The following is a 72,089-nucleotide window of genomic DNA, read 5'->3' as shown; positions in this document are numbered from 1 at the left end:
TGAGCACAATTCTTCAGTGTAGCATTCTTTAAACCTGAAAGTTGATTCTTCTTCGCTAAACAGTTAAGCCCCTTCTCACTCATGTGACTGAGTCGTTTATGCCACAACTCAGTTGAGTTGTCATTCAGTGTCACATTCACCGTCTCTCGAGAAGTCAAAGCTTGCATCAAGTACAAATTTGAGCTCTTCTTTCCTCGAGCCACAACCAAGGAGCCTTTAGTCAGCTTCCACTGCCCTTCACTGAAGGTGTTACAGAATCCCTCATCATCAAGCTTTCCTGCAGAAATCAAATTCAAACGGACATCCGGTGCATGTCTGACATCCTTGAGAGTTAACTTTGTTCCATTGTTACTTACCAAGCTAACATCTCCCATACCAATAACCGAAACCAAACCATCATTACCCATCTTCAATACCCCAAAATCACCAGGAGTATAAGATGTGAAGAATTCCTTCCTCGACGTGACATGAAGTGATGCACCAGTATCAATCACCCAACTAGTCTCGTCGCATGCTAGGTTGACCAAATTCTGATCACAAATAACTAACAAATCTTCACGAGTAACAGTAGCAACACGCTCGGACTTTTCATCGTCATTCCGGTCGTGTTTATCACCACCACCTTTGTTCTCTTTCTTCCACTTGAAGCAATATTTCTTGATATGACCTTTCTTACCACAATGATGATACTCAAGATTCTTGTATCTCGATCTTGACTTGCTTCGGCTTTTATCTCTACCCTTTCCATCTTTGTCTCTGTTTCTCCCCCTGTTCTCGATAACCAACACCTCGGACTGTGATGTAGAACCCTGAGATCTTCTTCTAACCTCTTCATTCAACACACCACTCTTAGCCAAATCCAAAGTAATAATACCCTGTGGGGCAGAATTAATGAGTGAGACTCGAAAGGTCTCCCAAGAGTCTGGTAGAGTAGCAAGCAACCAAAGTCCTAAAATCTCGTCATCAAATTTGACACCCATACCAAGCAACTGATTCATCATACTCTGAAATTCACTAACATGGTCAGCTATAGACATTCCTTCTTTATATTTCAGCGCCATCATTTTCTTCAGCAAAAATAACTTGTTATTGCCCGACCTCGAAGCATACAAGCTTTCAAGCTTCTCCCACAATGTTCGAGCATGTGTCTCCTGATCAATGTGATTGTAAACATTTTCTTCAACAAATTGCCGAATAAAGCCACACACTTGTTGATGCTTAAATTCCCATTCTTCATCACTTTTCGAATCGGGTTTTTGAGTAGTAAAGACCGGAAGATGCAAAGCCTTCACAAACAACAAGTCCTTCATTTTATTCCGCCAAAGTTGATAATTTGTGCCATTCAACATAATCATCTTGCTCGTATTAATTTCCATAATTATCTGACACAATAACCAAGCTCTGGTACCAGTTTGTTGGGAAGAAACCGAACAACCGAAACAAAGCGAAAGCACAACCGGTGTTCTTTCTCTCCTTATAACTCCTGTAAAAATTATGGCAAGCACAATAGCACAAGATATGTTCTCTAGCAACCTTAATCAACCACAAATCAACTAATGCAACCACAACAAAAATAAATAGAGACACCGATATTTTTACGTGGAAAACCCCTCTAAATTAAGGGTAAAAACCACGGGACTTTAGAGTCCGATAAAGAGCTCCACTATCATCAAATGTTCAACTACAAGATCACAATATCAAGCCTACAACAAGCATTCAACTCCGACAAGGCTAACAACATGTAATCTTTAGCAAAAGAGAGAAAAATGAGAGAACATCACCAAAAACGTAGCTGCTGAAAAATGGGTATTTCCGACGCTACAAGACTCGGATGAAAAATCTGACCGTACAAAGTCAAGAACACCTTATCACCTAGCTGCTGTCCAAAAATCAGCTCAATCGAACCACGGATGGACCTTCGATCGAAGAGTTGATCACTGCTGCACCAAGCTTGAAAATCTGATTTTTTTCTATTCTCTTTCTCTCTATTTTTCTTTAGCTCTCTACCAAATTTTCTGCCCAATACCCGTTAAAAACCCCATAATGGCTTTTGACAAAACATTATGGCAGAAACTATGGGTTTCCCACATAGTGGGACCCATACCCAACACTACTAAGTTGGCTTCTCTTAGAATATGTTTGATCTCCCAATGCTTGACACTTCATAGCTTCATTTGGATCTGTCTAACCATTGCTGAGCTTGAACTAGTTGTAAAACTCTTTTTTTGCAAAGCTTAGACTACCTCAAGGTTATTAGTGTGAATCAAAATCCTATTCAAAACCTCGATTTTGTAGAAGAGTCGGCCCATCGAAGATACCCCACAGTTCAACATCAAAAACCAAACACATCCTCATAGAATGGTTAAAGCCCAAAATCCAATTCCCTTAATGATTCCAAATCACTCCTCTTCAAATGCATAATTTGTACTCAAATTAACAACTCCATTAGTATGCATATAAATCCAATTTATCGAAGAACAGTTCCTTGGAGCAATGTGATGTCTTCGATCCAGAATTTATTATGGGTGCGCCAAAATTGTTTAGCCGAAGTGATAGAGGCTTTAATGATCTCAATCGCTTACCACGTTAGTCCTTGGAAGACATATATGTTTCTATTTTGTTTCTTTAAATTTCTCCCTTTTTCTTTTTCTTAGTTTTGAGTGTTGGGAGGTGTTGTTAAATATTGGTTTTGTAATGTTGTGGGATGGGTGTTCTACAATCGGTATCAAATACTGGTTGAAGGAGTGAAATTTTTATAGTATGCTTTGTGGTTGTACCATCATTTTATCTTTTACATCAGAAAAGAAGTTTACATAATTAATTGAATATTATTCTTGGTTGCTTAATTATTGGAATGAAATGTGATAGTGTGACATTGAAATTATCAATATCAATAATGAAGTACACTTAAGCTCCCACATCACTACTATATTAATATTATTAAAATTTTAACAGTTCAAACAACTTTTTTGTTTAAAACAAAAGAGTTTTATTAAAATTTAAAAATTAATAACCAAAGTAATTAAAAAAACAAATTCAAATTAATAAAAATGTAGAAACATTAAAACTAAATTTCTCTTTACCATAGAATTAAACAATATTCACTATAACACACCAATAGGAATCAAAATTTAATATTTATGATGCAATCCCTTCATAGTAAAAACAATTTAAAATAGCAACGGACAAATTCGTGGATTGGAAATATAGAGATTAAAAAAAGGAATCAAATTACTTTCCATCGGTACATGAATCTACTTTAAAACAACAAATTAAAGAAACATTTTAAATTAATCTCATCATGATCAACTTATGTTAATAATGATAATTTAATGTCACGATCTCATTGGACTCCCAAGCTTTACTTTTGATTAAATCCTATTGAGTTCACATTCTAAACATGGCAACAGTAAGGGTTTTGTTTTGCTTGTCCTTTCCCTTTTTAGCCTAGTACAATGTTATTTCTATGTCATGAAAAGAAGAAGCATTTTTGTTATTGTGGTTAGGATCAATGTACCCCTAATGTAGGCTTAGATTGATTGATTTGTAGCTTTCTTTCTTTTTTGCTTTATTCTCATCCATTTCCAATATTTGGTTTTAAGACAATGATTGCTTCATAATTTTAGGGTTTGAATTTTGGTAATGGTTAAAATAATAAGGAAAATGTTGATTGAATCCTAATTCGATTAGTATTGGTATTGTTGTTAGTATAGGAGAATGTTGATTAGAGTGCGCTCAAGCGCATTATCCTCCTATTTAAAATTTGAGAAAGGGCTATGAGTAGTTTTAGGCATTGTATCAAAGAGCAGATATGATAATAACCTATAATGAAAATTAATGTTAAAAAAATAATATGGAAGAATTTTGTTTTTTATTTAATGTAGGACATGATTTGATCGTAAATTTAACTGTTACTTATCATACATTAGGAAAAACACGATAAAAAATAATATAATAATATATAAATATTTAAAATTTAATATAACAAAAAAAGGGAATACACAAACAAATTACCATTTATAAGTAAATAATAATTATTTAAAACTTTTTTCCTTTTTTTGGTTAGAAAGTACTTCCAACATTTAACTCATATTACTATTGGACTATAAAATAATCACAATCGATATTTTTTTTAGTGACTCACATGATTTATTTTTATGAAAAAGAGCATGAAAATTTTTCGTTTATATTGAATAAAATTATTTTTTATAAGAATTCATCTTTTTAATTGTGTATTTAAATATATATTAATTACTTTTTATTTTATTTCTAATCATTTTATAATTTTTTTATCCTGTTAATATACTAATAACCAAATGATATATACATTTTTTAAGCATTTTTTAAGCATCTCGCTAGTGGGATCTCCCCTGGCTTTTGGCCTAACAATTGACAAAAAGAAAAAACGGATTGGAATAAAAGAATATTTATTTATAGTAGATTAATTTTTTTAGGGTTTGTGGTCAATTTTTTCAAATAGATTTTTAATATTTGAAACCGAATTTTTCTTAAGAATATAATATATCTAATAAAACATTCCGTAGAAACTAATTGTGTTATTTAAATGGTGACAATTATAATGAGAATTCTTAAGATGAGGATTAAAATATTTTTAATTCTCAAATCAAAATGAATAAATCTAAATCTTAGATTTAAAATTTAATCTACTTCACTAAAATAAATAACACTGCATCTATTTTTTTTAATGAAAAACCCAATAAGTTAGATAAACAGGCCGGTGAATGAACTTAAAAGCCCAACATATTTCCTTTTTTCTTTTCCCAGGTCTTTTAGGATATCATAGCCTAAAATTATTTCTAAATTATCTTTTTTTATATATAAAATATTTGGGGTGGGAGATGGAATAACAAAAATTTTAACTATAGTTCTGTTTAAGTAAAGACATTTCTAGATTTAAACTTCAACTTTTAATTCTAGCATTTGATTTTGAAAACAATTATATTTGTTTCATATATTAATAAAATTAAAATTATATTTTTATTTATATTTATATTTATATGAATTTAATTCTTAAATATCAAATAAAATAATATGTATCATCCATAGATTTAACTAATCTGAATTTAACATGCATGATTTATATGAATAGATCATGAAATATTAATTGTGTAAAAATATATGAAAGAGTATTTCACTTTTACACCGATATAAGTAAATCTTTCCATATTTATAAATGTTTTTCATGAAATAAATAGATTAAACATATTTTATTTAAATTCAATTCGAGTAATAACACAAAATTGATATCTTATTCGTAATAATATATTTAACTTCCATAGACGAAGATAAACAGAAGTATTCACCAACAAGATTATCATGGACTACCACGGCAACTTACAAATCTATAGTTGACAATGATTATTAACAGTTAATCATGCACGTTTTTATTTTATTTTATTTCCCTCTAATAAAAACAAAACAAATTGGCTAACACAATATTTGAGATGGGGCTATCAAAGATTCATGGTACAAATCTATCTTCATATAAACTCTTAAATATCAAATATTATTTCAAATTCGAACTCTATCCTTATAATCATAATTTTAAAATATCAATAGAATTCAGACGATATTGGCTTCTTTCTTTTTACACATTTTGGTGAAGCCATTACCATCAATGGTGATAAGATTTGAAAGTAATGGTTTCATATAATCATTAAGAGTTCTAAATTATTTCGGTTAATCGAATAAAAAGAAAACTCAAACAAAAATTCAACAAAAACAAGCTTAACAAGTTTTAAGTCTCAAAACTTTCAATTAAACAGCATTCTAATGCTTCAGGATGTTGCATGCAATACTTATGGCATATGTAATATCCCACGTCTGGCCTAAACATTATGGCCGAATCTTGAGTAAAATAACTATTTGAAAATCCAAAAGTTGAAATCGAGTTTGAGTAGTAATACAATGTTATCCTTGATAATTCGTTTTCTAATTTTAGGGTAAATTCTTGTTAAAACCATTTATTTTACTATGGAAAAAAACATTAAAATGAACACCTCGCTTTGTATCAGAATTTTCTAAGTTATAGAGTTGTGAAAAATTGTGATTTATCTTGTAAAAAAATGGATAGTTTTGCAGTTTTGAAATAAACAGTTACTAAATCCATCCAAAAACATATCAAAGCGAAAATAAAGTCTGAAACCAATTACAGTCCCCAAAAAGTCTGTGTAAACACAAAGTCTTTTAGTAACCGTCATACTAATGAGAAACTAGTCCAAGTTCCCGCACGTTGTGTAACGCCTCAAAATTCTTATTTCGACTTTTGTGAAAATGTGACACAATTGCGTATTTGCTTTAGTGGTTAAGTGTTCTGGGTGTGTGTGAGGGGTCCCTAGTTCAAGCCCTATCTTTGGTAAATTTTGGTATTTTTCTGACTTAAGCCTTATACTTGTTCAGCGGGCTTATATTAAATTATTTGTAAAACCTTATTAGAATGGTCTACTGGTCTGGTGGTTTAAATGTGTGTTGGTGTGTTGAAGATTTGGAGTTTGAATCCTTACGTGAGCAAGGGAGTTCATTTTTGCTCATTTGACCGAGAGAGAATTTTGGTCAAACAGGAATTCTGAGAAGTGGGCTAGTGGGAGAGTGAAATTAGGGATATGTGGGTATATCCAGGATTCGATTTTCTTTTTGAAAATTTTGCCTTCTTTTCTCTCTCTGTCGAAAATACCCAATCTATCTGACGCTCTTTTTACTTTTCATCTTTTTTCATAGTTTTCGCATTCAATCTTCAGTTTACATTTTTTTTTGGTTTGGTAAGTAATTGGGCGATTGCCAACGTGTGGATTTTCTTTGATTTTGGGCAATCTTTGAGATAGCCGATAAGTGGTAGTAATCGATGAATTCTTTGGTATAAGAGAAGGCGGTGGTGAAAGAGAGTGCCTTTGACAGTTGGAATCGTGTCGAAACTTACTTTTGTCGACGATAAGTTACTTGTGTTATTTCGGGATTAAGAGTTAAATCGTTAAATGATCACTAAGTGGTCAATGGATTGTTATTTCTTAGGTTTTGGAGTGCTTGGAGTTGCAGCCGCTTCATAAACAAACTAGGTGTGTACCCGAAAACGCAGAAAACAAGGTTTCAACGAAAGCCAAAAACCCCACTGTTGACGCCACACGAGCATGTAGTCACCCGTGTGGTAGGCCGTGTGCCATAACACCGGCATGTGATCAACGAGGCCAGTCCGTGCGAGTAAGATACAGCCGTGTGATGGCCAGGTAGGCCGCATGCCATGTGCGACACACAGGCTAGACTGATTTGGGCCGTGTGGGCCACACAGGTGTGTGGGATTCTGGGCCAGGCCGTGTGATCCATACGGCCAAGGCCAAATTGGGTTGTATGGGGCACAAGAGCGTGTAGGTCCATATGGGCAGGCCACATGGGCGTGTGAGCCCATTTAACTAAAATGTGTTCTAAGGTTGCACAGGTCACCCAAGTCGACTGTGAACCTATTGTAGGGTTGATAAGCACTATTTAGACCCTTTAATTGCATGAACTGCATGTATGATATTCATGTACTAGCATGTCATATACTGTATGTTGCATTGCATTGGGTTGGGATGTTGATATTTGGAGGAAGTGTACTGAAAGGCTCTCAAGCCTATTAACTGGCAGCTCAGCTGCAATTTACTGATTATGTGCCGCATTCGGTACTGCTTGGAGTGTAGGGATGGGTGGGTGTTTTAAACCCTATATAGAGTGTAGGGATGGATGGAGATGGTGTGTAGAGGCTGGTTGGGTAGGACTTTGTTTACTGATTAATGTATATCTGATACTGTTACTGTGATGGACTTAGACCCTAATGCATATCTGATACTGAAACTAAAATGGGCTAAGGCATGAACTGCTACTGAAACTGAAAAGCACTTAGGCCCAGACTGCATTTGACTATTTGTTATGATTGACAGTATGCATGTCTTTTGTAGGGATTACACACTGAGTTTACGTAAACTCACCACTTTCTGTTTTATGTGTCCAGGTAATCCCCAGATTTAGGCGGATCGGTGCGGCGGGGGACTCGACGGTGACCACATGGTTATTGAACTACTTTAATTTTAGTTATGGTATTTATTACTATTTATTTTCTAGGTTATTTTTTATGTAAATTAGACTTTAGGGATTGTTGCTTTACTTTGTATTTTCACTATTTTCATGGCTTTTTAAACTGCAAACTCAACAAAGCTCGATTTAATTCAAAACAATGTTTTCCTACACGCGAATGACTTTCTTTAAATATCATGGTTTTAAAAGCTCCCGCTACAAGATATGTCTTTAAACAAATCAGTTAACGAGAAAATAGTTTTGAAAGTGACGAAAGATAAAAGTTAACAAACGGAAATGATTTTAGCTTGATACATTTGATTTCAAAATCCAACTCATGTGACACTGCCAGATTCGGCCATAATGTCTAGGTCGGGCCTGGGGTGTTATACTTCGTTCGATCCTAGGTTTGTTGATTATTTGAAAGGATAAATACAGAAGGGTGAGCTAGTGAGCTCAATGTGTAACTTAGCACAACCAACAGATAACAAACAAATACAAAATCAAATTTAGTTATAAACGCAATTTCAGATACATGTAGATTTATAAATAGATATAAATCCTACCCCCATCCTCTACACACTATCTCTATCCATCCCTACACACCAATTAAGGTAATAAATGTAACATCCCGAAAATTTCTACAGTAAGATATTGTCCTTGATATAGTAAAATGAGGAAATAAAGTGATAAGAAGAGGAAATTTGAGTTATGTCATTGGGAAGTGTATTATGACATATTAATTCAAGAAATGACTAAATTGTAAAAGTGAGAAAAATTTTGTTGCCCAAGAGTAAATACTCAAAATTTAAGGGGTTGAAGTGTAAATATGAAAAAGTTGAAAGACTAATAGTGCAAATATTTTTTGGGTGGAATAATCTAGAAACTAAGAAAAATGGATGAATTAGGACCAAATTGAATAGGTGAAGAATTATGAGGGACTAAATAGTAATTTTACCAAATTAAGTGATGACTCAATGATGGAATTTTAAAAGATCACAAAGGGCAAAATGGTCAATTGGAAGAGAGGGAAATTTAGAAAGTAATGATGATGTTGATATTTTATAATTATTTAATTAGAAAAAAATATTATTTTATTAATATTTAATAAGATATTTATTATTATTTTATTATTTTATTTAGTATATAAATATTTGTGTGTGGAAAGAAAAAAAGAAGAGATGAAACAACACTATCCATTTCCATGCATCCCACGTTAGAAAGAAAAGAGAAGAAGAAATTTTTCCTTTCTTTACAATTTAGTCCTTCCACAAAAAATTCACCATTTTCACCTAGAAATCAAAAGAATTTTCATAGCTATCAGGAGAGAAAAATGTTAAGGAGACTAAGGTAAGTTAGAATATCAAGTTGGATTCAAGAAACAGAAGTTGGAGGAGAGAGAAAAATCAAGTTAAAGATTGAAATCAATAGGACAAGGTAAGAACTTTAAGATTTCAATATATTTTAAGTAGAGTTTCTCATGTAAGGTAATATCAAAGCATGAAAATAATGTTAAGGTAGAGTTTTCTTATATAAGGTTCTATGTTCTTGATATATTAGTGAAAGGAAATAAGAGAAAACGATAGGAAATATGGTACAGAACGGAAATAAGGGTGTTATAAACTTGGTAATCAATATGTTACACTAAAACAGTCTTAAACAGTAATAGTAGTTAAACTTTGGAAAATCACCAAAAATTTTGGAAATTGAATTAGAGGTTGAATAAAATATGAAATTAAATTTTATTAAGTCTAGTTTTTCATAGAAGAAACAGTGTAACAATGAAATTGTAAATTGTGAGATATAATAAATTCTATGAGACAAGGTGAGAATGATTTCGGGTTCCCCTGTTCTAACTTTGGAAAATCATAAAAAATTGGAGAAAAATAATTAGGGGCTTAAATTTATATTTTTAGAATTCTGAATGAGTTTATTTTCAAGAGAAACAAACGGAAACATCATTTGAATCTTGTACAAGGATATAATTAATTTTTAGTAAAGAATGGTCAAAACCGTCAGATAGCAGAATAGAGGTGACTTTAAAGAATAAAATATACTTATTGGCTAAACCAAAAATTTTGAAAATTTTATGGTAAGAATATATGTAATTCTAGTTTCAGGGAAAATTAGTGGATCTTAATTTCGAGTTCTGTAGCTCAAGATATAAATAATTTAGTTACTATGACTCAAATGGAAAATTTTGAATATACATATAAGTAAATAGTGAAATTATTGATAATGTTATTTATAGCATGTTGTATAAATTAAGGATGTGGAATGGAGAGGAGGAGGAGGAAAATATGTATGAATATTCAACTAGCATGACTAATTTGTATGTTTTAGGCTCAGGGACTAAATTGAATAAAACTAAAATTTTATGGGTAATTTTGTAAAAATGTTGGAAATTACCAATTTGCATGAAATGGATTATTTTATTATTTAAAACTACAAGAATTTTATTTTCTGAGCCTATGGATGAAATCGTCATTAATTAAAAGCATAGGGGCAAAATGATAATTTTGTTTAGAGCATTAATTGAATGTATTAAAACATGAAATAAATGAAAACAATTATCAAATTTATTTATAAAGATCTAAATGACTCAAATACGAGACTTGAACGTGATGAAATTATAAACATAAACAAGCAACGAGGTAAGTTACTGTATCTTGAATTGTATTTTTTTTAAATGCCAGATGAAACAAAATGTCTAATAAATAAATTGGTAACTCCGGTAATGCTCCGTAACTCTATTCCGATGACAGATTCAGGTTAGGGGCGTTACAATAAATGCTCATCCACCCCCACACACTTATAGGTGAGCGTATATCACTTTTCAAAATATGCAAACAAGCTTCCAGATGTAATGCAATAAACACCGGATTCAAATATATATGGTCAAGCCACCAGAACAGATAAATTTTGTTTTTACCACCAAATAAGGCAGATTATTAAACTGCCAACACTTCTTCCATCAATCATATTCCTACCTCAATGCTCATGCACACATTAACAGATATCAAATGCACTTATGCCATATATGCTTTTCACATTAGAACATGCTAACAGAATTATTAGATTACTGATCAAATATGAATGTCACATTTTGACATGCTAGCAATTGATACATATATACATTACCCATATCACACACAGTAGCAAAATATTAGATTTCATGTTTCAAAGTCTTATTCATATAATATAGACCCTACAGATTGGCTAAATACGGGTCGTGCAACAATACAACCCTAGGTAAATTTTTCAAAAAATGCTCCCACACGCCTATGTGGCCCGCATGACCTAACTGACCTAGTCTGTGTGGCATCAACAATCTACTTTTCAACCTTGAGCCACTCACTTTTTTTGAGTTTTTCGTTACACACTTGGTCAGTTTTCAATGCAAATCCAATAGAGCGAATTCCAGGACCCTAGAAAAGGCAGCGGCTTAGAACAACACCTAAATCACCGAAGAACCGTTGCTCGCCTCACATTCTTCTCCTATCGAAAACCAAAATGCTCAATTCTCACTTTAACAACTAACCTGAAAAGTTTATTTCTCCATACGAATCGAGAAAATAATTACACTAATTCAACAAAAACAACAACCACTTACCAACAGGAGCACAACAATTGACTGTGCAGAAAAGATGGAAATAAAAATTGAGACAAAAAAAATAAAGGGATGGAAACAATGAGCAAGCGCTAATAAAGAAAACATAGAGAATGAATGACAATTTTTTTACCAGAAAGAAGTTAGAGAATTTTCTTTGGCAGTAACAATGAGCAAAACCGAAAAGAAGGTAGATGAAGGGAATGAGAACATGAAACGGCAAAGAGAAAAATTGTAAGAGAGTTTTGGAGAGAAAGATTGTTTAGAATTCAAATTTGATCCAAACAATACCATATGGCCGGGATAACAAAAATAAAATTTTACCACTAAACCAACAGCCTCATTCTGTTATTAATTGAACAAAAATAATTTTTAAGCTTAATATCCACAAATAGGGGTTGGAGCAAAAAAAAATCTCAAAATTTCAAAAAAAATGATTCAAACCCAAAACCTCACACACACAAGCACAATACTTAACCACGAAACTAAATTAACCCGCTTTAGTAATTCTAACAACTCAAAAACACAAATTTTAAGGTGTTACAGCATAAGTTTTCGGATAATCCATATTTTTTAATTCATTTCTTCTGAAAATTATAACAATTATAGCAAAAGGAATTAAACAATGCTAGTCCATATGTTATCCGGATTTGCAAGTTGCCCGTAATGAATGAGCCAAATATTAGGCTTCATTAATATATAATATATGCTCATAATATAAAACAAAACTAACGTAAAATTATTCAATAATAGAAGGGGGGAGGGGGATAAAGGAAGACAACATATAATTTCAAGTTATAGGTATTGTCTACATTAGTATGTGTGCATATATATAATTTTTTTAAAAAGAAAAAAGGGGAAAAAAAAAAGAAACGAGCTTCATGATTAATGGAGTTGATGTAAAGCTATTATCGTTGCTGAAAATGAGTGCTTTAATTAGCCGTGGAGAAGCAAAAATTCAAGATAGTTGACAAGTCAAACCAAGAAGCCAAACAACACTCTTCTTCCTCTTGCCCCATCAACTCACTATTTTTCCTTGTTTTTCTCTTCATTTTCAAGAAGCTCTTCAAGCAACTTATCATCCAAATACTCTATTTCAAACACTTGTTTCCCTCTTTGATCCATCGACGACGAAGAAGAAGAAGAAGAAGCGGCGGAAGACGAGCCACGGGAAGCGGTAGCTCCGCCGCTATCCATTAGATACTCATGCGGGAAATTAAGAATAGCCAAGTGACCTCTCATTGAATAAGCTGCTCTATCGTAAGCTCGAGCTGCTTCCTCCGCGGTGTTAAAAGTCCCTGCCAAACACGAGCACCGTGTCTATTCGAATCACGTATCTCAGCCGCAAACTTCCCCCACGGCCGTCTTCGTACGCCTCGGTATCGAGTCGTCTCGCCCCCTTCTTCCTTGCCCTTAGAACTACTACCCTCCATAACATAAATAATAAAAATGTGTGTTTGTATTATCTGCATGGCTTATATTTGTTTGGGGAACAGCATTTTATATGGATAAATTAATAGCAGTACTGTAGGGTCCTACAAAATTAGAACAAACATGAAGGAATTTTAATGGCTGAGAAATCTTTCCACGTGGTTATCAGAAAGTACTATCAATTAATTGTTTGTCCAATGTATCTAGATGGTCAACGTGATGGCTATGGAGTTTTCAGAATCCCTTTTTCTTTTCCTCTCTCTTTTATGGTGTCACTTTTTAGGAGGTTTGATTCTAAAATTTCGATCAAAAAAGGAAGAGAATGAAAGTGCTCACATTTAAAATAGGATTATTAATCCATTATTACAGACCATAATAGATTGAAAAGAAAAGTGGTTATATATGGCTAAATTTTATCACATTTACGATATTGATGAACGAAAATGTCTAAGATTTATAAAAATATTTCGATGATTATTGGTAGAGTCATCGGAGTTTGGCAAAAAAATTATTATATTAATTTGTTGATTTTATGTTTGGTTTTTAAATAATTTTTCAATTATTTTATTTGAAAATTATATAAAAATATGAAAATATAAAATACCCTTACAATAATAGTAATTACCTTTTAAGGTAAGTGTATTTTAGTAATTTCGTAACTGAGTTGATATCGAATTAGCTTGTGACACTAACTCAATTAAACATTTTACTTGAATCAAAATAAAACTTAGATTAAAAATTCTCATATAATTTACATAAAGTCATGATATTGGAATCTGAATCTCAAAATTCACAAAACCTTAACATTGTGATTAAATTAAGGCTTCATTAGCAAAAATAATTAAGTCTGGTTTGGATTGTATATGAGAGGATTGAAAAATCTATTTTATTATTAATATTACTGCTAGTAATTATTATATTTTAGCATGTTGCTATTTTATTCTTAAAAAAATAATTATCCTAATAATTATTATATTTTATATTTTTTTTATAAGATTATATATTATAGTTAAATTCAAGTTGAATAATTTGAATGAAAATTACAAAACATGTTCAAATTTGGGGCTCCTTCAAAAAAGTAAAGAATTGGGTCAAGCTGCAAGTGGACAAAGGGGTGAATTTGTTGGCTTAATAGACGACACAAAAAATTGTTAACTTCATGGCACGTGAGCTATATTTTCAATGAGGTGAAGCATGTTACGTTTCTATTTTTTAATCTACTTTGAAGTTTGCTTTTATTAGCTTTTGTGATAAAGAGACTAGTTTGACAGAATCTTGCTCAAAAACTTTCTAATTTCTTTTTCAAGAAAAATATTAGGATTAACCAAATCTATACTTTATTTATAATTCCTAAACTCAAACTATCAATTAAATTAATTCTATAATTGCTCGAACTTTGATTATTACTGTATAATTCCAAACGATAATGGTTTGTATGAAAGTCGGACATTCTCCATTACTTTTTAGTTCATATATATTGAAAGTACATTTGGTACGAATTTGTTGGATCTATTTGTAAAGGTTGTGAAAATAAGTAATAAAACAAATACTAAAAGCATATCATGAAATGTTTACGTAATTTAATATAAATTTACGTTTTCGAGGTCTTTTCTAAAGATGAATTTATTATTAAAATACAATAATCAATATTTTAAATCCAACCATTCACTTAAATGTTGTAGCCTCATGATCACACTTCTAATATGAATCCATTCTTTCAGATAATTGCTTCAACTGAGATCTGTTAAAACACTCGTGCAGATTATAAGTAATTCAATTATTTTTGCACTAACAAAATGTTCATAAAAATAACAATATTATGCTAACTTAGCTCCATAACTATACTAAAGTATGAAATTTTCTACTTAAAACTAGAATAAGAAAAGCTTCGCTTAGTTGATTGCTCCAGCTTCCTCAAAATGAGGATAAGATTGTTGATTTATCTTTAATCGCAGCATTCAATCTTTGTAGCTTTAATCATCTCTTGATTTAGAAGTCGTTTGCATAGCTTGGACTCTTAATTTTCTAGTTTCCTACTTTCAACTATTTATCTCATATTTTGTTGCAATATTATTTTTCATAATTACATATCAAAATTTGTCAAGTCGTGAAAAATCAATTCGATCTTGTTGTTGAACTTCTTGTGTCATCAAGTTGCAACAAGTAATGCAACAAACGATGCAATAACTATTTGCATTAACATTTTCTATCCCTTTGTTATTTTCTGCTAAAACCCTGTAGCAAAATAAATTCTTCCAATCATAGCAATCTAGATATATCGAAGCAACATAAGAACATATTTCTTTAACCAATTCAACCAAATATCAAGTAATAAATATCCAACCAAATACCATGCAGCATGAAGTCACTATACGCCAACAGTGAAAGGAAAAAATAAAGTCATCAGTTATAAAGGAACAACAGTGCCAACTGTCGAAACTTTTTTTTTTATTTTGAAAGCAATGGGATCGATTTTTGAAAACAAAAATGTGGAGCCACCACCAATCTCTTGATTTAGATGTGATTGGGCCACCTACTAAAACGCTTTATTCATGTAAAATCAAAAAGTGGGTTCGGGAGTCGGTTACGCATGAGGAAAGGTTAGCACCCTCATTACGCCCAAAAATTGGTATCAAATTGATTTGATGTTGTCCTTATATCAAAAGTTTTAAAAGAAAAGATTTTCCGAAGTATGAAAAAATGTTTGAATAGCTCAAGTTAGCGGTCAAAAATCTCTCATTTCAAAGATATGCGGTTTCATACCCAGTACGATTGGATACGATCCCTTATACCTTTAAGATGCGATCGATTTTCGACTTTTGGAAAAACCATACATTAAAATTATAAAAGGTTATCCAAATATTTGGTTCTCCGGAAAAGTCATACCCGGTACGATTGAGCACGATTTTTCGAATTCCCCCAAATATTAGATATTGCCTTATTTCAGAATTTTTGAATAACAGAAATTTAGAAATTTGCTTAGAAACATGTTTATCGAAATAATTATGATAAAATACAAAGTTCAAATTAAATTATTTATGAAATATTTAAAACACAAATTCATTCAAAAATTGATAATTCTCATGATAACTTAAATAATGTATTAAATATGAAGGAAAGTCAATACATGATATAAAATAATGTACAAAATAAATTTAGGAAACATGTATATACAAGTGAAAATTGGGTATAATTATTTGAAAAAAATGAAATTAATGTTGTATAAAAAATGAAGTAAATATATAAGTTATATAAGTAACAAAATATATATATAAAAAAACATAAGGATAATATGAGAGTGTATACAATAAATTATATGATTTAAAATAGAGTTCTTAAAAATATTATACACATAAATAATTTTAAAAGAGGATATATATATACATAGAAAAATATTTACATAAAGTTATATGAAAATAATAACATGTACCATAGTAAAAATAATTTAATATGTGTCATATACATGTGAAGACACTTTAGAAATTATTGTATATTTAAATAACATGGAATTAAAATTTGGATTATAATATTAATTTAATTTTATTATACAAAATAAATTTAAAACACAATTATATACAAGTTTATTAAAAGCTACATGTATAAGAATATCATAACTTTGATAATGGATACAAATTGAATATAAGTACTAAATATATGTTAATAATAACTTAAATAATATTCTAAATATGAAGAAATAATAATACATGGTAAGGTATTACACACATGATAGATTTTTTTATTTTTAAAAACCTATGTATAAAATAAACACATGTGAAATTAGAAAATTATATACATACCATTTTGTTCAAAAATACTTAAAAGAAATACTAAATATCATACTAGGATAACATAATAAGGAGACATATTTTCAAAATAACAATTTTATAAATACAAAGATGGACATCCAAAACAATATCATATGTACATAAAGACGTGTAAATTAAATATAAGTTAAGAAATAATTTAAGTAATTTATGTATATAAATAGATTGACAACACTTATTAATAAGGTATTAAAACAATGTAATTGTCGAAACCATTTTTTTGAAAAAAGACAGGATATCGACTTTGGTTTGAAAACGAAAATTAAAACGGGAGTCGTCACCGATCTTTATTGGGTGTGATCGGATCACCCTTGTTTTAATAAAACATTTTAGTTTACTAAAACGACATTTTGGTCTACGAAATTTGAGAAAACGGGTTCGGGAGTCGGTTACGTACGAGGAAGGATTAGCACCCTCATAATGCCCAAAATTGGTACCTAATTGATTAATTAATGTCTTAATGTCGAAGTTTGAAAAGATTTCAGAGTACGATCCTTTTATTTGAAAGAAAATCGGGATTATTCGAATAAAATGTAAAGACCGACTCATTTCAAAGGAGAGAATGCCATACCCGGTAAGTTAGGGTCCAACATTTCAGACCTTCGGGACTAAGTTGGTCTTTGATTTTTAAAATTCATGTATGAAGGCTCGAGAGAAGGATATTCGGTCCTCCGGGACTCATGAAAGATTAGAACTCAGTAAGTTAGAGCTCAATCTCTCAGATCTCCCAAATACTTAAGGTTGCCTTGATTTTGGAAATCACTACCCTTAATATAACGTGATGCCACACCCAGTAAGTTAGAGTGCAACGTCCCGAATTTCAAGAATAGGTTTTTATTTGAACCTCATACAATTAGATCTAAGAAGGGTACTCAATTATTTAGGTTCAACAAGGAAAATTGGTACTCAGTAAGTTAGGGCACAATCCTCCCGAGGACCCCAGATATCGAATATTGCCTTTGTTTTGAAAACAATTGAGGATAAATCTTTGAATAAAATGAATTTGGGGCGGTTGAAACTCAACACAAAAAATGATGACATGCAATATGAAAATAGCAGTCTAATAGTAAACTTGACAATGTATATATTAATACCTAGAATATAGTAAATATAAGGAAAATCAACAATAATCATAACAATAGTAATAAATATAATAACATAACAAACATAGCGATAAAGATATTAACGATACGAAAATGCATAATAGAAGTGAAAATAATATGTCGAATGATGATGTATATATATAGTGATAATAGTAAAGTTAAAATAACAATGCTAAATTAGTGAAAGTGAAAAATAATAAATAATAATAATTTAGTATAAAAAATATTCGATGAAAAAAAAACTATGGTATATAAAAATAATATAGTAGGTCTATTAATAATTATAAAAAACTTTAGCGAAAAATATGTATATATATAAAAATTTCCGGGGTAATTTGAAAGCATTTAAAGAAAACAAAAAAGGACTTGATTGAATGTAGGCACACAGGACAGGGACTAATCGCGAAAATTTCCCATTTAAAAGAAATGTGCACATTTCCATCCCTTGAATGCACGATCAGCTTTTCCCCTTCCCCAGGCCCTACTTTTGAGGGGAAAAAAACAAATGAAGCCTACTTTTTTGTTTTTTTATTTTTAAAACATTGAACACCCTTTTTTTTTAAACAAAAAAAAAAACATTTACCCATCATCTCTCTTATTTTCCTTAAAGAAAAACAGAGAGAAAGCTCTCAAATTTTCTCTTAGGCCTGCGCCACCCTCATCGAAGGTCAGGCGAGCCGAGGTCGCGAGTTCGTCGGTAAGTCCCCTCTCTCCCTCTCTTGTTTTTTTTTTAAAAACGTTTTTTAAAAAAATTTTGAAAAGGGAACAGAACAAACGAAATCCAAATCAAGAGAAAATTCCAAAAAAAATGAAAAATCTCCTTTCAAAACTTAGTTCCGATTCTTGATTTACTTTTCCGCTTTGTATTATCTCCGAAGAAAAAATATATATCCCCCCAAAATACAACCGATTCTTCCTTTTGAAATCTCCAAAAAATTCCCCCTGTATTACATTCAGATCTGGCATTTATAGCCATTTCAATACAATATTTTTTTAAATTTCTTGCCATTGCTTCCTGTCGTCTGCCTCTGTCTTAGTGTTTGCTTTCTTTTTTGTCTTATTCTGCAGGTGATGGAAATCAACAGGTGGGCGCACATGGAGGAGTTGGTGGGAGTGTCAGACGCGTGGGGCATGGTGGCCAAGGCTGAGGGGCATGGTGGCCGACATGGTGGCATGGAGAGCTGGGGTGCCAGGGGTTTGCTGCTGAAAAACCTTAAGCAAGTGGGCTGTTATTTGGGCTAGAGTTTGATGTAAATTGGGCTGTTTAATATTGTAAATGGGCTAATTATTTTGGACTCTTTTTTATTGTTTTGGATTTTGTTTTTTGTTATTTTTTATTTGTCTGGGCCCGGGCAATATTGGGCCTGTACAGCTGCCCCTCTTTGCTCATTGTTGTGTAACAAAAATAGAGCAAAGATTATAAAAAGACCAATTTTGCCCAGGCTCGCCGAGTCTTGAGTTCTTGATCCTTGATCTTCTTTAAATGGAATCTTGACAGCTTCAACCTGCTTCACCGTAACTCAAAAAGGCGATATCTGCTATCTTTAATCTGCTTCCCGTCTAATACAGAGACGCCAAATCTGCTTCTTCTATTTGTTTTCTGACAATATAGAGATGCCAAATCATCTTAGATTTGCTTCAGCGTAAACACGCGAAAGCCAAATCAGCTATGTCTTCGATTTGCTCCAAGCCATGATTTACTCCACTAGAACTTCCGAGATTGAGGGAGAAGATATTTGTAGCCTCGATCTTCTCTACTAAACTTCAAGGACTTAGAATTCAAGTAGAAGGGATTTGTAGCCTCGGCCTACTACACTGAAACTTCAGAGATTCAGGGAGAAGAGATTTGTAGTTTCGATCTTCTCTATTGAAACTTCAAGGACTTAGAATTCAAGTAGAAGGGATTTGTAGCCTCGGCCTACTACACTGAAACTTCGAAGATTCAGGGAGAAGAGATTTGTAGTTTCGATCTTCTCTACTGAAACTTCAAGGACTTAGAATTCAAGTAGAAGGGATATAAAATTTGTATCTTTGATTAACTCCAATCTTTATTCTTTACTCGGCATGTGATCCTGAGCTCAACTCATTTCTCGCAATATGAATTGACTTTTTTTATAAAAAAAAACAGATATTAAAATAGAAATAGCTCATCATGTAAGCTAAGGCTCAACTCACCTCTTGCAATATGAGTTGGTTTTTTGAAACTTAATTTGAAAAGCAGATTTTGAAAATACCTCGACATGTGACCCGAGGCTCAACTCACCTCTCGTAATATGAGTTGATTTTTTTTGAAAAGCAGAATTTGAAAAGCATAAATTGAAAAAAAAATTGAAAAAACCTCAACGTGCGAGCCAAGGCTCAACTCACCTCTCGCAATATGAGTTGATTTTTTTTTTGAAAAGCAGAACTTGAAAATACCTCGGCGTGTAAGCCAAGGCTCAACTCACCTTTCGCAATATGAGTTAATTTTTTTGAGAAGCAGAAATTGAAAAAAAAACATCTATTGAAAATACCTCGGCGTATGACCTGAGGCTCAATTCACCTCTAGCAATATGAATTGATTTTTGAAAACATAAATTGAAAATACCTCGCTATGTGACCCGAGGCTCAATTCACATTTAGCAATATGAATTGATTTTTGAAAACATAAATTGAAAATACCTTGTTATGCGACCCGAGGCTCAATTCACCTTTAGCAATATGAATTGATTTTTGAAAACATAAATTGAAAAACAGAAATCGAAAATACCTCAGCATGTCCTGAAGCTCAACTCACCTATCACAGTATGAGTTGATTTTTGACAAACAGTAATTGAAAATACCTCAGCGTGCCCCGAGGCTCAACTCACCTCTCGCAATATTAGTTGATTTTTTTGACAAACAATAATTGAAAATACCTCAGCGTACCCTGAGGCTCAACTCACCTCTCGCAATATGAGTTGATTTAGAAAACAGACATAAAAACAGAAATTGAAAGTGACTCAACACGTGAGCCAAAGCTCAACTCACCTTTCTCAATATGAGTTGATTTTTTTGAAAGTAGAATCTAAAAAATACCTCGGCGTGCCCCGAGGCTCAACTCACCTCTCGCAATTATGAGTTGATTTTTTGAAAACAGAAATGAAACATCCACATACCAACAGATGTCATCTGGTGGAGCTCAAGTGTCTTTCCCTTGATTCAGTATAACTAACATTGCATCCTCTTGCTTCGCTGGAGTACCTGTATATGTCATTCATGATGTTATCATGATATGCACATGTTTGTCTTAAATGGCTTTATGCCTACATGATTATGCTATGAGCTTTAGGCATGTTTGTCATATATCCCTTTTTCGTCACGATTTTTGATGATCCGCGTTCATTGCTTCGACTATTGACTTTTTCTTCAGTACCCGTACCCGTCCTCAAGCTTCACGAATAATCTGTGTTTCTCAGATATCACTCTTTTGCCCCTGGTTGAGCTTTGTCGTTGCGTTGAGACTCTTATACTTATCAAATTCTTACCCAAGTAATGTTTAACATTTCTTTTGTTTAGAGTATGTCATTTCACTATTTATCATGTAATTGAACCATATACTGAGATGTATGAAAATGGTCAGGTAGGGACAAAAGGATACCTCACATTTATTCATTTCAAATGTAGCAAACAAAGAAAGTTAACCAATGATAGTAAAAGAGTGTCATAAAGAGAAAAGAGATTGCATTCAACGAATACAAATGCTCTAGATATTCAATGCATGAACTCTTCCACGTTCCTCAATCAAGAATCTTTTCGAGCATGGCTTCTTGCGTAGAAAATTTCGAGCTTTCAGAAATGCTTCAAATACTGTAGTCTCACTATTCGACCCACCATTCAAAACGCCTTGCTTTTTTTTTTAAGCCAGTCTTGCTTCATTAGAACGCCCTTTCGGGTTTTTATCCTAATCTTTTGTGTTAATCAAGACGCCCTTTTCGGGTTTTCACCTTGATTACCCTTTTTTCTTTTTTTGTTTCTTTTTTTTTAGGCATAATATTTCTTCACAGCACCCGAGTCCACTGGATTTGGTAACTCCTTCCCATCTATCTCAGTGAGAATCAAAGCTCCACCCGAGAATGCCTTCTTTACGACGTATGGTCCTTCCCAATTCGGTACCCATTTTCCTCGCAGGTCTCTTTGTATTGGGAGAATCTTTCTCAGCACGAGTTCTCATTCATAGAATTCTCTTGGCCGTACCTTCTTATCATGAGCCGCGATCATTCTCTTCTAGTACATCTGTCCATGCCAAATTGCCTTTAGACGTTTTTCTTCGATGAGGTTTAACTGGCCATATCAGGCTTGAACCCATTCTGCTTCCTCTAGTTTTGGCTCCATTAAGACTCGTAGAGAGGGGATCTCAACTTCGATAGGTAGCACAGCTTCCATTCCATAGACCAGAGAGAAAGGAGTTACCCCCGTAGATGTCCGTACAGATGTGCGATATGCATACAAAGCAAATGGTAGCTTCTCGTGCCAGTATTTATATGTCTCGGTCATTTTCCCAATAATCTTCTTAATATTCTTGTTGGCCATTTCAACAGCTCCGTTCATCTTTGGACGATAGGGCAAGGAGTTATGATACTTTATTTGGAATTGCTCACACACTTCTTTCATCATCTTGTTGTTCAAATTCAAGGCGTTATCTGAAATGATTCTTTTAGGTAAACCATATCGACAAATGATTTCCTTTTTCAAAAACCTACAAACCGCAGTCTTCATCACATTGGCAAACGATGCAGCTTCTATCTATTTTGTGAAGTAATCAATAACCACAAAAATGAATTGGTGTCCATTAGAAGCTTTTGGGGAAATTGACCCTATAACATCCATGCCCCACATAAAAAAAAGGCCACAGAGAAGTCATGACGTGAAGGGGCAAAGGGGCTACATGAGTTTTATCACCATAAATTTGACATTTGTGGCATTTTCGTGTGAAATTAATGCAGTCGCTTTCCATCGTCAGCCAGTAATATCCGAGTCTCATAATCTTCCTGACCATAGTGAAACCATTGGCATGTGTCCCGCAAATTCCCTCATGGACATCCTTAAGTATTTTTCTGGCTTCAACAGCATCTACGCATCTCAAGAGCACCTGATCTTTTCCTCTTTTGTATAAGATGTCCCCATCAAGAACGAATCTTGCTGCCATTCTTCTGATTGTTCTTTTGTCGTTCTCGTTTGCTTGTTCGGGATACTTTCGATTCTTGATATATTCTAAGACATCATGGAACCATGGCCGTCCATCTGACTCTTTTTCAATGCTGAAACAATGTGCAGGGACTTCATATATGCTCATTTGAAGAGGCATTATTTATGTTTCTCTGTTTACTTTGAACATTGAAGCCAAAGTGGCCAGGGCATCAGCTAATTGGTTTTCTTCTCGTGGGAGGTAATTAAAAGTTATTTCTTCGAATTCTTTAATCAACTCTGCCACTAGATCTCTGTATTTAACTAGTTTCGAGTCTCTCATTTCAAAATCTCCACAGATTTGGTAAATCACCAAGGCCGAGTCTCCGTATACCTCTAAAGTTTTGACGTTTCGTTCAATAGTTGCACGAAGTCCCATGATACATGCCGTATATTCCACTATGTTATTAGTACAGAGGAAGTTCAACCTGGCAGTGAGTGGGTAATGGTTCCCTTCTAGCGATACTAAGACTGCTCCAACCCCATGCCCCAATGCGTTCGATGCACCATCAAAGCTCATCTTCCATGACTTCTCTTTTGGTGACTCGCATTCTTTTTTTGTAATGCACATCAAGTCTTCATCTGGGAAATCAAATCTCAATGGCTAGTAATCCTCCGTTGTTCGAGTTGCTAAGAAGTCAACTATTGCACTTCCTTTTATCTACTTTTGGCTCACATAGACAATGTCATACTCTGACAGTAAAATCTGCCATCGTGTCATTCTTCCTGAGAGTGCAGGTGATTCCATCATTTACTTTATTGGGTCCAGCTTTGAAATTAACCATGTTGTATGATACAACATATATTGCCTAAGTCTCCGAACTACCCAAACCAGAGCGCAACAGTATTTTTCAATAGACGAATACTTTACCTCGTATTCAGTGAACTTTTTGTTGAGGTAGTAGATTGCCTTTTCTTTCTTTCCTGACTCGTCATGCTGCCCCAGTACCCAACCCATTGAATTTTTGAACACTGTCAGATACAAAATTAATAGTCTTCCCGAAGTTGGCGGTACTAGCACTGGAGGACTAGACAAATATTGTTTTATCTTATCAAAGGCCACCTGGCATTCCTCATTCCATTCTCCCGGGTTATGTTTTCAAAGAAGCCGAAAGATTGGGTCGCATTGGTTGGTAAGTTGAGCGATGAATCGGGCGATGTAGTTTAACCTCCCTAAAAATCCTCTGACTTCTTGCGCGGAGGTGGTAACTCTTGAATGGCTTTTATTTTATCTGGATCAACCTTGATACCTCTTTCACTGACAATGAAGCCCAACAATTTTCCCGAGGTAGCCCCAAACGTACATTTGGCCGGATTGAGCTTTAGCTGGAACTTTCTCAGTCTATCGAACAACTTCTTCAGGTTCAATACATGCTCTTCTTCCCCTCGAGATTTAGCAATCATATCGTCGACGTAGACCTCTATTTCTTTATGCATCATGTCATGGAATAACGTCACCATAGCCCTTCGATATGTTGCCGCAGCATTTTTTAGCCCAAATGGCATCACCTTGTAGCAGAATGTTCCCCACATTGTTACGAAGGTAGTTTTTTCCATATCCTCAGGGGCCATCATGATCTGATTATACCCTAAGAATCCGTCCATGAAAGAAAACAATGAATGTTTTGCTGTGTTATCCACCAACGTATCAATGTGTGGCAAGGGAAAATTATCTTTAGGACTTGCTCGATTCAGGTCACGATAATCTACGCACATTCGTACTTTGCCGTCTTTCTTTGGTATCAGGACTATGTTAGCCACCCATTCTGGATATTTGGAGGCTTGTAGGAAGCCAGCATCAAATTGCTTCTTGACTTCCTCTTTTATCTTCAACAACATCTCAAGTCTCATCCGTCTGAGCTTTTGTTGAATGGGCTTGCATTCTGGCTTTAATGGGAGCTTATGGACCACTACATCTTCATCCAATCCTGGCATGTCCTGATATGACCATGCGAATACATCTTTGTAATCGTGGAGCAAAGCAATCAAATTATGCCTGGTGCCCCCTGAAATAGAAGTCCCAATCTTCACTTCTTGCTTCCTTTCTTCAGTTCCCAAATTTATTATTTCAACAGATTCTTGATGAGGTAAAATCTGTTTATCCTCTTGTTCCACCATTCTTAACAAGTCAGGAGACGAGACATAGTCTTCAGCATTTTCTTCGACTTCGAATTCTCCTAAACAAACAACCTTCTCAAAACCGATTTCAGGACTCGTAACAGGTTTGTTCATACTGTTAACATCTGAGCACCTGAAAGTTGAATGGAAAAGGAAACTATAGAAGGGCATCCAAGTATTGGAACCAACAAATGAAATGTTATGGCATGGTATGAGGCAAATGGAAGGATTGGCTATGAAAGGAGAAAATGATTATAAAATTAGTGACAATGTGAAAGATTATGACAAAATGCATCTTCATTGATATTCATTTGAATGATAAAGAGCGAATGCAGGCTCTTACAAAAGAACTCTGAAGACTTATAAACTACAAGAAGGTCCTCAGCAGTCCAATTGTTCAACCTGAAACCCAGGGGACAAGGGCGTATCCTTGGGACATCTTTACTTGCATTAGCTCCTTTGTCAATGACATTTATACTAATATTCTGAAAACCCTTTTCGATTATGAACATTGTGCCTTGTGCATTATCCTGCCCCGGGTATATCATTCTCGCAGATGTAAATGTTCTTGACAAAAGAGGGAATTTCATAGGCTCCCATTCTAGTTCTCGGCCTAAGGTTCTCGCAATCCTTCTTTCCTGATCTTTCTTCCACTGCCTTTTTCTTTGACGCATGTCCGGCTGGAACCCTAAACCGTATCAGGCCTTGTGGTGTACTGGCTTTAGAGCCCTGACTATTCCTTGCAGATATCTCCCTAAACCTCTTCTCGCTCGAGCTCCCCTTTCTATAGTCAACTTGATACCCATCCTGGTATTTCTCGACAGTTTTGGCTCGGGAATTTTGTTACCCTCAGCAATGAATGTGACATTGACAAATTCAAGGGATCAGAACAAACATTCTACTGCGTCTTTGCTTACTTCAAGGTATGGCGCATCAGCAGAGATAGATGCGACAATGTCTTCTTCTCCCTCGATAGTGACCAAACAACCATCCATAATAAATTTCACCTTTTGATAGAGGGATGATGGGACCACTCTGGCGGAATGGATCCAGGGTCTTCCCAAAAGACAGTTATATGATGGTGTAATGTCTATGACTTGAAATTCAACATCGTATATGTAGGGACCCACTTCTAAAGGGATCTCGATTTTTCCCATTACTTCTCGTCTTGTTCCATCGAATGCCCTTACTGTAGAATGGCAAGGCCTTAGGTAGGACAAATCCATCGAAATCTTAGAAAGTGTGGCCAAAGGTATTACGTTGAGTGCCGATCTATTATCGATGAGCACATTCGGTATTATATAGCCCTTACAATGGGTTGTGATATGCAATACTTTCACTGAACCTCTACCATTGAGCGGTATTTCATCATCACTAAAAGAAATGAAATTATCCCCGTTTAGGTTATTCACCCATCTGTCAAGCTTCTCAACGGATATATTGTTTGCCACGTAAGCTTGATTCAACACCTTAACAAGGCGTTCCAGTGCAGTTCTGAATTTAACAACAGAGATAATACCGAAATTTGTGCTGGCTGCTTGCTCAATTGTTCCACCACGTTATACTCACTATGTTTGATAAACTTTAAGAATTCCCGTGCTTCTTCCTCATCCACTGGCTCTTTAGTTTTTTGTTGCTCCGGCGGAGTTTCGTGCTTAGTTTTAGCCTCATACATTGGTGCCTTTCCTTTTTGTTTCAAATCACTATTCTTCTTCACTGGTTCGACTTCTGAATAACATCTCCCACTGTGAGTGAAATAACCTACTTCTCCAACGTTTTCAGTTACAGCTTTGGATTTTTTGTCTTCAGGTGTAACGATATTGACGTCGTATTTCCATGGTACTGCTTTATTATCCTTGTAGGGGAAAAGAAATGGTACTTCAATTATCATTTTTGGTTTCACCGGTTCCTTCCTTGCATCGTAATAAATTACGAATGGTTGATCGGCACTATACGGAAAACCTGACGATTGATTGTCAGAGGCACATACTTCTCTCTCATTGGCTTATCCTTCATTAATGATCTCAATCTCCTTATTATCTATCTGGTCTTGCAGTAACCTTTTAAATTCCTCACATGATTGAATTTCGTGCCCTACAATTCCATGAAAATCACAAAAAACCTGATATTCTTTTCTGAGATTATCGTCAAGGCGACAGAGCAATCCCTTCTTAACCAGTGCCTCCCAGATTTTCTGCAGAGGCGTCCTTATTTCTGAAACACATCTTTAGACTTTCCATTCATCTTCTTTCCCCACTGTACTCACATTTCCTTCGCTATGGTTAGGGAATGGGTTTCTGGTTATACCGCTGGTACCATCAAATCGCAGGATACCCGCATCGATGAGTCCTTGAACTCTCCTTTTGAAGGCAAGGTAGTTTTCTGTAGAGTGTCCCTGGTTCCAGCGTGGTACACGCAACTAGCGTTTGGGTCGTACCATTTCGGGTATGGGGGCCTCAAGGGTGCCATATAATGTAGGGATATCAATTGCTTCTCCAAAAGTTTTTGGTACAGTTCCCCATATGACACAGGAATAAGGGTAAATTGTGGTCTCTCGGAATTGGGTTTTGCTGGCCTCTGCTCATTTTTGGGTTAACCTTGGGCGGGTATTGTATTTTGTGGGAAAATGGCAGTTGGTCTCGGGTTACTTGTGGCGTAAACGGGGTAAGAAGAGTAAGGAGGCGGTGTTTAGTAGTAAGGGGTTTGAGGAGGATACTAGAAATTCATAGGTGGATAATTTTGAGGTCGGGGTTGGTTTGGATACGGATTAGGGGTATAACGGCTTCCTATTCCCACCATGTGGGCTTCTGTTTCTTTCTTCTTCATGGGCGCTACCCTGCTTGAACTTTCTTGACCTTCCATTCTACCGCTCTTGATGGCGTTCTCTATAAGCTCACCGGATATTACAATATCCGCGAAGTCCTTCGTAGCGCTTCCCACTAGTTTGTCATAAAACGGCATCTTTAAGGTGTTGATAAAAAGGATGGTTATCTCCGTTTTTGTTAGTGGGGGTTCCACTTGGGCTGAGATGTCCCTCCATCTCTACGTATACTGTTTAAAAGTTTCTGACGGCATTTTCTCCATCATTTGTAAAGTCATCCGATCAGGCACCATATCTGATACATGCTTGTACTGCTCACAAAATGCCGACGCCAAGTCTTTCCAAGATCGGATCCTTTCCTTACTGAGCTGGTTGTACCACCGAAGAGCCAATCCTACTAGACTATCTTGAAAACAATGTACAAGTAGCTTATCTTCGTTCACGTAACCGGTCATTTTTTGGCAAAACATGACAAGGTGTACTTCTGGACATCTTGTCCCATCGTATTTTTCGAAATCAGGCACCTTGAACTTCGGAGGCAGGATTAGGTCAGGTACCAAACTGAGTTCTTTAGCACCTAGTGCAGAGAAGACTTCAGTACCTTCTATTGCCTTAAGTCTTTCCTCTAAGCTCCTATACCTCTCTTTAGACTCGTGATCATCTATTTTCAACTTGGCTATTTCAGCCGGATCATCTAAATCTGGAACTACAGGATTGGCAGGGGTTGCTCTGGGATTTGACATAAATGTTCCTTACCCTAGATGAGCAAATGGCATAGGTCGTTGTTCCAAGCCTGTGGATTCCCCTTGAGTATACCCTCTTTGTGCTACGTGGGCATGTGGTGGAGTGAATCTTGGGGGATAGAGTAGATCCTGGTCATGATTAATTCTTGATTGAGGTTTCATACTATCGGGGTTCTGCATGGATCCTTTTCCTTTGACCAAAGCCGACATCATTTCCATTATCCTAGCCATTTGATCCTTCTGTTCAAGTGATTCCTCTCGAGATCTCACTATCAGATCCCTCGTTTCTTGTTGTGACTTAGCCAGTTGTTCTTATAATTCCCTTTGGACTATTTCCATCCTTTCGATTCTTTCATTGAATTCAGCCTCCATTGCTCTAGCTTGTCGACGCGTTTTATACGAATGGCGTGGTTCCAGATTTGAAATGTTCTAACTGCGAATTATATGATTCTAACCTTAGTGAATGATTATAGGATAAGTATAATGAATGAATAAATAAATTTACAATGAATGCCAATCATGAAAGAAATGCAAGAAATTGGTGTTGATTTCAAGGTAGTCCCTATTTAGGCATTTCATTAATCAAAAGAGTCTATTACAAAGCGTTTTGGTCACTTGTGTAATTGACTCCTTCATTAGAAACACGTTTTTGGCAACCAATCTCTAATCGACATTTTCCTAACAAGATGCCTAGTCGTTTGACTTTTGTCGGTTCCCATGTTAATTGAAATAATTTTACCTAATTAGAGTCCTTTTTGTGAAAATCTAATGCATGTGATGAAATGCAATGCAAATGCAAGGGATGAATGCAAAAAGAAAGAGAGGCGTTGATTATGAATTCAATTCCATTAGAACAACTTTTCTAGAAAACAAATTTCTTTACATAAAACGGATTACATATGCAGCATTGCCCTCATATTCCAAACGAAGACACCGATCTTTTTCTTCATATCCAGATGTTATGGTCAAATCTTACGAATTTTTCAAAAGATGTCTCTATTATCTTCTTTCTGCTCGATCTGGATCGTGACCCGTTACTCATTTATCCCTACGATACTCGTTAGCTTCTTTAAGACATGACGGCTTGAATCCTCAGGCGATGAATCAAAGTAGTGTATTTCTTCATGAACTATCAACCTTCTCTTGTTGTTTACTCGGACCATATTCAAACAACCGCGTTATAATCCACTTTATCAAGAAATTCGTTTTCTTATGACAAACTGTTTTATTTAGTAATCAAATATGAATCAACACCTCCTTTCTATGATGATGTAATGCAATGCAGTCATAACAAAACAGAACTCGTTAGTACAGGAGAAATAAATAACAGAGAAAGTACCTATTCGGGTGACCACTAAATTTGGGCGTGGGTCTACCTAAGGGTGAGCTCCTAGGGTTCTCTATATGTGGTTCGGTTTTAGATAAAGGGTACCTGAACCAGCAGATTCCTCAACCCTCACCCATTATAGGCTCATATGGATCAAGTTCGGCTCAGGGGAATACATTTCCCTATGCCCATGCGGAGGTGAAAACCTCACGAAGACATAAGTACGGATGTATTCTGGAAGCGATCCCCTAGCCATGCGGAGGTGAAAACCTCACAAAGGCTTAGTTTCTCACTCCCGCTTAAAAGATATGACCACAACGGTCATGCGATATGTAATGCGAGGGGACATAAAAACATAGAACTCAAAAAAAATATGAATAACATGATGAAAACCATAAAACCCACGAGATGCAATAAAAGTATCATATGTTAAAAACCAAATTTTAAATTTTCAACAAAAAGACAGAAAATGATCAATTTTACGGCTTGACTCTCTTTGGTCCCCAGTGGAGTCGCCAAGCTGTCGAAACCATTTTTTTGAAAAAAGACAGGATATCGACTTTTGTTTGAAAACGAAAATTAAAATGGGAGTCGCCACCGATCTTTATTGGGTGTGATCGGATCACCCTTGTTTTAATAAAACATTTTAGTTTACTAAAACGACAAGGAAGGATTAGCACCCTCATAATGCCTAAAATGGTACCTAATTGATTAATTAATGTCTTAATGTCGAAGTTTGAAAAGATTTCAGAGTACAGTCCTTTTATTTGAAAAACATCGGGATTATTCGAATAAAATATAAAGACCGACTCATTTCAAAGGAGAGAATGCCATACCCGGTAAGTTAGGGTCCAACATTTCAGACCTTCGAGACTAAGTTGGTCTTTGATTTTTAAAATTCATGCATGAAGGCTCGAGAGAAGGATATTCAGTCCTCCGGGACTCATGAAAGATTAGAACTCAGTAAGTTAGAGCTCAATCTCTCAGATCTCCCAAATACCGAAGGTTGCCTTGATTTTGGAAATCACTACCCTCAATATAACGTGATACCACACTAGTAAGTTAGAGTGCAACGTCCCGAATTTCAAAAATAGGTTTTTATTTGAACCTCAGACAATTAGATTTAAGAAGGGTACTCAATTATTTAGGTTCAACGAGGAAAATTGGTACTCAGTAAGTTAGGGCACAATCCTCCCGAGGACCCCAGATATCGAATATTGCCTTTGTTTTGAAAACAATCGAGGATAAATCTTTGAATAAAATGAATTTGGGGCGGTTGAAACTCAACACAAAAAATGATGACATGCAATATGAAAATAGCAGTCTAATAGTAAACTTGACAGTGTATATATTAATACCTAGAATATAGTAAATATAAGGAAAATCAACAATAATCATAACAATAGTAATAAATATAATAACATAACAAACATAGCGATAAAGATATTAACGATACGAAAATGCATAATAGAAGTGAAAATAATATGTCGAATGATGATGTATATATATATAGTGATAATAGTAAAGTTAAAATAACAATGCTAAATTAGTGAAAGTGAAAAATAATAAATAATAATAATTTAGTATAAAAAATATTCGATGAAAAAAAAACTGTGGTATATAAAAATAATATAGTAGGTCTATTAATAATTATAAAAAACTTTAGCGAAAAATATGTATATATATAAAAATTTCCAGGGTAATTTGAAGGCATTTAAAGAAAACAAAAAAGGACTTGATTGAACGTAGGCACACAGGACAGGGACTAATCGCGAAAATTTCCCATTTAAAAGAAATGTGCACATTTCCATCCCTTGAATGCACAGTCAGCTTTTCCCCTTCCCCAGGCTCTACTTTTGAGGGGAAAAAAACAAATGAAGCCTACTTTTTTGTTTTTTTATTTTTAAAACATTAAACACCCTTTTTTTGAAAACAAAAAAAAAACATTTACCCATCATCTCTCTTATTTTCCTTAAAGAAAAACAGAGAGAAAGCTCTCAAATTTTCTCTTAGGCCTGCGCCACTCTCATCGGAGGTCCGGCGAGCCGAGGTCGCGAGTTCGTTGGTAAGTCCCCTCTCTCCCTCTCTTGTTTTTTTTTAAAAAACCGTTTTTTTTTAAATTGAAAATGGAACAGAACAAACGAAATCCAAATAAAGAGAAAATTCCAAAAAAAATGAAAAATCACCTTTCAAAAATTAGTTCCGATTCTTGATTTACTCTTCCGCTTGTATTATCTCTGAAGAAAAAATATATATCCCCCAAAATACAACCGATTCTTCCCTTTGAAATCTCCAAAAAATTCCCCCTGTATTACATTCAGATCTGGCATTTATAGCCATTTCAATACAATATTTTTTTAAATTTCTTGCCATTGCTTCCTGTCGTCTGCCTCTGTATTAGTGTTTGCTTTCTTTTTTGTCTTATTCTGCAGGTGATGGAAATCAACAGGTGGGTGCACATGGAGGAGTTGGTGGGAGTGTCAAACGCGTGGGGCGTGGTGGCCAAGGCTGAGGGGCATGGTGGCCGACATGGTGGCATGGAGAGCTGGGGTGCCAGGGGTTTGCTGCTGAAAAACCTTAAGCAAGTGGGCTGTTATTTGGGCTAGGGTTTGATGTAAATTGGGCTGTTTAATATTGTAAATGGGCTAATTATTTTGGACTCTTTTTTATTGTTTTAGGTTTTGTTATTTTTTATTTGTCTGGGCCAGGGCAATATTGGGCCTGTACAACAATGTAATATAAAAAAAATTTTATAACATGCAAAACAATATTTATTATAAAAAACTAAAAAAAATGATTAATATACAAATATATGTAAAATATTTAAAGAAATAGAATACATGATGTAAAAAAAAAACAAAAATACATGATGTAAAAAAAACAATCTAAAATAATTATACAAATGTAACAAACAAAATTATTAACTTGTATCAAGGCATACACATATTGAATGTATTCTAAATGAACCGATTATACAAATATAAAACTCAATTAAAAATGCATCAAGATAAGAAGGATAATTTGTAACTAAAATGACCATAAAATAGATCAATGCATAACATGCATAAATATATAGGGACTGATATTGTAAATCCTCCCAGGCCTAAATCACATCACTGTATCATGAATTTAAATGAAAATGCGCTCAAATCAGTAAGCCAAATTAAAAAATAAAGCAAAGCAAAAAGGATGCAGTTGAAGCCCCATGCGAATGCAAAGGACTTAGCGCGCAAATTTCCCTTGCATACAAAATGGCGCAGATCCGATTCACATTTCGGGCCAATACGCGGACCTCCATTGCTAGTGGACGACCCCGTTTTTCCAATAGGTTATTTAGAACCTTTCTTCTATCCTTTTTCTTTCTTTAAATGCAGCCACTCATCCACCCAAATGCACAGCCCCAAAATCAAAATGTTATGGTTCATATTTGCAGCCATTGAACCACCATTTTATTTGGTAGTCGATAACGCATGAACAACAACCAGACTTCACCATCGAAGGTCCACTCGAGGAAATCTGGTAACCCAATTTATTTTATTTTTAAAAAAAATATCTCAAATCTCAAATCATTTGCTCAAAGAGAAAAAAAAAAACAAGGTTGAAAACCAACACATTCAACAGCCTCTGACCCTCGTCCTTATCTCAGTATTTTAGAGATATTAGGGATCTCATTGGCGCCATCTCGAGGCTTGATGGATAATGCTTTTGGATTCTCCTTTCAATTTCAATCTCAACGAAGTGAACAAAGGCCAAAGCCGATTCGCAAGGTAAGATTTGACTTTCTTTTTGTTTTTACATGCAAAATGATAAAGATAATTGCTGGAAAAATAAATAAAAATAAGAGAATAATTAAAACTAAAGAAGATCACCTTTTAGAAATTCCTTTTTGAAAATTTTAAATTCTGTATGCGTATAATGAGCGTCCTCCTTTTTGTAGGTACAATCATCAGCTTTTATAGCCAAAATTTCAGAATAAAAATAAAATAAAAATACATTTTATTGCTGTCATCTACTGTATTCTATTGCAGGTACGGAGAAGATGACCCGGGGATCTCACATGAGAAGCCGTGCCTCTGGTGCCCTTCCAGTGCATTCTAGGAGCTTTCTTGACTGCTGAAAATTTTCCTTTTTGGGCTCTTTCAAGTTTGGGCTAGATTTAGGATATGGGTTAATTAGAATTGGGTTTTAGGACTTATTGGGTTATGGATTATTTTGGTAATTGGGTTGGGTGTTTGAAATTTTATTTGGGCTAGTAAAATTTGTAAAAGGACATTGACATTTGGATTTTTTGTTTGTGTGTTTTTTTTTGTTTTTTTTTTAGTTTTTAATTTCTATTTTTTTTATTCTAATGGGCCCCGGCGAAATGGGCCTATTACACCAACAAACAAGAACCCTACAAGCTCCAGCAAAATACAACTTGAATTGGTCAGTGATCTCCTATTGACTCAAAACTATCCCATTGTCTCAATCAATTCCAGCTTCAGCTCTCACTCCCAATTTGCTTTCCTTACCTGATCTCCTTTTTTTTCTTTTTACAAAAAGAATCAAAGGAAGAAAAACGAAACTGATGTTCTTTTCATATTTGCAGTGTATTGAAAGACTGTATTCCTCCTTTTGTTGATTAAATTGATTTGTGAATTGAGAAAACTGAGCTTAGCCTCTAGATGTTCAAGTGTGTGAGCCCTTTAAGCAACATCCAATGTTTAGTGATTGGAAATTTGCCTTTGTTTTTACTACATCCACTATTAGGCCCCAATATACCAAGAGGAAGGTGAATTTGTATTTTGAAAATTTTCTTAAAAACTATTCTAAATGGAAAAATCAAGGGATAATAGCTTGATAAAATGAAGTTATAGTGATTAGACCCCAATTGCTTACCTTCGCTACTGTAATTTTCCACCTCTAAGGATTTCCCAATTCACGACTAAAATTGATGGCTTTTAAGGAGAAGGTATAACATGTACATCATTATCTTTTTCTTAAGGCTTAGACAAAACCTTTCCTCCTAACTTTAATAGCTAAACTAGAATATTTTTTAGTTTTTATGGCTCAATTAAAACCCTCCCAAGTTACAATTGGTGAAATAAAAAATGAACAATTCAACTATAAATGTGAAAATAAAATAAAATAAAGAACACACAAATTTTTACGTGGAAATCCTTTCGGGAAAAAATCACGAGCAGAGGAGAAGAAAATTCACTATGTCGAATTCAAATGATTACAAGAGGAATAGACTATGTCTATTTATAGGCTTGTGAAGCCATATTCTAGTAAGACTGAAATACCTTATTCTAATCAATATCAAATAGATAGAATTTAATAAGGTTTAAAAAACCTTGTTCTAAAATAAAATAAAAGAAGTGTAATTCTAGGTGGATTCTTCTTTTATTTTATTTTACCACATTATTTTATTTAAATAAGGATTCGGGTCACTTAATTCTAACAATCTCCATCTTGACACGAATTCTCAATGAACAAGTTCTTCATCGCGAACTCTCAACGAACAAGTTCTTCATCGCTCGCGAACTCTCAACGAACAAGTTCTCCACCTCTTCCATAAAACCCCTTAAGGGCTTAACATCAACAACAAACACCAACCAAGTCTAAGCAATGCTCAAACTTGGTTATAGAAAGTGACTTAGTCATCATATTTGCAGGATTTTCATGAGTACTAATTTTGCTCACAACAATATCACCACGAGCAATAATATCACTAACAAAATGATACCGAACATCAATGTGTTTTGTTCTCTCATGAAACATTTGATCTTTTGTAAAAAAGATGACACTCTGACTATCACAAAATACTATGTTGATTTGAAGGTCTTTATTGAGTTCACTAAAAAGTCCCTTCAACCAAATAGCTTCTTTACAAGCCTCAGTAATCACCATGTACTCAGCTTCAGTGGTAGACAAAGCGACTGTAGTTTGCAAAGTGGCTTTCCAACTGATTGCACAACCTCCGATTTTAAAGACATAAGATGTGAGAGATCTTCTTCTATCAAGGTCTCCAGCAAAAGCAGCACTAACATACCCAACGACTCCATCTCTAGTTCTTCCAAACTGTAAGTAAACATCAGTAGTACCTCGTAAGTATCATAAAATCCACTAAATTTTCCAGTGTTCTTTACCGAGATTCACCATGTATTTGCTAACTGCACTGACTGCATATGATAAATCTGGACGTGAACAAACCATAGCATACATGAGAGATCCCACTACACTAGAGTATGGAACATGTGACATGTACTCAATCTCATCATCTGATTATGGAGACAAAGCCAATGAAAGTCTAAAATGGGCTACTAAAGGAGTACTAACAAGCTTAGCACTCTGCATATTGAGCTTGCAAAGAACTTTCTCAATGTACCCTTTCTAACTTGGGTACAATTTACTTGCTTTTCTATATCTGAGAATCTCCATACCAAGTATCTTCTTTGCTGGTCCTAAATCTTTTATCTCAAATTCTTCACTTAGTTGGGTTTTGACCTTTCTTATCTCTCATTTATCTTTTGCTGCTATCAACATGTCATCAACATAAAGAAGTAGATACACAAATGAACCATCACTATTTTTCTTAAAGTAAACACAATTGTCAAAACTACTTCTTTTGAAATCATGAGAAGTCATAAAGGAATCAAACTTCTTGTACCACTGTCTTGGTGACTGTTTCAAACCGTAAAGGGACTTTTTCAGGAAGCAAACATAGTCCTCTTTTTTTAAGACTGTAAAACCCTCTAGTTGTTGCACGTAAATATCCTCCTCAAGTTATCCATGCAAAAGTGCAGTTTTTACATCTAACTACTCAAGCTCCAAATCATGTGCGGCCACAATACCAAGCAAAGCTCGAATCGAACTATGCTTAACAACTGGGGAGAATACATCTGTGAAGTCTACTCCTAGAATTTGATTGTAACCCTTTGCAACAAGTACTGCTTTATATCTAGGTTCTTCAACTCTTAGAGTCTCTTCTTTCTTTTTAAACACCCATTTACAACGAACAGCCTTTTTACCTTTAGGAAGTTTTACAAAATCCCATATTCTGTTTTTGTGGAGTGATTCTATCTCCTCTTGCATAGCAAACATCCAATTTTCTGAGTCTTCACAGCTAACCGCCTCAGAATAATTAGATGGCTCTTGATTTGCATCTATATCTTCAGCCACATTTAAAGCATAAGCAACTAGATCAGCCTCAGCATACTACTTTGGAGGTTTAATTTCTCTTCAGTTCTGTTTTTGGCGATAGAGTATTGCGGTAAAGAAGCAACTCTATTCTCAATTTTTGTACTGACTTGAGGAGTCGACTCTGTATTAATCTGATGTTCCACCTACTTTTGATTTTTTTTATTAGAAGAGTCTTTAAGAGATAAGTTAGGCAACATAGCAGTTTCATCAAAAACAACATCTCTGCTAATCACAACTTTTCTTTTTTCAGGACACCATAACTTATACCCTTTTACACCAGCTTTATAACCAAGAAAAACATGTTTAATGGACCTCGGTTTCAATTTTCCATTATCAACATGAGCATACGCAGGACACCCAAAAATCTTTAAATCAGAATAATTTGCAGGATTACCAGACCATACCTCTTGCGGAGTCTTTTTTTCAATGGCAACGAATGGGGATCGGTTGATCAAAAAAACATGTAGTAGAAGCTGCTTCAGTCCAAAATGACTTTGGTAAGTTGGCATTTGACAACATACATCGAAACTTCTCCATGATCATTCTGTTCATTCGTTCTGCAATGCCATTTTGCTGCGGAGTATGGCCAACTGTCAAGTGTCTCACGATCCCTTCTGATTTGCACAATCTATTAAACTCATCAGAACAGAACTCTAAGCCATTGTCTGTGCGGAGATATTTTATTTGTTTTCCCGTCTGTTTTTTAATCATAATTTTCCAAGACTTAAATGCGGAAAACACATCGCTTTTTTGCTTCAAGAAGAATGCCCAAACTTTTCTGGAAAAATCACCAATAAATGTTAGCATATAATTAGCTCCACCTCTCAAAGGCACTCTAGATGGCCCCCACAGATCAGAATGAATATACTCCAACGTTCCCTTTATGTTTTGGATTTCTCTAGTGAATCGAACTCTCTTTTGCTTCCTAAAAACACAGTGCTCACAGAAATTCAGTTTGCAAACTCCTTGCCCATCAAGAAGTCCTCTTTTGCTCAATTCTGGCATGTCATTCTCACTTATATGCCTTAGGCGCATATGCCAAAGTTTAGTAATATCATCGTCTGACAAGGAAAAGGAAGCGACAGCTACATCACCAATAACAGTAGAACCTTGCAAAACATATAACTTGGCAGTCTTTCTCTGCCCTTTCATCACAACAAGAGAACCTTTGGAAATCTTTAAAACCCCACTTTCAGCTGTGTATCTGTACCTTCTTGAATCAAGAGCACTCAACGAAATTAATTTTTTTTCAATTCTAGAACATGTCGTACGTCACTAAGTGTTCTGACAACTCCATCAAACATCTTAACTTTAATTGTTCCAACACCTGCGATTTTACATGAAGCATTATTTCCCATCAAAACACCACCTTCAAACATTGTTCCGTAAGTTGTAAACCAATCCCGATTGGGACTTATGTAGAAGGTGCAACCTGAATCAAGTATCCACTCCTCGCTCACTTTAGAATTTTTGACTGAAGCGACTAGAAATTCACCATCGCTGTAGTCTTCTACAACATCAGCTTCACCGTAATTTTCTGGTTACTTTTCCTTTTGATTCGCAGCCTCCCTTTTAATCTTGTTCTGTAGCTTATAGCTCTCAGATTTAATGTGCCCTTTCTTCTTGCAGAAGTTACAAGTTTTACATTTGTTTGAAGACTTTGATCTACCTTTAGATTTACCGCGATGATTCCGTTCCTGTGTCCTTCCACAATCATCATCAGCATTTCGATCTTGTCTCCCACGAACAATGAGACCCTCTCCTTGAGAGTCGAGTTTAACCATAAGATGTTTCATCTTATCATACGAGGTCAAAGAATCATAAACCTCATCAACTGTGAGAGACTCGCGGCTATATAAAATCGTGTCTCTAAAGGTTGAATAAGACAGGGGAAACGAACAAAGTAGAATCAACCCTAGATCTTCCTTATCATACTGAGCCTCCATGGCCTCCCAATTTGATAGCATTTCTTTAAACACTATTAAGTGTTCGTGTACAGACGCACTTTCCTCCAAAAGATGAGCATAAAGACGCTGCTTCAGATACAACTTGCTTGTTAGAGTTTTCGACATACATATTTGTTCTAGTCTCTTCCATAATGCAGCGACGGTTTTCTCTTTCATCACATCCTGTAAAATTTTATTGGAAAAATACAGATGTAATTGTGTTAACGCCTTTCGATCCTTACGCTTCTTTCTCTTCATCTGTTAATGTTGAAGGCATCTTATCTATCCCTAGCAGGGCATCCTCTAGATCCATCTACACAAGAACTGCTTGCATCTTAATCTACCACAATGCAAATCTAGTGTTGCGATCCAACAGCGGAATTTCATACTTCAAATACGTCATTACCATGATCGAGATGAACAACTCAGAAGCTCTGATACCAATTTGTAAAAAATAAAATAAAATAAAATAAAAAATACATAAATTTTTACGTAGAAACCTTTTCAAGAAAAAATCATGGATAAAGGAGAAGAAAATTCACTATGTCGAATTCAAATTATTACAAGAGGAATAGACTATGTCTATTTAAAGGCTTGTGAAGTCATATTCTAGTAAGACTGAAACACCTTATTCTAATCAATATCAAATAGATAGAATTTAATAAGGTTTAAAAAACCTTATTCTAAAATAAAATAAAAGAAATGAAATTCTATATATTGATTCTTCTTTTATTTTATTTTACCACTGTATTTTATTTAAATAAGGATTCGGGTCACTTAATTCTAACAACAAAGATATATGAATTGTAAAAGATTTGACACTAAGATTTTAGAGAATATTTATAAGAGAAATGAAATAGTGAAGATTTGTAGACTTTTTTCTTAATCTTTAAGCTTAGTTGTTGCTATATTATGTCTTGAAGTGTTCTTGAAGATTATTTATACAAAAGAACAAGTTTGCAAATGCTTATGGCAGTTGGGGGTGAAATAGAATCGTTGGAAGCATTTATTTCGAGCAAAACAAAAAAAGGTCCCTGCAATTTATGTGTCAAAATTTGCCAATATATCATGAGACTTGGTTGAAAAATAGTCATTGAAAGGCTATGTCTTGAGACATGCATGCCATATTCTAAGACATATAGTAAATCCCGTGCAGTTTACTATTACGTCTCTAGACATGTAGTCTATGTCTTAAAACATACTTTGCACCCCCTAGAGCAAAGTTTGGCTACTAACTTATTTGTCTTGAGACTTAGAGTCCTATGTCTCGAGATTTAACTACTAAAGTTCTTTAAAACATTTTAAACACCTTAGAACATTTTGATATTGACTCAAAAACATTTGAATAAATTAAAACATGTTTAAAAGATGCTTTTGAGCATATCGCAAGTCTTTGAAAATGTTAATAAAGTTTTCAACCATATTTTTTCCCAAATGAGTTAGGAAATAATAATTTAAATTTATCACAAATATTGTTTTACCAAAAGCTTAAGACAGCAAAGCTAACACCCACCAGCATTACTTTTGGTCTTCTTGAACAACTTCTTAAATGATCTATTGAATTTTTCTTGTTGGGATTTTTGACTTGCTCGTTCCATGTTCTGTTAGAATGAGAACAAATTTTCTACTTGGGTCGTGGGTTGTTTCGGCCTCATGGGTGTTGGACGTTTTTATTGGCCTACTAAGGAGTGTCATGTTTGAGAAAACAACAGTTGGTTTTCACTTAAGACTCTTCAGCTCTTTAACTAGTCATATTGAGAAAGTTTTAAGTGAAGACAATATTTACCGTTATCTTTATCTCTTGAGAGAGTTTTGGAGCAGTTGGAAGATTGATTTATGAGTACTTTTATTTGATAAATACTCGGGATAATTAATGGGACAATTTCAGCTTTTAAATAGGAGTTTAAAGCTTATCAAAACTCTGTTGGATGGACTCAAGTATAAGCTTATAAATAGGTTGCTTGTGGTGTCACATAGAAAGCAGTTTTTTAGTGTCTTTGTCGACAGCTTTGTTGTGGTTATTTTGTGACACTCTTTTAGGCATTCTTTGGAGAGCTTCCTGATTGAATTGTGAAGTATTTGGGTGAGTGATTTGTGACAATTAAGGTCGGTATTAAGGTTGCAATTACTTCTTTATGTAAAGGTAGATTGGGCTTTAGCCAATAGGTGTCTAAACTGTGTTAACAAATATTTATTATCTCTCATTAGTTTGCTCTTTGTGTTACTTTGCGTTTAACATTTTCAGCTTTAACAAATATTGTATGTTATCTCTCCTTGTGGTTATTTTGCTTTGTTCCTGCACACTCAAGTAGCCTATTAACCCTAAGCCAGAATTGGCCTACTGGGTCATCAAAACACCTAAAAACATGTAAAAACGCTTATTTTACCAAAATTAAACATTGAAGACTAAAATGTAAAACTAATCAAAATAACACTAAATTATGCCAAAAATAAGCTCATTAAGTGCCAGAAAGAACCTAATTTGCTATCACAAATTGTGACAGAACAACAATTAAAGTCACGGCAATAGAGAAGGCTAAAGATATTACCTCTCTCAAGTTGGACGAGTGAATAGGCTCACTCCAAATTTTTGAGTTAAATATGGAGGAAGTGAAACGTGATCAAATGAGTTTTCCAAAGAACGCAACATTCAATGCTCAAAATGTTGTCCCAACAATGAAACAGACAATGGAAGATATTGGTGAGATCAAAAAAGCAATTAGTCTTACTTACAAAGAGCATGAAGAAGTTCACTTAGAAGGGAACTAAATTAGATACCAATGGGATGAGAAAGAAAGATGTTCAATGTTATGAATGAAAAGGATTTAATCATTTCAATCAAAATGTGCTAATACTAAAAAGAATGAGAAGTCACTTAGAGTCACTTGGAGTGAAGAAGAAAGTTTTAATGTAGATGAAAATGTGAGCAACTATATTGCTTTTACTACTATTGTTCCAAACCTTGTTTTAATAAATTCTGAAGAAGATCCAGATGTTGATGATGATCCTTTGAAATCTTTGGAGGATGCTTATAGCCATAAGTTAAAGAAATGCAAATATTGTGCCAATTAAATGATTCCTTGAGGGAAGAAATTATTTTCCCTGAAGGCGAAAAAGAAAAACTCAAAATTGTGGTCAAGAAAATATAATGCATTGAAAGCAACTAAGAGCGAGCTAGATGATGCAAATGTTGTTTTGAAGAAGTTTAAAGGCCAAATTAAGAAGTTGGATGAAAATTTGGCTTCAATGAGAACTAAACCAAGCCATAGAGGGCTTGGTTACATCAATAAATAAAGGTAAAGACCCTATCGCGCCTAGAATTTTTGTTAAAGCTAAATATGTGAGTTCTTCTTTTTATAATGAGGCAGGGATTTTGAAATATTGTATATCATTATTGTGGGAAAGTTGGAGATATCAGACCTTATTGTTTTAAGTTGATGTGCGATTGGAAGAAGTTCAACTCAACTAAAAAAACATGTTAGAACAATGAATGGAACAAGGAAACCACAGTATAGACAAATTTAGGCGAGGAAAGATCAAGGAAATTTGAGTAATGAATATCAGCATTTAATTAATGCTCGTGTGAAGCATGAAATTACAATTTGATGGAGATCATATTGAAGATATATCAAGTATTGGACACTAGATTTGGTGGAACAAGTGTTTGTTGCTCCACGAGCTACAACTCCTCTTGTTGATACGGTAACATTTGATCTCATCCGCTTTAAACAACATGATGGAAGTCGATAGAGGATTAACGGAGTAAAGGGAAGTAATAATGTTGATTTGGAAATTTAGTCTACTTTGTTTTCACTTATGGTTGCACTTTTGCCAATTTTACCAAAAAGGGGGAGAAAATGGTAGTAGCAAATGAAAAGTTTTGTTCTTGGTTATGATTGCTACATTTCTCTTTGTCAAAAGGAGAGATGATTGGTGATTTTTTTTTAAAAAAAAAGAAAAGAAGAAGATGGTGTTGATATATTATTGTTTATTTATGACCTTCTTGCATGCTTAATTGATTATGTGATGAACAAACATATTGATAGGGGGAGTGTGTAATCAAACATGGTTCTATAAAAAATGTCAATGGAGAGATTGTTGGGATTTTTTACCTGGTCGTTCCTTGTTCGGTTAGAATGAGAACAAATTTTTCGCTTGGGTCGTGAGTTGTTTTAGCCCCATGCGTGTTTGACTCTTTTTTTTTTTTTTGCCTACTAAAGAATAACATGTTTGACAAAACAACAATTGATCTTTGGTTAGGACTCTTCAACTCTTTAATTGGTTATATTGAGAAATTTAGAGTGAAGACAATGTTTATCATGATCCTTATCTCTTAAGAGAGTTTTAAAGCAATTGGAAGAATGATTTATGAAACCTTCGAGTTGAAGTTGTTTTATTATCCTCTATAGTCTACTATGTTTCTGGCTTGATGGTCTCTCTTCCATTTATTCTTCTTAATTTAGGAGTTTTTTTTCTTGTTAAAATAACTTTCTAGGTTTTTCATCAATAAACTTGATTAATGTTAGCATCCTAACCGTAGGATAGATATGGTCAAGGGCGGAGGTAGGAAATTTGGATTGTGAGATCAATATTTTTTAAAACTTAAAATGTTTATAAAAGTCATATAAATTAATGCATAATATTAATCGCGGATAAACTAATGTACTTGATTAAATGTAAGACTATTGCAAAACTATTAAAACAACAACTAAGAGAAAATGTAAATCGAATAAATTTGAATAACGCGTACCTTTATTTATAATTGTCCACAACGCTTTTCAAATTTAACGCATTATTCCACATTATCCTTAAACAGACACACAAATCACATTCAAATACAAAAGGTCACAAAATACCCACCTATCTAGCCTCTACACACCATCTCCAACCAACCGTCACACACCAAAAATAGGGTCTTTTCTAAACTCTTCCATCCTCTACACACCATTATCGGGTTATGGTGGACCCTTCCAACCAATTCACACCATGAAGTGGTCGTATGCCACTTTTAGTAATGCGGAAACACCGTTAAAAATATAAAGATGCAGTGGAACTGCTAATACGAACTTCCTTCACTTCAAAACCATGTCCCAATCACAAATGTAAATGCAAATGGTATTATGCATACAGATATACAAAATTGAACATTCTCATGTTCAGTTACCAACAACTCTCAAACATATTTACAACCGACACCAATTAGCCGAATCATCGACATAGGTAAATTTTGTTTAACACTTTCAATCAATCTCATATTACAAAATTATTATAACAAGTCATCAAGGAAGAAAACATAAATGAATTCATGAGAAGTAGTTTTGAGTGCGACAATAAAGATAATTAGTCCACATATAATACAAAGATAATCTGTAAATAAAAATGAGGAAACAACATTACTAACAGGGCCGAAGACAGGGGGGCTGGCATAGGCTCCGGCCCCCTTAAAATATTAAATTATTATTTTGGCCCTTAAAATTTTTTAAAAATTTTAAATTAATAAAGATAAAATTGTATTTGGCCCCCTTAAAATTATAAAAATTCAATTTAATTTTTTACAAATTATAAAGATATAAACTATAAAAAATTAAAATTTCATCCAGCTCTTCCTAAAAAAATTTTCCCTGATTACTAATAACTAAGCCTAATGCAGGATCTAAAGCGATCAAGAATTGGATGCATGAAAAATCCTTGTCTTAATAATAGTAAATGGGTAATTTGTAATATAATAAATGATAAAAAGAAAAGAAAACTAAAATTAGCTAATTGTGGGAAACCATAAGAAATAAAGAACTCCAACAACATAAAGCAATTCGTTTGTGGTTCGCACACTATAGAGCGAATGAGTGCTAACGGATAGGCCTTAAGTATATCAAAATAGTAATGCAGATTGTAAGTCACAAAAAAAAAAAAACCCTGACAATACACTTGCAAGAAAGGTAAAACTAAAAACTACAAATTGCAAAAAGCTGAAAAATTTATAAACATAGGACCACAACAACCCTTGCTACAAAACACGAGTATTCAAGAAACACACCTTAAAATGTGATCCCAAACAGCAATTGTAGTCAACCAATTTTGCCCAGGCCCATTTAATTTATTTGCAAATAATAAACCCAAATAAATGAATAAGGACCAAGACCAAATAGTCCAAAAAAAATCCCTTTACAAAATACTAAATAACCCATGACCCAAAACCCAATTCTAATAAACCCATAGCCTAAACAAGTACCAAAGTTCCTTAGCCCAACTACATATAATTTGACCCAATTAAACGGACACCCAAACTATACAGTCTTATAGCCCAATTCACAAATGGCCCAAAAGGCCCAATTGCTTGAAAATGCCAGAAACTTAAGGGTTTCTAGAATGCACCAGTGCTGCAATCGAACTCACGCACGGCTTTCACGAGGGGCTTTCTCCGTACGGCCGTTTCTTTATACCTGCAAAAGAATATACGAGAAGAAGCAGCAACAGAATTTACAGCCAAATGACAGAGGGAAAATGTATTTTTATTTTTCATTTATTCTGTATATTTGGCTATAAATAGCCATTGTTTGTACCTTGTTTTTTTACGCACACTGTATGCATACTATACGTTTATGCAAATACACAGAATATAGAAAAATCAGAGATATCAAAGGTGATCTCAAGTGTTTTTTTTTTCCTTTTCTTTTCTCTTTTGATTTATCTCTTTAGTTGGCATGATTTTTTTGTTAAGAAATAAGTCGATACCGATGAAAACCCACACATCTCAGGAATGAAGAGACTCGGGGAGGGTCGAACGTTTTCTTCGATCTTTGTTTATCTATTTTTTTGGTTTTCGAAGAAGTAAAATATGATTTAAGGTTGTTTTAAAACAAAAAAAAACGAAGGAGAAAGGGGGGCTTACCGGATCTCCATGGTTGCGACTTGCGTGGGCAAGGATTTGGCCGTTGATCCCATGTCGTCGGCCTTTGATGGAGCTATTTGCATGTCGGCTAGAGCCAAGTGAAACCCTATCAATTGGGGGTTAATGGCTGCTGTTACAGTGTTACTACTAAGAAATAATGAAAATCAGGTTATGTTTGAAGGAAAAAGGGTTTAAAATCACCCATAAAGCCAAACGGCAGCGTTTGCTGGCCATAATGGTCTGCGCATTGGCCCGAATTGTGAATCGGATCTGCGCCAATTTTGTATGCAAGGGAAATTTACGCGCTAAGTCCTTTGCATTCGCATGGGGCTTCGACTGCATCCTTTTTGCTTTGCTTTGTTTTTCAATTTGGCTCACTGATTTGAGCGCATTTTCATTTAAATTCATGATACAGTGATGTGATTTAGGCCTGGGAGGATTTACAATATCAGTCCCTATATATTAATGCATTGATCTATTTTATGGTCATCTTATTTACAAATTATCCTTCTTATCTTGATGCATTTTTAATTGAGTCTTATATTTGTATAATCGGTTAATTTAGAATACATTCAATATGTGTATGCCTTAATACATGTAAATAATTTTGTTTGTTACATTTGTATAATTATTGTAGATTATTTTTTACATCATGTATCTTATTTCTTTAAATATTTTACATATATTTGTATATTAATCATTCTTTTTAGTTTTTTTATAATAACTATTGTTTTGCATGTTATATTACATTGTTTTAATACCTTATTAATAAGTGTTGTCAATATATTTATATACATAAATTATTTAAAATATTTCTTAAGTTATGTTTAATTTACATGTCTTTATGTACATATGATATTGTTTTGGAAATCCATCTTAGTATTTATAAAATTGTTATTTTGAAATATGTCTCCTTATTATGTTATCCTAGTATGTTATTTAGTATTTCTTTTAAGTATTTTTGAGCAAAATAGTATGTATATAATTTTCTAATTTCACATGTGTTTATTTTATACATAAGTTTTTAAATAAAAAAATCTATCATATGTATAATACCTTGTCATGTATTATTATTTCTTCATATTAAGTATATTATTTGAATTATTATTAAACATATATTTAGTACTTATATGTAACTTACATACATTATCAAAGCAATATTTCTTACATGTAATTTTAGCTGTATATAATTGCAGTTTTTTTTTATGTTATTGATTATATATATAATTTATGCTAATTTTAAGTTAATTTTATAATTCATTTTTTATTTTATATTATTTTAATATTCAATTATTTTAAAAATGCTTTCACATGTATATAACACATATTAAATTATTTTTACTATAGTACATGTTATTATTTTCATATAACTTTATGTAAATATTTTTCTACGTATATATCCTATTTTAAAGTTATTTATGTGTATAATATATTTCTTTTGAGAACCATATTTTAAATCATACCACTTATTTATTGTATACACTTATATATTATCCTTATGTATTTTATATATATATATTTTGTTACCTATATAACTGAAATATTTACTTTGTTTTTTCATACATTATTAATTTCATTTTTTTTTACAAACAATTATACCTAATTTTACTTGTATATGCATCATACATTATTTAAGTTATCATGTGAATTATCAATTTTTGGAATGAATTTGTGTTTTAAATATTCCAAATATAATTTGATTTGAACTTTGTATTTTATAATAACTATTTCAATAAACATATATCCTAAGTTTTATGCAAACTTGTTAACTTATATATATTATATAATCATTAATTCATCATTTTGTTTCATACATATTTTTGTGCATCATTCTATTTTGTGTTATGTTAATTATCGTGTATATTATTTTTATATTAATTGTTCATTATCCATGCTTAAAGATTTTTTTTTGTTACATTATACATAAAATAATTGTATTTAATTGTTGGATGTATTAAGTGAGGTTGTACTTTTTGTATATTATTTCATATTCATTAACCTTTTTTTATATATATAGGTTTTGTTGCCATGCATTAATTTTTTTATTTATTTTAAAACAAATAAACATATTTTTTGAGTAAATTTCCAATTTTCTACCTTTCAAAAAAATTTTGAAATAAGGCAATATCCAATATTTGGGGAATTCGGAAAATCGTGCTCAATCGTACTGGGTATGATTTTTCTGGTGAACTGAATATTTGGATAACCTTTTAATTTTAGTATGTGAGTCTTCAAAAGTCAAAAATCAATCGCATTTTAAAGGTATAAAGGATCGTATCCAATCGTACTGAGTATGAAACTGCATATATTTGAAATAAGAGAATTTTGACTACTAATTTAAACTATTTAAACATTTTAAAAGGAGTCATACTGTGGAAAATCTTTTCTTTTGATATAAGGATAGCATCAAATCAATTTGGTACCAATTTTTGAGCGTAATGAGGGTGCTAACCCTTCCTCATGCGTAACCGACTCCTGAACCCACTTTTTGATTTTTCATGAATAAAGTATTTTAGTAGGTGACCCAATCATACCTAAATAAAGAGATTGGTGGCGACTCCACAATTTTGTTTTCAAAAGTCGATCCCCATTGCTTTCAAAATAAAAAGAGTTTCGACACCAATGAACGACCGATTCGCCACCACAATACTAATCTAATAAAACTTTGACGTCAACAGAGAGAAAGAAAAAAAATTGAATGAACTCCAATGGAACAGCAATCAAAAATTATATTGAAACAATTAAAGTGGCTTGAAATTATTAAAGCTTTGGAGGAAAAAAAACAAATAAGTAAAATCGGGAGACTAAAGAAATGGTGAATCAAAGAAAGGAATAAAATAAAAAATAAAAACGATGGCAAAAGAAGAGCACAGTAGCCAAAAACAAAAGTTTGAAAATTTGGGAGAAAGAATAGGAAACTGACGTGAATAGGAGAGGGTGAGGCAAACGTGAGAGAAAATTTTGGGATTTTTCTTCTTTTTTTTTTATTTATTTAAAAATTAAAATAAGATAAAATAAAACTAAACTAAGATAAAATAAAACTAACTTTTCAAAAATTATCATTTTCGTATAACAAAATTAAAATTAAAAAAAATTAACTTCCTTTAAACTCTCAGAAAGACTCGAAGACAAGACTTAAAAGCAAATTAACAAGCATTTTACCATTAAACCAACAAGATCATGTTATCTTTAAAACACGAAAATATATTTAAAAGTCTCATCACACCCAGTGACTTATCCTACAAACCCTGACTCTTCTAACCCTAAATTCGAGGCGTCACAAGAGAAGTGATGTACATGAAATTTTGTTACGTGAAATAAGATATTATAATGAATTATTTGATTAAAATGCTTATATGGTGAAAAATAAATTACATGGCTATAGGGACTAAATTGAAAATTGTACAAAAGTTTAAATGTGAAACAATTTAATATGTGAATAAGGAAATCATGATAAAATTTTAATTAATGTGTTATGAGATGATGAAATATGCATAAAGTGTTGTAAAAGTAAAATTATGGAATTTTTATGATGACAAGGACTAAATTGTTAAACTTGAGAAAATCTGTGGATGAAATAATAGAAGTGAAACAAGGGCGAAGCTAGGGGGCTGGCATGGGCCCCGGCCCCCCTAAAATGTAAAATTATTTTTTAGGCCCTTAAGTTTTTTAAAAAATTTAAATTAGTAAAGGTAAAATTGCACTTTGGCCCCCTAAAATTATAAAAAATTGATTTAATCCTTTACAAATTATAAATATATAAACTATAAAAAATTAAAATTTCATCCAACCCTCCAAAAAAAATTTTCTGGCTTCGCCCTTCAAGTGAAATACATAGAAATTTGATATGTAAAACAAGATATTAAGATAAATTAAGTGATTAAAGTGTAATAAGAAAGAAAATTTATTTAATATGATTAATTAGTGAATATTAAACTTTTATTACAAAAAGAGACTAAATTGAAAAATTATGAAATTTTATAAAAAAAATTTTGATAAGTGAAGAATGTAGTAGAGAATGTAACATCTTAGTATTTTGACCTGATATTTGGGTTAGGTATGAGAATGTTAACCTTATCAATTTAAAAAATAACTTATGAAAAAAAATTAATAAGATATTTTAGGAGAATAATGAGGTAATTTTACACTAACTATCTTATTTTATACGAAACAAACGTTAAAAAAAGGCTTTCATGAAGCTTTTGAGAAATTGAAATAAATCGTTTTAATATTTTGTTTTTTTCCTTAAAATAATATTTAAATTTTCAATCACTCAAATCAAAACACTCACTACGTGGGGTTCAAGTAAACCTGTCCAATAATAAGATTCGGAGAAAAGAAAATTGAATTTGAGCTGATTTAGTCCAAAATGTTTAAATTCAATACAATTATGAAATTTGAATCCCTCCTACACACGAAAGCCTACCCCCTTTGTATCTTCTCCAAAAAAATCAGATTCTTCTTGGAAAGTAAAATCTGCTTAGTCACTAAGCTTCAAATTTTTCCCTAAACTTTTTAATTAAATCTGACTTTAACATTCCATTTTACTGACTTATGTCAAATCATTTAACAGTTAATCCGTACAATAATTAAGTGGGTTCTCCTTTTGGATGATAATACAATTTGGGTTTACTGTTATTTGATTTTGAACCCAATTTCTTGTCAAACTTAATATTTTCGATATCCATTTAAACATTATTTTATGGAATAAATAGTGGTTTTTAAGGAAGAAATATTGGATCTTTGAATATTTAAGTTTGAGGCCATCATGCGTAATACTAATGTATCGGTTTTCATATATATATATATTATGGGTAGATTTTATTTAATTCTTGCTTTATTTGATCTGATTTTTTTTGTTCATTATTTTTTATGCTTTGTATTAATTTAATTTTATAATTAATTAAAAATTATTACTTGTAAATGTATTATATTTATAATAATAAAATTCTAAAAAAAAAAACCTAAATTGATTAGCCTTTATAAATGTAATTCAATTCAAGTTTCGCATCTATAGTTAATTATTTTACTTTCTAAGGTTGAAAGCTCAAATTTCTTGGTTCATAGGCTATAATTGTCATAACAAAATAAATAATATGAATATATGGTGAGAATTAATATGAAATCCAAACCTACCTTGTTTACCACTAAGAGTAGTTCTTATTGGCTAATTCACCCCATATTAATTAGATATGACCTATGCACAAACCCAATTCCAATTTCTCCTTCTTTTTTGTTAGTTTATTCAAGTAAATTTTATTGTGTAATGATCTTCTGTTTTATTATTTGGTTTCTTAATTAATTTATGATTTTTATGCACAAACAAACTAAATCATGATTTAACAAAATTAAGAGTTGTTGAAAAATGGATGCATAAGAAAGGTTTCGATGAACACAACTTACACGAAAAAGATGTGTAAATAATCATTAAAAATCAAAACCCAATTCTATATACTCATGTATAAATTAGTGATAATGACTTCAAATATTCTCGATTTTCTTTTTAATTTTGAAATTTAATCATTCTTGATTCAACAAACAAAAAAAATCTTGAAGATTTGCGTAATTCATATCTAAATATTTTAAGAAATTAACTTTTTTAGGTTCAAAAATGAGGGAACAAAAATTAATTTTGAGACATTTTTAACAAATTAACTTCTTTTAATAATGTTTAATTTTTATCTCTGATATTTTTGTTTTATTTTTCATTATTTTATTGAAAATAAATTTTTTTGTATTTGGTTATTTAACTTAGTTAATATTTTTTTATATTTATGTGAATTTTTTTTTTTGCATATTGTAGATATAAATTGCACTTGAAAATAATTTAGGGATAACCTAAGTTCGAATCATGAAAATGATCTTATTAGAAGGGTAGACTGTGTATATAATATATATTATTAAAACTTCTAAAGAATAAGTTATAGATGTTGTAGGCCAATTTTAGACCCTTTTACAAAATACCACAGCCCAATTTTACCCACACTTAAACCAATACCCATTAACGTAATAGAAACTCAAACCCTATTTTACAAAGCCCACTTAAACCTCAACCTGTTTCATAACCCCAACAACCTATTACAAACTAAATCCAATCTAAACCCAAGCCCAATGCTCAAACTAGCCCAAACTTAAGAAGCCTAATTTTTGACTCAACTCTAGACTTAGGGTTTCAAAAAAATTTGAAACCCTAAACTGCCTCAACGCCGACAACGTCCCATTGCCCATACCAGCCTCTGCACCACCGTTCAACCACCACTTGCACAGCAAGTGAAACACGCAACAGCAACAAAAAAGGGAAACAGACAGTATACCAAATAGGCTATAAAGCCGAATGAAAATTTGTAAAAGAAAAAAAGTTTATAAAAAAATACAAAAAAATGAAAAAAGAAAAAGCTGGCCATTCTTTATCAATACAAACAACAGGTTTTAGAACAAAGAAATCAGTTCAAATCGAAGGAAAAAAAGTAAGCAATAAGCAGATTCAGTCTAAGGTAGCCAACATTTTTCTTTTTCATACGCACATCCATATACACACATATACATAAAGATTTTATTTTTATTTTTGATTACATGCATATGTATATACAAAAATAAAGAACATAAAATATAAAAGAAAAAAGAACTAAAAATACATTTTTTTGAAAGTCCGGCCACTGTGTACGGTGGCCGGCAGCGACGGAGATGCGACGGCGACGGTGGTCTTCCGGGCCAGATTCTGGATTTGATCCAGAGAAAATAAGTTTCTCTCTCCCTCTTTTTTTCCTCAACACGCATAAATGATTGAACTTTCAAAAAATTTTAACTTTTATAGGGGTCTGGAACGGCGTCGTTTTAGGCCCTGCACTTAAGCACTGAAACGGCGTTGTTTCATCATGGATCGGGTCGACCCGACCCTGCCCGCTAGGATCCTCGTTTTCATTATTTTGCAAGTAAGTTCCTGTAACTTTTGAAATCAACCCCATAATTTTGTTTAGAATTCAAATGAGTCCTTGTTGACACGACATAGTTTTAAGGGCTTGGGAATATTGCGCTTTTGGTCCCCCTACACCTCACGCGATTTCAAATAAGCCCTTACTTTTTATTTTAATTTTGAATTTGCCTCAAAATTTTATTTTCCTATTCAATTACGTCCTTTTTTACTTTTCTTATCATTTTATCTTAATTTAAATATTAATTACACTATTGTTAATGTGATGATTATTATAGTTTTATTTATTAACATTTCATTATCATTATTTCTACTTAATAGTTATACGTATATTATATATTATTATTAATAGTTTTTTTATTATTTGTCTTAATACTATACTATATGTATACTCTTTTAATATATTAGGCATATTCTAAATTCTATATTATGTGTATATATGTATTTTCATAACTATATTGTGTATATATTTTACGTATATTATTATGCATATATTTTAGTATCATTAGTTATACATCCTTTATACTATTGTATATATATATCTAATACTATATTGTATATATTCCATCTATCATGTACATACTTTAATGTTATTAGTTACATATTTCTTATACCATTTCATGTATATATTCTTATATTATCCTTATTATTATTAGTAGTAGTAGTATATGTTTTATTATACATGTATATATCTTTAATATGTATATGTACGTATATGTTCATGTAGTATTATTAACAATTGTTTTATAACATTATTATTATTATCCCTAATATGTATATATTATGTAAATATTCTAATGTTATATTATATATATATGTTTTTCATATTATTATGTACATATGTTTTTTATATCACATTTTTTATATTATTGTGTATATATCCATATATAGTATTTTTTTATTTACTTTATTTTAGTATTATTATTATATTTTATTTACTTATGTGTGTTTCATTATTATTTCTAGTATCATTATTATTATTAATATTGGTATGTATTTTTATATATGCATATATATACGTATTCATATCATAGTGTTTTTAATTACCTATTTTTATATTATATTATATTATTAGTTTTACTACTATTAGTATTAGTTTTGGTTTCAATAAATATTCTAACATTCATATATATATATACACTTTTATGTAACATTGTTAATAATTATTTTTAAATATCATTATTATTTTTAATACATGCGTATATATATTATGTGTATATTCTTTTAATAGATATTATGTATGTATATTTCATATATTATTTTTAACTTTGCATTATGTATGTATTTTCAATGTTATCCTTTTATATATTATATACATATTTTCAATACTATTAATGCACCATTAATACCTATTATGGTATATATCTTAATATGTGTGTATATATATAGCACTATTAGTATTTTTAATATTATGTTTACGTTACTTCATTTATTATTATATGTTTATATATATATTCATGATTTTATTTCGTGTTTAATGCTATTACTATCATGTTTAATACCATATGCATTATTATTGTTTTATACTATTACTATCGCATGTATATTGTTAATATTTTATATATTATCTGTTTCGAATATTCTTAACTTTTTATTAATATTTGTCTGTTCCGAATTTAGCATTAGTAGTTCATACCATAGTGCAACATCAATTTTAGTTTTTTTTTTACTTTTATTTTTTTTATCTAGAAATATTTTCATTCATGTCTTTAAATTAATTCCAATAAATAAGGCAACATGCCGATTTAACATTAAGTCGTTGATTTCATCGCTATGTTGGGTGAATATCATCGGCTCGTGTTAAAAAGGAACGTCCTTCTCAAAAGAGATCGAAATTATAAAAAACTCTTGTGTTTTGGTCGGATCACGATTAACATTTAAGTTGAACTCGTATTTTCGAGAATCAAGACAACGCGTGTTTTACAAGATACCAATTTTGGGCGTCGCGAGGGTGCTAATACCTTCCTTGCGCGTAACCGATTCCCGAACCCTACTTTACTCTGATTTTCACGTAGACCCAAATTTGGCCTTCATTTTTGTTCGAGAATAAATTTTTTTTTCAAACAAGAGGATTTATTAGGTGTCCGATCACACCTAGAAAAAAATCGGTGGCGACTCCCTTTTTAATAAAATTGAAAGTCGGTTTTCAAATTTCCAATAAATCGCCTCAATTAGCGACCGAGAGCAAAATTTTTTACGTCGCTACAATAGATATATACAATATTAATAAACTCGAACTGAGATACTAAATTTCTTTTATATCTAATGTAAAAAAATATCATAAAAATTAGGGTAAATTACACCTAAGTTCATTAAACTATTAGTAAATTTATATTTTGGTCACCTAACTTCCAAAGGTTACAGAATAACGATTAAACTATTCGAAAGTTTTCACTTAAGCCACTGGACTATACAATGGATCAATACCCATTGATGAGTAGAAGAACATAACTCAGAACCAAGTTAATCTAACAGTCAATGTCGAAGATAGGGGAAGAAAACTGTTTTAGATTTTAGTTCACAAATTCGTGACGTTCAAAATTGATTCATAAAAAAAATATTAAATTGTATAAGAGAAAGAAAATGAGAGGTTTTAATTGGTGCAAACGAAGAATGCCATACAATAACGATTTTAAGAACCTAGTGACTTAAATGAAAATTTTCAAATAATTCTGTGACTATTTTATAACTTTTTAAAATTGAATAACAAAAACATAAACTTACTAATAAACTTCTACAATGTTTCTACTACTATACATAAAATATAGCAGGAAAAAAAGATTTTAATAAACAAGAGTATGAAAAGAATCAGGTTGGACTAAGCTTAAAACAAAACAAAAACATCATGAATTTGTCAATACCCTACTCCCCCACAAGGACAACACCATGATCATAAAAAGAGCTCAAAAGCCAACATCTCAAACAGAAGTCAAAAACAACAGTAGATCAACAACACTAGTCTTGAAGGAAACAAAAACAAAATTATTTTAAAAGTTTAAAAAATATTTTATTAATTTTTTTAAAAATAATTAATCGTTGATGCAAAGTTAGCAAACGCTAACTTATCAATTAATTTTAGAGTGATTTGACAAACAATGAAAGTTCCAGTGCTAAAAAATGAGAAAATTTATATGGACAGCTAACATGAGTCTTTTTTTATAAAGTTCGAAGATCAAATAAGTTACCACATCTATTTTAAGTAGGTCTAATTTTTTTCTCAAACTCATTTTTTTACTTAATATTTTTTTCCTAAATCCTTTCAAATTTTTTATAAAATTTTATATTTGAATGAATAATCCAACCCTTAATCAAGTCTATTTGTATACACTTACTTTTACTAACAATATTTTTACATCACTAATTAAAGTAGCTTAACTTGTAAATTCTTTTACATGAAGGGTTTTTTATATAAATGTTATACTAGTTTTGATGGAAAATTTTAACTCCACAAATAGGATTGAGATTTTGTCATATATCCTTAAATTCTATTTTAATTTTTTTTAAAAAATAAATAAGATCTATCACAAAATTTCAACCTTACTTAAATTATAAACTTTTCACCGTCTCTTTACCAAATAATTACCGTGAAAAATAAGGGGAAATTGCATATGGTTAAAGAGTGAAATTAATTAATGTGTAGTCCCAAAAGCAGGCCCAATGCAAAATCCATGGCAACATGGACTGAAAAGTAGGAACAAAGCCTTAGCTGTTTTGGATTTGATTGTGGGATGGGTTGCATTGGGCTATCAATTCTGAATTTCACAATGAACCCAAAAAATTAATTGTTTTTAATTATTCTTTTATTTAAAATATATATTTCTATTATTTTTAATTTAAAATATAATAATTTTATATATTTTTAAAAAATATTTCCATTATTTTTTATTTACATTAATTTTATTTTTTATTTAAAATATTGTTTTCTAATGTTTACATTATAATATTATATATTATTATGGATTTATTGGTTTTTGTCTTGTAAATCTCATTATATTATATATTACAAAATTAGAAAACGGGTCAAATTGGGTCAGGCTTAGTCCTTAAATATACAATTTTGATCCTAGCCCATTTTTTAAACGCCGTCTTATTTTTTTTTTCTCTAAGTATATTTTTAGAGCATAGTATTCTTTTACTAAACCCTTTTAAATTTTAAGCAGGCCATCAAGCTTAAACAAGTCAATCATTAATTATGTTTGTTTATAGTGATATTGATTTTTTCGATTCCGCATTACTTTCAAAATAAATAATATAAAATAATATATTTTAATGATTTAACGAATAAATAAAATGTGAGTCCAATAATTGTGTTATGTAAAGATATAATATTTAGTAAAAAAATAATTTTATATAAGAATTCAACTTATAACAAATAGTTAAGTCTATAAAAAGGACTCCTACGTTTAAATGCCCAAGAGAATGTCAAGTTACTTGCAGCTCCTGGTGCTCTATTCACTCTTCTGCCCAAATCCCCTCTCTACTGGAGGTAATTGGGAGGATTGGCTTGTTGTAGATCTCACTTCCAAAGTTCGGGTCATTAAACCTTGAAATCTCTTGGAATGTCATTTTTGCTTTCATCTTATGGGAGACTTGGCTTATTCAAAACGTGTTGATTTTCAGAAATGACCACCTTAAGGAACATCTTTTTGATAGAGTTTTCTTTACGGCTAGAAAGTTTTTTGCCCTTTCTATTGCAGTGAGTTAGAGAGAGCTACTTTCTTTTATTCAAAATTTTCAGAAATCACCTACAGTGGATTAGTTTAAACTTAATATTGATGGTTTGTCTTTGGGTAATCCTGGGAGAGCCGAGGCTAGAGCTCTCATTAGAAATCATTCTGGTGACGAGATAATTGAAGTCAATTGACATGTTCTAAGAGACAGTGTTAAGGCAGAACTCTGAGTCAATTGACACGTTCTAAGAGACACTTAGTGTTAAGGCAGAACTCTGGGTCTTGAGAGACTATCTTTTAACGGCTAGTGGCTAGAAATTTGAATATAAACAATCTTGAAATAGAAGTGGATGCCACTTCCATTATTCTTGTGGATACTTTTAACATTATCTCATCTTCTTTGATTGATGAGTGCAGGATGTTTTTTTACAATATGACTTTTAATTTGCTCAAACATCAGGCCCGTTCTTGATAGTTTTGCATCTTAGGCAAAATAATAAAATAGAGTTTTAGACTCCTTAAAAGTTTGAAGAAAAGTTTTTTTAGGTCCCTTAAAAGTTGGTAAAAAAAAATTTTAAGCCTTTAAAAGCTAAATTTTATTTTTGGGCCCTTAAAAGTTGGTAACTTTTTTTTTACTTTTAAAAGTAAAAAAAAAAATCTTGAATCCCTTTTAGCCTTAAGCCCTGTGCAATCGCACCTCCAAACAAACCCCAAAGTCGTACCTGTCAAACATGATAAGTGACAAATGCAATGCTTTAGCTTAACTTGGAAGTAATTTTCAACCCGACTCATCTCAATTCAATGTTTAATTTTATTTATGTATGAATCCTCCTAGCTGTTTAAATAATCCCTTTTAACTATTGATATGCAGGAAGGTGCTATGTATTTCAACAATGCTTTAAGTTATTTCAACAATATGTAGTTCCTTTATTGATAAAAAAAAATCTCATGTTCAACTATTTTCACTATTTTACTCTAAACCTTTAAATTTAACTGTGTGTGGTTCATATATAAATTTATTTTGATTTAAGCTTAAATATATTTTAATTATTAATTCAATAGTATTTTATAATAGTTAAGTCTAATAATAATTATTTAAATATATGTTATTTATATATTTGTGATTAAAATCGTACATGTAATTAATATTTTTTTAAAAAGAAAATCTATGTAGACCTATTGTACCATTTAGCTATAGAGGTCAGATTATGAAATTAATTTAATTTAAGGACAGACCTTTTCAATAAAAATGTTGACCCTATATGAGATTAACATAGTTTATTATAAGAAAGAATATCTCAATCAAAATATGATAGCAAAACATATTATTTCTCTCTAGATTACATATCTATTAACATTAGTCAAATTCTATCATCTTGTTAGTGTTAGAATACCGACGTTGATAGTTGAAGATACGCTAATGGTGGTGTTTGAGGATAATACATTTTAACATACTCAAATTCATATTCTCATATATTAAAATAATATTTATACCAATTAAATTAAAATTTAATATGTAACAACAATTTTTTTTTATCTTAACAAAATGGGTAACATTTTTAATTTGATTTTTTTTATGATAACATTTTTTATAATTATTTTTATAGGAAAAATAATTTAAGGATCCAAAAAATGGTCCATTCTCAGCTTTTGACTGGCTTGACCGAAAGAAGGTGCTTCAAAATGAAAGTGGCAATAGTCGGTTCTAGAAGCACGTGACAACACGTGATAGTCCTTGTGTAGTCAATGTTTAAAACGTATTTCTTTCTTTGCAGTATTTATTTTATTTTATTTGTTTTTGTTGAAAAGAAAAAATGGTGAAAATTGTTTACATTTCTTATTGATTCCCAGCTCAGAACCTCACGTGATTTCATAATCCAACGTGAGCTCTCACGTGATCTGATACATCAAAATTTGGCCCTTTCTTGTACACATGTCACTTTGTGGTTTGCTGTTTTCTAACTGTCTTGCCATAAGCATCAATTTCGTTAAATTGGTAATTCACATATAATGCATGACAACAAATTTGACCTTAAAAATACTATTTTGACTTTTCTTGTACCTTACAAGAATCGATTTGTCTATTTTTAGTAGAATAATTAAAATTCAATATGAGATATAATATAAAGACTATAATAATATTTTTACTTCTAAATTTGCCTTTAAAAATATTATCTATTAAGCTGATTGAGTTTTAACTCGATTGGTATTAGCATTGTTATAAATATAGGAGAATGTGAGTTTGAGTGCGCTAAAATATATTATCGTCTTATTTAAAGGTTGAGAAGGGATTATAAATAGTTTTAGGCATTATATAAAAAAATGATAAGAACCTAAAATCAAATTAATATTTTAAAAAATACATCGTCTATCAATATCTAAATTCGCAATATTTATAAGTTAAAAAATTAATAAAAATTTTCTATCTTTTTATTTTATTATTTTTTTTAAAGTTTGACTTCAAATTTTTAAAAATAGAAGTTATAGAATAATTTTTAGTTTTATTTATCAAAATTTCACATTTTAAACCATTTTATATTACTATTAAATATCGAGTCATGGCAATTCTATGTCATTTATATCTTATTTTCTTTTCTTTTGAAAAATTTGATTTATTTTTGAAATAATTTTGAATAAATATTTTTTTCAAAAAAGAAATTAGAAGTGTAGCCAGGGTTTCGTAGGGCCTCAGGAAAGTTTTTTTATTTAGACTCCTTTAAATTTATAAAAATTTAAATTAGTAAAAGTAAAATTATATTTTAGACCTCTAAAAATAATAAAAATTTAATTTAATCCTTTAAAATTATAAAGATATAGATATTAAAATAATAAAATAATATTTTTACTATTATAAAAATATACAATTTAAAATTTCATGACTCCATCCCTAAAAAGAGCCCATCTCTTCAATTAAGGTTTTTTTTTCTACTTTTAATTTTGTTTAAACATTTGGAAAATGTTTTTTTTTTCTAAGCAATTTATATCTTACAGAAGTATCTCATTTCATCTCACTCATACAAGATCATTTTATTAACCAAGAAATTCGTGTTATACATGTTTTTTTTTTGTTTTTTTTCTTCTTTTTTCCAATCATGAAATATGAAGACTATAAAAGAAAATAATAAATAAATGTATACAAGTAATAAACATGATATTAATGATTATCCAATTATTATATCAAGATATCCCAATTTTTTTTTCTACAAAAAATATTACATTTAAAAAAATAATCATTAAACCTAAACATAATAACCACGAGCATTTACGGTAATACTGAAATCAACAAAAAGACCATACGAGCAACTCTATCATAGGAAGGATATCAGCCTCCACCAATCATGAGTAATAAATGATTAAACTTTCATATACTTTCATGTAATTTAAGATTTTGAGTTCAGCGTTGTTTTTCATTTAATTTAAATATCAGAATGTGTTTCAAAATTCAAGCTCCAACAACTCAAAATCACCCCAATCGATATACTTGCAAAAGTGACTGAAGCGATAATCAATATAAAAGTATACAAGTAATTACCATTTTCATGTGGAAGATAATGGTCAACTTAAACTGAAAAATATATATAATTACAAATCCTGCAAGAGAGTCAACAACAAAACCCAAACAAGCAAACAATTTGAATTAAAAAAAAAGAAGGAAATTTTGTTTTATTAAAAAAAAACAGTAATTTTTTAAATAATAATAATAATATCCAGACTGACAAGCAGGTAAAACAGCTTCTCTCATCAACAGCTGTTGCATGTGCAAATTTTCTTTTTCCGTTTTAATTTTAAAAAATGAAATTCATATTTAATTCTTTTCTTATAATATTTTTGTTGGTGAAGCGATTATTATATGCTTTTGGATGTGGTTGATTCCCAATTTGATCAGCGAATTACAACCATCGGATTGGCCAAGTATTTATAAAGTTAGTAATAGCCAATTTAATGTTATCACTTTGTAAGAAATTATTAAATATTGGATCTCAAGTTAGCAATTATTTCTGATAGATTTTAAATTAATTGGTTTGGTTTACAAGCGACTTGAAAAAGGATTTTTTTTATTTTAATATTTAATGTGGATTATTTGATGGGTTATAAATGGCTAAAAATATTTTTTTAAAATTTTTAAAATTAGGACTAAATTGATAATTTTTTTAAATATTGAGGAAACATTTTATTAATTTTTTTAGAATTAGAACTAAAATGAAAAATTTTGTAAACACTGAGGGCTAAATTTGTTGCATTTTTTATATTTAAGATCAAATTGATAAAATGTGTAATTTACATTAGAGGGTTAATTTTGTTACTGGGCTAATAAAAAATGCCCATATCATCTTACAGTGACTAAAACAATTAATTTCGAAAATTTTAATGACTAAATAAAAAAATTTAATAATTGAGTGATTGAAATAGAACAAAAGGCATAGTTGTGTGATCATTGTTATAGTTTACCAAAAAAATTCTAACATTTTTCTTATCATTATTTAAGAGAAAATTTTAATCAAAAGATCATTCTGTACGTTTTAAAATACATAAAAATTAATTTACTTATGTTTTCAATAGAATGACCAAAATACGAGCTCCCCTCATACTTTGAGGATTGAATGAGTCAGAATTAAAGAGGAAACAAAGCCTATGCTATACGATTTGTAGTTTATGTTGGGTAGAGAATCAACTACCATGATCTTATTCAAAGTTCAAAATAGGGGGTTAGTAATAATGCAAGTAAATGGAAGAATGAAATGAATTAATTGGCAAATATTTAAAAACTTTTATATATTTAGTATTATGGATGGATATTTTCTGACTCATAAATGTTTATATTAGTCGAATTAAAATTAAGAAAATTTAAAACAATATAATTATACAATAAGAAATAATTTTAATAGGATTATAAAAATAAAAATAGGGATGTTGCGAATGGTGAAGCATTAAAAACGTTAGATGAGTGAAATGTAGAAAAGAATAAAAAAGATTATCCAAGAAAAGATGAAAACTTATGGATATGTAAAAGTTAGGTGAATAGTAAAGTATTGTAGGTTCCCATGGCTAAGAAATCTAGACTTACATGTCATTTACTTACAAATTCTACTCTACAATTGTTGCCAAAATGGAAGTGGGGTCATCTAATATATATAGTTGGGAATAACAGTTTGTATATCCATAATTTTTTATATGCTGGTAAGTAATTAAAAAAGGAAGTGAATTTTAGAGCCTATGTTAAGGGAACCCTACACTCAATTTTAGCAAACAAAAAATTCAAGATAGAATTTTTTAGAAATTATGGATTTTTATAATTATTTAAAATTAAAAGTGGTAATTGGGTAAGTAAGTTTGGGTTTCGCAACTTTAAAGTAATTTTTTTATTACATTATAGTAATTAAGGTAATATTATCAATTAGGAGAATTGAATTTTCGATCACATGATTAAGATTTTGTTTAGTATTGCTTCTTAAAAATGTTACTCCAAAACACTTTTGAGCAAAAATAAAAAATTTATGCTTCTGCTTATGGTTAAAAAAAAGTTTCTGTAAAGTATTTTTTGTCTCAAAAGTACTTAAAGCTCAAAAGCATCTTGTTTAATAATATTTTTAACTAATTTTTTGTCCCAAAAGTGCTTCAAGAATGCTAAACTTGCCGTAAGGAATGAGGTGAATAGCCACCACACCACACCTCACCTCATGACTTAAGTAGTTTTTAAGTGTTCTTCGAATCAAATAATCTTGATTTATTTGGTAGAATTAATGAATCTTCGATGTTCGTTTTATAGTTCATGAAAATTAATTTTTTGAGGTTTGTGGTTGTCTCTCAATAATATCATCTTCAATAATCTTACATTAATGTTTTGAATTTGATTATTTCAAACTGAATTCTTTAACATCAAATTGTAAAATTTTAAATTTGTGTTAGGTTTATTTGAATTATTTTTTTCTCATAATCAAATTCAAATGAATTTAGAAATTTAGTTAAATCTTTATTAGGGCATGTAATTAAAAGCTTCACCTCTTGCCGTTGAAACAAAAATAGGGATTTGAAATTTGAATGAAACTTTTTTATACGTGTTTTTATCCGTTTTTTGATATGATATTAATCTTATTTGAATTGGAATGGTATTCATGTAAAACTCTTTTAATAGTGATTACTTCAAGTTTTGAACTTGTTATACCCCCCACCTTGGCAACAAGATGAAGCAAGACATGAAGCAACCTACAAACGACCCTTTGCTAGAAGCAACCTGTATAGAACCCTTCACTAGAAATCATCTGTAGCAACCCTTAACTTAGGACAACCCACAAGTGACCTCTCATGCACCCTACCTGAACTAGCTTGGAGAAAGCCCACTATGCACCCTCATGCAAACCACTAAGGGACCATCAAGTCATAACAATCTTATACAACCTCCAAGACGAGAATGTCAAAGCAAGACCACACAATACCCTATATGATTGAGAAAGAAGTTTCGCTTCTTTCAACCACATATTGGTCATACATTTTATGGAGAATGAAGACAAGATGCAAATAGCAAAATTTGAACGTTGATCCTTGAGGTGCCGAGAAAAAACTTTAACTATTTACACTTTTAAGCAGTTGGCAGATGGCATTAAACCATGATCTATCAAAATCAGGGATAAAGTCAAAAAAAATTATGGAGATCAAAATCGAGTTATATATTTTTATGAGAGCTAAAATGCAATTTCATCATGGTATTGAGCTCTATGTTTATAGTTTTTAAAATGGCTAAATTAAAATTTTATCATTTCAACAACATAATTCTCTATTTTAAGGAGATTAGGCTCTGCTTACCCAACTCCCTTTGCCCCTTATTAAAATAATCATTTTCTCCAAAACATTACTAGAAAAAAAAGAAAGAAATTAACATGAATCAACATTGGGTTCTATTCTAGCTAAGCTAGTTTAACAATTCACACCCACCCTTCAACTGCCCTTACTTATTTAGTAATTAATAAGGAGAAAATAAATTCTTTTCTTGAGCAAATTAAAGAAGGTTTTAAACCATTTAAAGGCTCACTAGGAATTAATTACAAACTCCATGACAATGATGTGAACCAAAAAGTCATCACAGACTAGAAATTTTTTGTTGTAATGGAAGAAGTTTCTTTTGTAAAAGAGCACACCACCTTTGACTAAAATAAATGGAAAATGCCCATTTTCAAAATATACAAAGACTGTTTTTCTTACATAAGAAAAGGGGTTGTCTCTGTATACGCTTTGTCAACATGACAAATATGGAGAGTGTCGGTTTTTTCAAAATAATAAATAAAATTTGTGGACCTTCCTTCTGCCTTGAGTTTGGAGCGTTGTTATACAAATTTGACTTTATTAGTTAAAAGATATAGCTTTTTGGGAGTGATGAAGATCAACGATCCACTTCAAAATATTATCTCATATTTGATCAAATTAGCCATAAATGTGGATTCTTTTAAAAAATTAGATTCTAAACCTTTTTTTTTAGTTTGTAATGAAAGAATTTATCACCTTAAGTGTACCTTAAATTTTAGCTACGTTAATTGTGTTTATTATTTAAACTTTGTTCTGTTATTATAATTCATTTAAAAAAATTAAAGGTAAAAGGATTAAATACACTTTTCATTAATAATTAAGACTTAAATTTAAAATCTGTAAAATACAATGTCTAAATTCCTTAAAATAAAAATAAATTAAATAAATAAGATGGAAGTGTAAATGGATTTAACAAAAAAAAAGAAAAAGAAAAAAAAAAGCAGATGTGAAAGGTAATCAATAAATTAGTAAACAAAAATAGCAGGCAAAGGCAAAATTAAAAAGAAAAATGATGGTTGCATGTGACTTTGAGACCTTTGGTTTTGCTTTATGATTGATGATGATTGGAAAAAGAAAAGAAGGGCAAGCAATTGAAATTAGCCAACCTTAATTGCATTGATTCCAATTAATTGTTTGGTCTTTAGATTAGGTTTAGAATTTATATAATTGCTTGTAGGTTGTTTCATATTGAAAGGTATATTAATCTCGTTCAACTACCATTTATCTAAACAATATATATACGTGGGATCCAAAAATATATGGTAAATTTAAAATTATAAAATTGTAAGTTAAGTGATAATATTATTTTTTAGATTTTTCAAAATTTATAATTAAAATTTTCTTTCTAGCTTTTCCATGTTTTTTGCAATTTACAATTTGGTAGGAAAAAATGTTAAATCAATTTAAAGCATGACTTGTTTAAATTTAAAGAAAAATTGTTAAATCAATTTTCCCAACCAACTGAGGTAATTTGAAATAATATGCATATGTTAAGGCTTAGTGTTTCGTCTTTTTCATTCAATTCAATTGGTACTTTTAAAAGGTGGTTTTTTGAGTTTTAGTTCGATTGACATGAGTATTATTATCAATGCAGGAGAATGTGAGCTCAAATGTGTTAAAACACATTATCTCTTATTTATGAGTTGAAGAAGAGTTATGGATAATCTTACACATTTTGTCAAAAAGAGTAAATATCTTATTTAAAATTGTACTATTAATTAACACTATTTACCACATTTTTTAAGTTTAAACTTCAAATCGTCAAATATGAACATCAAATGCTTGGTGCCCCCACACTTTATCATTCCTACGTTTATTTGAAGCCACCCCTATCATTCATTATGCTGAGCCAACCCATTCAATCCCCCCACCCAATTTTTTATACCTTTATTTAATTAATAAAATCATGTTTATATATATATAAAGGCACAATAATGGGGACACTGAAGTCTGCAACAATTTTATTTTTTTTTTAATATTAGCAGCCAAATTGCTGGTGGAAAATCTGAAAGAAAAAAACTCACCAAATTATGTACAACTACAAATAAAGATTTCTCCTTTTTTTTTTTTTGTTCACTTTATAAATTGGTATCATATTCATAGCCTTTTTCCTTTGAATCCCCCTAATTTTGACATCTCCTTCATTTATTGTCCCCCTACCTGTGTTTTTTTCCCTCCATTTTTCTTTGATTCTTTCTTCATTTCATCAAATACCCATTTCTAGTTTCTGCAAAACAGTACTGGGTTTTTAATCTTTCATGGATCTTGTAAGGAAAAGCTCACAAGCACTTTCACCAAATATCACATCTGGTCCTCCTCCTCATTTACATTCATCAGAGCCAAGTTTCCCCATTATAGCTATAGCTGTAATAGGGATTTTAGCCACTGGTTTCTTGTTAGTAAGCTACTACATCTTCGTCATCAAATGCTGTCTGAATTGGCACAGGATTGATCTTCTAAGACGATTTTCATTATCTAGAAGACGACCCGAAGACCCAATAACGCCTTACTCTCCAGCAATGGAACATAGAGGGTTAGATGAATCGTTGATAAGATCAATCCCAATATTCCAATTCAAGAAAAACAATGGGAACATCGATGAAAAGACCCTTTGTGAATGTGCTGTTTGTTTGAATGAGTTTCAAGAAGACGAGAAGCTAAGGATGATACCAAATTGCAGCCATGTTTTTCATATAGATTGCATTGACGTTTGGCTTCAAAACAATGCGAATTGCCCACTTTGCAGAACGAGTATTTCGAGTAGTACCATCAACGCACAAAGCTTAGCTCCACAAGATCCAATCAGTAATGGTGGTGATGAAGATTATGTGGTGATTGAACTAGGTGATAATAATAACCGTAGTTCAAGCGATGAGTCAATTAGTGGTTCACCTATGGAGCTCAAGGATGTGGAGAAACGAGGAAGGAAGTTGCATAAAGGGACAAGCATGGGGGATGAATGGATTGATAGTAGAAACAAAGGTGCAGAGTTTGGGATTCAACCAATAAGGAGGTCGATTTCAATGGATTCATCAGCAGATCGGCAGCTATATTTAGCTGTTCAAGAAGCTATAAGACAGAAAAGGGAAGTGAATGAGGGTATTAGCCCCATTGAAGGTTGCAGTAGCAGAGTGATGAGAAGGTCTTTCTTCTCTTTTAGTCATGGTAGAGGGTCTAAAAATGCAATTTTACCTGTTTATTTGGAGACATAAAAAACTACAGTTTTAGGGGTTTTTTTTTTTTACAATTTTGAGATTTTTTTTCATGTATTACTAGATGAGTAAATTTGTGACATAGAATTGAAATTGGAAAAAAAATTAATTGTGAATTTATTTTTTTTATTTTATGAGAATTGAAAATTTAGTTTATTTATTTTAATTTATTAGAAATTATTTCCTACATATTTTATTGTTTGACTTTTGCTTATTCATTACATATAAATTGCTGAATGATTAATTTTCAGATTAGTAATTTAATGGCAATGTTTAATGATTTAAAAAACAGATTAAAGAATGGAATTCAAAAATAGAAAAAGAAAATGATGATTTTATTTGGATCTGTTTCTGGGTTTATAAATTATAATGACTTGTCATATGGAGCTGGTCCATTATGTTCTTAAATGACTCAAAGCCATGATTATGGACATCATTACTTATTGCTTAAACAAGCAGTTGATTAAAGATTATGTAATTATTATCTAAAAACACACTTCATTAATTATAGTTTTATGTTCCTTTTATCATCACTTTAATCAATATTATTAGACAGTGATGAACATTTGCCTTCTTCTTTTGTTAATTTTTTAATCTTTTTTGCTTGATTGGATCCATTATTTGTCTCATATTTGCTTTGAGATAAGAGACAAAAGACTAAAAAAAATAAAAAGGAAGAGATAGAGGTAGAAGGAAGGAGAGAGGTCCCATTCAATTGATTTTGGTGGGGTGTTTTCCAATTGAGAGAATAAAAGAAAAAAGTTTATCAACTTCTAGTGTCAATAATGTTGTGGTTGTTGAAGAAAGAATATAGGGTTTGGCCTTGGTTGGTATTTGGTAATGGTCCTATTTCTTCTTTGCCTACACTAAATTTTTGGGTCTCTAAAATCTACCTTTTAGAATTTGATCAATTATATGAAAAAAACTTGTTATGTTGGAGGGATCAGTCCTCAAAGAATATTCACCAAATCCAAGCAAGCACTTAACCTAAAAGGAGAAAATGTCATAATAACTGGTTGTCACATGATGGGTAATTAATAAATCTCTATCAAGAATCGATAATAATACCTGCCAATGATCAAGGGGCATGAGCAGCTCTGCTAGAAAGGACATTAACCTCCACCAATCATGAGCAAAGAACAGTTAAGCCTCAAGTTTTCACGTACTCTCATGCAGCCTAGAATACCAAGACACCTTTTATTTTGCAAGCCCTTGACTGTCTTCAGCACAAAACCCTTTAGCCCATCTTCCTCTCCAAAAATCTTATTTAATCAGATTTTGTTTTATTTTACAATATAGAAATAAATCCTTTATTCCTAAATCGGTTTAGTTTCTTAAAAAAATCATAATAGTGCTAGGGTCAAGGTGCTGGTACAATCTATAAAATTTTAGTTTAATATAACATTTGGTATCTAAATTGACACCTTTTCCTAATTTGGTACCTAAACTTTTTTTTGGTCTAATTTGGTACCCAAACTTGACACTTTTTCTTAATTTGATACCTAAACTTGACACTTTTTCTTAAGTTGGTACTTAAACTTTTGGGGGGGTCCAATTTGGCACCTGAACTTGACTCTTTTTCCTAATTTGGTACCTATTTTTTTTGTTCTATTTGGTACTTGTCAAATATTTTACAAATTACTCCAATATACTACCAATGTTATTTTTTATGGGGTAGTAAAAATAGTCAATGTATGATTGAAATGTGATAGATGATACGATATTTTTTTGTATTTTGTATGTTCAATACTGTTAGTGTTATTTATTTAATTAATTTTTTATTAATTGAAATTTATGAATTTCTTTTAACTTGGGGTTTTAAAAAATCTTTTTTCCTTATTTAATATTAATTTGTTAAACATAGCTCAATACCTATTTTTTAACATGAATTTCCTCTAATACTGACAATATTTTTGTAGCATAACAAAAAAAAATACCATTAGTGTTTTGCGTAATTTGTATAATATTTAATAAATTTAGGTACTAAATTGAACCTAAAAAAGAACTTAAGTACCAAAATAGGAAAAAGTGTAAAGTTCAGGTACTAAATTAGGCCAAAAAATTTTTATCAAGTTCAGATACTAAGTATTATTTAAACCTAAAATTTTAAGTTATACGATACATTTGACCTCAAAAAAGATAAAATTTTGATTTACGTCATCATTGATTGTAATTCACTAATAGTTGAGAGACGGAGATATCAACGTGAGAAAATATAAATATTATGTGCCATGCTTATGTATTTATTGTTATTTATCAGTATTTTAATGAAAGATTAATCAAATTTTCAACCATGGTTGTGACCAAATATATGTTTATGGATTGAGCTGCCGTCTGAAACTTTTAAAATTCGTTGGTACAAATTCATTTGAGTCAAACCTAGATTGACTTGTAAAACCCATTTTCACTATTTGATTAATAAATATTTTTTATTATTAAATTACAAACTTGCATAAGCTAAAACAACCTAAATTTAAAGCTCGATCCAAGCATATTAAGCTCTGGATGAGTAATCTGACCCTTTCGAGTTGTGAGGTACAATTGTAATTAACAGAACAAGCCTAATGGACTACACCATGTAGGCCCAATAAATGGTCCTATATCAAATTGTCTTCAACAAAACAATTTATGGATTTTTAACTTCTAGCAAAAATACTCAGAATAAAGGTTTTTCATGCATTTTAGTCCATTTTATAGAAAAAATTAGGTAAATATTAACATGTTTAGAATAAAAACACAGTTGAATCGGATATTGTTTCAAAATAAAATAATGTAATAAAAATATAATTTGAAATTTGATATAAACTCTTATTTGAGCATTTTTGAAAAGATTTTACTCTTATTTATCATTTTTGAAAGATTTGGCCTTAATTTAAATACTTTAGTAAATGTTTAAGACTATTTTGAAAAGAACCTAAAAATTTAGAGCCAGTTTGAGGCTTTTTCCTGCAACTCAAAACATTCCTTTGGAAGATGGATTGTCACATTCTGAAAATTCAGCCATTGGTTAATGGATAGCTGGGTGGTAGTAAATGATTCCATTGAAATCTGTGTCTCTAATGGCTATTGCCGGGAATCTGAACATTAGTGGCAGCTTTTGCTTCATAATATTGAACTTTTAACCTGGAACTTTCTTATCTGAAGAGAATTTTCAGTGCTGGGGGTATCCAAATTCATGCTAATTGTCCAAAAATGTTAGTCAACAGTTTGTGTTAGTTTTGAACACTGGCTATTAAAACAATGGCAGATTTTCATATTTCAACCAGAAAAGAAACATAGATGAAGCAGGCAGGCTCCAATTTAGAACATTAATTTACAGATATGCATTTAAAACTATCTAAGATCCATAAATGTACTTGTTTCCTCTAAGCTTTTTCTATCCCTTTTTTTGCTCTTATCTTCTCCCATTTTTTTATATAATTTCTGGGATGTTTTGTTGTAATCAAAATATGCTGGTCTTCAAGGTTCGGATGGCGGTGCTTCCCTTTCAACTGAAAGGATTTTATGTGCTTTAGTATCGTTTTTGTGGTCATAAGCCAAGTAAGGCAGCTCTGCCGTGCCAATTTGAGCTTCCTGGTCACGATCTTTTCCCCACAGCACCAAATACAGTCCAATTATCACAATAGCTCCCCCTAATATGCTGCCCATATAAAGCCTTTCACCAAGGACGAAATACCCAAGAAGTGCCACCAATAACGTTGAAAGTGGATTGAACATGGTCACAAAAACAGGTCCTTTCACTTCGGTGCACCACAGTTGAATAAAGATAATCAGACCAGAACACACCACTCCCTGTCATGCATGATTCAATGTTAGAACTTTACATTAAGAAAAAGAAAAACATGACCCTTTTTGGGATTCTTACAGCATATAAAGTAGCCCAGAAGTCAATATTGAACCCCATTTTCCAAGAAGCTGGTTTATGGTTCACAATGACAGTGAAAACAGCTGATTGTGCTGCTCCAACAAAGCTCATCCATGTCGTTAATGACAGTGGTGCTGGATATCGTTTCAGTGTAAATGCCTACAAATTATTTTAGAACATCATAAGCATAGTGATTTAGTATATGTATGTTTTAATCTGGGGTTTTAAGTTTTTTTTTTTTACCTGCATGATGTATAATATAGACCAAGTTAAGCAGCTTGCAACAATGAGAATTGAACCCTTCAACCAATTCTCATGAATGGGGGATTTGCCTTGAATTTGAACAA

At 31.9% G+C, this 72,089-nt stretch overlaps 2 protein-coding genes, 2 long non-coding RNA genes and 1 pseudogene across 5 annotated transcripts in view; 2 read left to right on the top strand and 3 right to left on the bottom strand.

The window, feature by feature from the left end:
* Positions 1-12,399: 12,399 nt before the first annotated feature.
* On the bottom strand, positions 12,400-13,143 carry LOC107944240 (ethylene-responsive transcription factor ERF096-like; annotated as a pseudogene).
* Positions 13,144-33,441: 20,298 nt separating this feature from the next.
* LOC121214877 (uncharacterized) lies at positions 33,442-34,532 on the top strand. The gene is made up of 3 exons (XR_005910618.1): positions 33,442-33,765; positions 33,893-34,013; positions 34,275-34,532. It is a non-coding gene; the product is annotated as an uncharacterized lncRNA (long non-coding RNA).
* A 10,801-nt stretch (positions 34,533-45,333) lies between these two features.
* On the bottom strand, positions 45,334-46,494 carry LOC121214876 (uncharacterized). Its single transcript, XR_005910617.1, has 2 exons — positions 46,267-46,494; positions 45,334-45,817 (listed from the first exon to the last, which is right to left on the bottom strand). It is a non-coding gene; the product is annotated as an uncharacterized lncRNA (long non-coding RNA).
* Positions 46,495-66,619: 20,125 nt separating this feature from the next.
* LOC107923116 (RING-H2 finger protein ATL16) lies at positions 66,620-68,006 on the top strand. The gene has a single exon (XM_016853328.2). The coding sequence runs from the start codon at positions 66,924-66,926 to the stop codon at positions 67,875-67,877; it is 954 nt and encodes a 317-aa protein (XP_016708817.1). The 5' UTR covers positions 66,620-66,923; the 3' UTR covers positions 67,878-68,006.
* Positions 68,007-71,109: 3,103 nt separating this feature from the next.
* LOC107923107 (WAT1-related protein At4g08300) overlaps positions 71,110-72,089 on the bottom strand; it is a 2,763-nt gene continuing 1,783 nt past the window's right edge. For both annotated transcript variants that reach the window (XM_016853317.2, XM_016853316.1), the window contains 3 exons: positions 71,986-72,089; positions 71,743-71,901; positions 71,110-71,669 (listed from right to left, as the gene is read on the bottom strand). The exon at positions 71,986-72,089 is cut by the window's right edge and continues 128 nt beyond it. In XM_016853317.2, the coding sequence (XP_016708806.1) occupies positions 71,337-71,669; positions 71,743-71,901; positions 71,986-72,089 (596 nt within the window). In that variant the 3' untranslated portion in view covers positions 71,110-71,336. The remainder of the gene's footprint in view (positions 71,670-71,742; positions 71,902-71,985) is intronic.

Source organism: Gossypium hirsutum, chromosome A02 (genome assembly GCF_007990345.1).
Source record: "Gossypium hirsutum isolate 1008001.06 chromosome A02, Gossypium_hirsutum_v2.1, whole genome shotgun sequence".
Classification (NCBI taxonomy): Eukaryota; Viridiplantae; Streptophyta; class Magnoliopsida; order Malvales; family Malvaceae; genus Gossypium; species Gossypium hirsutum.
The sequence above is the reverse complement of the archived record's forward strand: the minus strand, read 5'-3'. Positions and strand labels throughout refer to the sequence as shown.

What these genes read in the sequence shown, in the direction of transcription:
- LOC107923116 (XM_016853328.2), top strand. Translation starts at nt 66,924, where the DNA reads ATGGATCTTGTAAGGAAAAGCTCACAAGCACTTTCACCAAATATCACA.